The sequence below is a fragment of the Neopsephotus bourkii genome, unplaced genomic scaffold (genome assembly GCF_033783945.1).
Source record: "Neopsephotus bourkii isolate Nb327-2 ecotype Australia unplaced genomic scaffold, CSIRO-AGI_Nbou_v1 NB_1760, whole genome shotgun sequence".
Lineage (NCBI taxonomy): Eukaryota > Metazoa > Chordata > Aves > Psittaciformes > Psittacidae > Neopsephotus > Neopsephotus bourkii.
In genome coordinates this window covers 61915-133741 of record NW_026902234.1, presented here as the reverse complement: position 1 = coordinate 133741, position 71827 = coordinate 61915, and the positions used below count along the sequence as shown (strand labels likewise).

The following is a 71827-nucleotide window of genomic DNA, read 5'->3' as shown; positions in this document are numbered from 1 at the left end:
TTCTCTGCTGAGCTCGTGATGCTTGTGAGAAAGGTGGTAGTTGGGGTCTGTCAGGAAGGGTGGGAGGTGGTGACCGGTTCAAGCGTGAATTTTCTTCCTTCTTTTGTTCTGGAGGTAATTTCAGGACTTTTTAAAGAGTGGATTTTAATAGTAAAAAATAAATAATAATTGAAAATATTTTTTGTTACATATATCCCTATTTTATTTCTTTTTTTTCCTAGAGATGCATAACCTAGAGTGTGAAAGATGTTTTTGAAATTAATGACTAGCATGCATTTGACTTGCTCAAATTCATATTGTTTTTTGACAAACATACCTATCTACATTAAAAAAGCTGCAGTCCTGTTAATTACAATTTTAAATCCAGCTGGCTGTACAGGTATCAAACCCTTGATCTGGTAATTTACCAATTTTGGATAAACTATTGAAATTCCCCTCTGAGGTCTTAAATTCTTGGGCAGCCCTTCCCTGACAGTGACTGGGACTTTCGGTCTTACTCTATAAACTTCACAGGTTCCTGACATGAATTCGCTTCCCTTTATATTTCTCTTCTTTTTTACTCACACCGACAGTGATACTTGGCTTACCAAAGGGGCAGGATTTAAAATGTCACTTTGTCCCCCATAGTACTGATGCCCAATGAGAGTTTTTAAACACTGCATTGAAAAAAACAGGCCTAGATCTAAAAGATCATGGAAGTTTTCAAATACTTATGTCTGGTGCAAAAGAAAAATCAAGGGTTGGGTTTATGACTTCAGTCTGGCAAAACTCTGATGCTGGAAGGAAGAAATTAAAAAGTGAAAGAGGAAGAAGGGAAGAGGCAAAGAGGGAGGGAGATACATCTGCCTGCTACTGAAATATCAGTGAAGAACCTACCCAAGAGAATATCTGCAAAACTTATTGTTACTTCATTGTTTGTTGGAAATGCCGCTCAGAATGGTGGTTACTTTTCTAAAGGGAGGTCTTCTAAATTTGATTCATTTCTTGTGTCATTGTATCTGACCTTTATCACAGATTTTGAAGTGCTTATTTCAGTTTGCAAAACATCATCTGTCACACTTTCTCACTTAAAAAGCTGTTCAAGGAAATGAAAATGATCTCCATATTTTTACTGGAAATAGGCATGTCACTATCATGGGAATGGTATTCACACAAATTGTGTGTTTCAGGTACTGCAGCACAAGGGAAATTAATTGGCACATTTAAAAGGAAAAAAATCCCTTGTCCACTGCAAAGTTCCCATCATCCTAAGATTTGGGGGGGGGGGGGGAATGTTTTAAAAATTATTCCAAGGAATGGGAATACCTAAAGTTAAGAACACGCGTATCTTATCCTACAGAAAAGAAAAAACAGATTACTTCTGTTATAACCTGAGCCTTCCATTGCTGTTAAAATTAATGTGATCTACACTCATCCAGTGAATAAATATTAGATTTTTTCTTTTTAAAACTTGGATGGGTTACAGTCTCCAGTCAAAATGCAGATCCTCTTAGCACTCAGGCTGGTTTACAGTCTGTGGTTATGGAGATACAGCAGAAATAACTGCCGTGGTCCCCCAGCAGCAGCTAGTCCAAACTGGGGGGTTTATTATGCTAGTGATTCCACCATCTCACTCTTGCAATCTCCTGGCAGAATTCTCCCTCATCTGTGACTCTCACAACGCCACACCAAGACAAGTTTTCATGAAAGTGGGTGAGGAAGAAAGTAGGAACAATTTTGCAGGTACCTTATTCACTGTTTTCTGAACCACAGCATCTCCTTGTCCTCCACCTGCGTGCAGGCTTGGGAGGGACCACAGCTTATCTGCTGATGGACACCCTGAGTTTGTTAGGAAGCTAACACTGAATGCTCTCAGCAGCATTTGGTTTGGGCTCTGCTGGCACCCAAGAGCCCTCCAAGCCCACAGGGCACCATGAGATCTGCACATCTGCTTCTAAACTCCTCCTCTGCATATCTTGCACCACGTACCCCCCTTCTCCAGAAAGGGAGGGCCTTCTGCTTGACATATCCCATCCATGTGAGGGGAAGATGCCTTAATGGCAAGTGGAGAAGCCTGGGATCCCTATGCAGGAATATGCTCATTGGAAATCAAAGTGCCAAAACATTCCTGTATTTAAATCAATGCTAGCCTGTTATGGAATAACTTGTCTTCAGCTTCTGCACTGGTGGAGGCAGTAGGGAGTGGTCTGGATGAGACTGTTTTCAAACCCACCAGCTGAACATGGTGCCAGCACCAAGTCTTGAAGTGGACGTAGGAAACCCCACATATACTGTTAGAGGGAGCCCCCAAGAATGACACCCCCATCTCCCTGATGGCTTCCCAGGTGTAGAGGGGCCTTTGAAGATGCTTCAAAGTGGCTCCAGGGTTTTGGCAATGTTGAGGACAGGGACCAGGGTGGAGTGAGGTTGGGTTTGCCCAGGGCATGGAAGAAGGAGACAGGAAACCCCAGAAAAATCCTGGATGTTGGTGTTGCTCTTGGGTCAGCAGCAGCTGTCCACAATGCGGTGAGCATCCTCATGGGTGACCACCCGATGCCTTGGCTGAGCACCCCACTGCATCCACCTTGGGTATGGTGGACACACAAGGAGAAGAGAGCCAAAAAGGCACGAGCAGTGCAAAAGACTAACCTTTGCACATACATATAGCATATCCTCCAGCAGTGCTGGTGCCGTCGGCGAGGATTTGCACAGGCCAGTCTCAGGTTTGGCTTTTTTTTCCCATGGAGCTGCTGAAGTCCCTTTGGAATATTAAAAGCCACATCATGGTGCTATACATATTAATGTGCAAGGATTTTTTTCTATTGTCTGTACCTTTCAGTCTAAGTCTGACTGACAGACTTATCTATAATATCCAAGACTTAGGATGGTCTGATTTTTAGATAGACCACTCATTTTACTCTTCAGCATCATCCTTTTTTTTTTCCCCATTAATGAACTTCCAAATTTAGTGACTTTTATGTTATACATTGCAGAGCTGACAAAATATACTTGCTGATTTAGCTATTTAATGTTTGTATTTTCTAGGTGCAAAAGTCAGGATACATTTGATTGATGCAAAAGCCAGAAATGATATTTCAGATAGATTGGTTTGTCACAATGGAAAAGACATATGGCCTTTGAGTTTTTTAATATCTTTATTCTTTTAACCTAAGTTCAACATACTAATTAACATTTTATTTTTTAAATAAAATATTATTCTACTGAAATGTACAAAACTTGGATTTTTTTTTTTAATGTGTTTTCTTTTTGTGTTTATACTACTGCACTCTGCAGATCTTTTTTTGTTTGCCTACAGAAGGACTATTGTTGGAGTAGTTTTCTTATCTGGTAGTCAAATCAAATAAATGAAACCTAAACAGTATGTAAGAGGGGAAAAAAAAATCCTGAGGTTTTTTTCTCTCCTCTAGTAGCCACATTCGTAGCCATATTTATTTTAAGTAGCCTTGGGCAAAAAGTTATGTGCCTCATTAATCTAAATCAACCTTGCAGGATTTTATGGCAACTGTTGTTGCTGTTGCCACATTATGTATGCTTTTTCCTTTTGTTCTTCAATATAGTGCTTATGAAGCTAAGGAACAATTGTCACTTCCTATTATGTGAACTAAATGTACAAGAATTGATGGGGCTTTCTACCTAATGTTGTTAGCCTGAACCTGGTTTGTTTATTTAATGAACAAAATGTCACAGTGTATCTGCATCCTCCTGACATCTGAAACAGTGGCAGCTGCTGGTGGCAGATTTCCTGAAACTGGGGTGCAGAATTAACCAATTCAATTTGCATGTTAGCCAAAAAAGGGGGGGGGGGGGAGGGGGGGGGAATAAAAAAGGGAGAGAGACAAGACTCCCTTTTGAAAACATTCTTTTAAAAAGCACGTATTTTGTGCACAGATGTCCTGAGGACTATTGTATTGTGGGGGGCGGGGAGGAGTCAGTCTAATCCTGACACATAACCTACTTCAGCACAAGTAGATTTAGAGAAGTTCATTGAGATTCAGGGTTTAAATATGATGCCATTACCAGATAGATGCCGGGTTGGTAAATAAAAAACCTCTTAGCTGCAGGAGTGTTTTAAAACCTGGGATTCAGTCTTGCCTCCATCCGCTTACAACGGGCTCTATTGAAGAAAAGATGTTGAATTTGCTGCCATGCCACCTAAAAAAAAGATACATTTTATGCCTTCTCTAAGTTGGAATTTATAGACATAAATAAATAGTGATAATGAACTCTTTTAGAAAGTGACAAAATCTGCAGGAATCACTGAAGACATTCACACTCCCCAATTACTAATCCTAATAATAATTGCTAAATGGCAGAGTTTTGGCATAAGCACTCAGAAGCTACAGCCGCCTTCTTAGTTTGAAATGGTTGGTGGTGAAAAATGTTTACTGGGCACCAGAAGTTTTCAAATAGAGGTAAAACCTTCTTGAGATTTGTCTAGTTTTAACTGTTCAGTGGGAAGGCGATGTTGAGTCTCCACAGGCTCCAATCAAAGGAAGGGCAAAGGCACCCACCCAGGTTCCTTGTTTAGGGTGTTACATGATTCCCTCATTGCAGCCAATATTACCACCATGCTTCATATGCAAAGAAAAGAAAACACAGTCTTTGGGTATATTACATGACAGTTCAGGGATCTGAACTACTTGGTAAAAGGCCCAGTTATGAGTATGTCTGGCAATTAAAAATAATTGGGAAGCAGGTTTGCCACTAACTCTTCCAAGAATGCCAGTTATGATATAATGATGTTTCATTAGACATGCTGAAAGCTGTGAGCTCCGTATGGCAATGGCAATTAGGAAGGATCATAAAGAAGAAAAAAAAAAGGAGAAGAAGAAGAAACATTAAAAATATCCCAGCTAAGATTAGCATAGCGTTTAACGGCCACTTCATTAGCTAATTGATTTCTTATTAGTTACAGGGAAAAGCCCAGTTAGGGGCTCTGCACAGCTAATTAACAGCATTTACACAATTAGTCAGTTGCTCATTTTGTAACCAAACATTCTTGGAATCAACTGTGGCTGTGATGCTCTGGGCCATTTGATTAATTTTATTTTATTTTTTGCTAATATTGGCTTAACTTTCAAAATAAAAAATTCACTCCCCAGGGCCCCACCATGTTTAATCACAACATTATACAAACAGAAAAAGGCTACGTCACACAATCTTAGGACATGAATCGGTTCCTCTTTCTTTTATTCGCAAGTTGTTTTATTGGCCCCATGAAGTCAATAGCATTCAATAAGCAGAATCGTTCGTCTTCTCTCCTGACAGCTGAGTTTTTACCCATCAAACATTATTATTATTTTGCAACTGGCAAATGGAACACATGCACATTTTTTTGCTTATGCATTGGTAGAAGTATGCAGGAGGTCTAGCTAAGGTATTTTTTCTTAATGCGGTTGCTTCCTACTGCAAAAGAAAGTATTTAGTAGAAAACTTGACATTTAATAAAACACATGTTTTCACATTAGTTTGTATCTCAAATTAAGAGTGAATGAGGAAAACTGCATGATGTTATAAGGGTCAGAAAGGGACAGGCTGGATTTATGTGACACTTTGTTAGCAACTCTGAGAAAATTGATGACCAAGAACATAATAAATAACAATAATAACATTTAATAAAACAAACAAAAAAGAAACTTGTCTGTTCATTTTCAGTTTATGGCAACACTCCACAATCTCATAGCACCCAATTATTATTCTGGCAAAATCCTATATCCCTTTCACTCCCCAGACTCCTGTGCACCAGGAAAAGCCAAAGTCTGATCTCGCTGTAGGCAGTAATGATATGCCCCCGATACAGGGGCTCTCCTGTGAGACGGAAGCCTTTTAGCATTGATGCAGATAGGCTGTTAGCACCGTAAGAAGACATTGCATATGTGAGCAGAAGGTCAATGTTTTCACTTGCCAGTTTTCATCGGCACACTGGGATTCTGCATGAAATTACCATACGCTAATTAAATAAAACCAAAACCTCATGATGATCGATCAGGTCACAGATAATACTGAATCATCAATATATTAATTATCATGATTTGTTTTTCTTTCATTTCACTTCTCTCTTTTTTTTTTTTTTCCCTCCTTAATGTTTTCTCACCATAAGTGCAAAATGGGAAATAATTTTCATTTACCATTAGTGTATTAATTGCAGCTAATGGAAAAACACTTTCTCAGGCACATAATGGCAATTATTCCACTCCTCCCTCCTTTTTGTTTGGTTTTTTTTTTCTTTTAATGAGAATTTATTACTTAAGTGTATTTGCAAACAGTGAACTATAATGGATGGTCATTTCAGTGTTGTATTCTTTTTTATTTATTTGGTATATAGATAATGTATTTTCTTTCCTCCCACATTGTTTCTTGTTTCATTGATAGTGCATATCTTGCTTAGTTGCTTCAAAGGATTGTGAGAATCAAGAAAACCTCCAAATTACCTCATTTTAAAGTGGCATATTGGAAATTTTGGACTTCTTTTTTCTTTCTGATGAGGAAATCTGACACATCTGGAAGCTTTGTCTGAATTCTGAACAACACCTACAACATTCACACTGAGCTTCTTTGTGCTCCTATTAAACACAGCGGAAAAACACCCATGCATCCTATTAAACACAGCAGAAAAACACCAGGCTTTACCAGATTCCAGATTACTGAATCAGTGGAAGCAAGCACTTAGGTGGCTGCGGGGTTCTGGCATTAATCTCTACAGGGTCAGAGAGTGCATCAAAAAGAGAGGAGGGATTAGGGACCCGTAGCCTTGGCTCCAACTCTTATTCTCCAGCTTCTGCTGGGTTTCTACTGTGTTTGTTCAGCTCCTGCACAGTTTCCTTCTCCAGTTTAACTGGATGTCCATACATGTAGCAGCAACTCATGTATTTCAGAGGATGACAAAAGGTAGTCTGCAGCTTCGACAGCTGACATCTGTTATTATGTTGTTTTTCCTTTGTGGGCATAAATGCCAATCACTTTGTTCCTCCTTTCCACCTCAGCCTCTGAGCATTTCAAGTTATCTTCTTAAGGTCTATCAGTTAGAGAGCAAGACAAAACACAATTAATTCCTGATGTTCTTCTCTGGCACAAAATATCTACCATGGAGGCCACTTACTCCACATATCCTGTGGGATTCAGGATTCAGCCAAAAGAAGCTGCACAGCAACACCTGACTGATGCCACTAATTTATGTGAAATGCAAAGGAAAACTGTTGCTTCTCTTCTTCTAGCCCTTTCCTGAAAGCAACAAATGCATATGCTTTGCCTGTGATGGCTTACAGACCAGTCCCTCACAGGATATCAGTTAAGCTGTTACCCCTGCCAGCAGCTCTCCTCTGGGGCACTGTAAGTACAGTAGAAGCAACTTTTCTTACTTATATTCTCATGGTAATTTAGTGAGCTGCATCACCCAACAGTTTATTGTTGTGTTGGTTTTGCTGGGTTTGAAACACTGAGCCCTGTAGGAATAAACATAAATTTTCAGTCACTTACAAAAAAAAAATTTGAAAAAACCCTTATAAGTATCTGGTCAACCAAATTTGCCCCCACCATTTGTTTTCCAAGTGCTTGTTTTATTTTCTCGGAGCTGAAATGCATTTCTGTTACCTGGACTTGGTTTAGGGCTCGTGTTGAAGTGTCATGACTGTTAGCAAACAATAGAAACAGAAATTTAAGAGGGGTGTCTGGGCTGGTGCTTTTAAAGCTAACGTGCAGCTCTGTCCATTGCCCATGTGCAGAGCTGACAGTGGTTTTTGGTACTTGAAAAATACAAATATGACGCAGTTCAATTCAACCATCTTATAGGGAACTTGGGAAATTAAAGTTGTATTTTGGGCTTTGTTATGTAAAGTCTAGAAAAGCCTGTATCTTCTCCTTGCCTCCGCTTCTGCCTCTGTGAAATGATTAAGCTAGAACCCTGAACAGATGGGTGAAAGTGTAGGTAAGAAACAGGTCTTACAGCACTGCTGTTAATCTCTGTGTGAGGGGTCTAAGCCCCGCTGGCCATGGGCTGGTGCATGCAAGCTTTAAAGAACATGGTGCCAGCAGCTCGGAGGATCTGGTTTGTCTGCTGGCACTAAGTAAGGGTCAGGCAGAGAACATTCAACATTACTAGTAGTGACCAACAAGTCACGCTAACAGGATATACTGTGATTTTTTTTTTTCCCCCAGTACTCTCCAAAGACCTGGAGGAGGAAAAGGTCATTATTTGGGTTTTTTTTCCAATTATCTTTTTGCCGAGGATTTAACATTATTTGGGGAAGAGCTGCTTTCTTAGCTTCACATCCTGAAGCCACCTCCTGTCCCAGTCTTCATTCCCTATTTAGAAAAGAGACAGAGCAGCAATTTTTAATGACTAAATGGGTCTGTCTGTGTGTGTGACAAGTAGGGTTTGTCAGTCTTTAGGCTGCAAAATCAGCCCTTCTCTGCTCTGGAGATGAATATGCTGTGCAATTTCTGGAAATAATTTGCTAAACACAATTAGAAAGGTGAAACAACATTATTAGGATCATATCATCAAATATTACAGAAAAAGTCATGTTGGGAGAAAGAATTCACCATTCCACAGACCCCCTGCAGTTTTCAGACCTGGGAAACTAACATCCATCCCAAGAATCAAAGAAAGGAGTCTAAATTCAATAAAACCCAAAAAACACCAATGTCCTAATTGCAGGATAAAACGGTAGATGGACAAGATATGCAGAAACTATTTCTGGACCACATAAAATATACAGAGTCAACAAATTATGCATTAAAACTGACAGCACAAATATATGCTGACTTCCCTTCCAATGACTCTGTTACCACACTGTCTCTTCCTGTAATACTTTCCTTCACTCTACTGATATAATCAATGTATAAAAAAATAAATATTACAAAACAGAAAGGGCAAAAAGAAACTGGGATTCAGCTCTGCTTGGCAAGAAAGTCAGTGATGACCAGCAAAGCCCAGCAATTCTCAGAACAGCATATAGAAGGTGGTATGGGATGATGCTATACAGATAAATAGCAGAATGGAAACAAAAGTGGAAGAATGATCTTAGGATGCAGGCTGACTGTTGTGTAGGTGAACAAACAAGGAAGAAAACTACTGCATGCTAAGGAAGGTCTCACTTTGACCTGCTGTGCTCCATACGTACCTACCACGGAATTCCCATTGCTCCAGTGTGATCTGTCAGGCTGCAAAATCAGCAGGATTTCAACATTTTCTCTTGTGGAAAGGGGAGGAAAGACAGGTTAACTAGTTTCATAAGTAATCATAGCAGATGGAAACTAGTTTTTTGAGATACAGGCTGCTTAGAATGGTCTGAAAGGTATTAAACTAAACAACAACCAAAGGGCATGGTGGCAAAGGGGAAATAAAGCAGAAAAATCATGATGCCCAGAACGAAATTAATCAAGGTGCCAGAAACCTGAAGAAAAGTCTCTAATTGCCTTCAAGGATTGCAAAGAGCATAGTAATAAGCAAAAGGAAAAGGACTTGTTCACTGACTGTTGCACACACACTCCACCTGGTATTATAAGGCACCAGGAGGAAAAGTGGCATGACTGGAATGTTAAAATCAGTGGTATGAATTTTTTTTCCCATGGACTGATCAAATTAGCATAAAAGGACAGAGAATGGCAGTCTATATTGAAAATGATATCAGCTGTCTGAATTAAAACCCAGTGCTCTTAAATGCTTATGGGCTGCTGTTCTAAAACGTAAAGCAAAAGATGCGGGGCTGCTGGTGCCTATTGCTGCTGGCCAGATCACACCAAGGAGCAAGATGACTGGCTACTTAAACACTCATCTATCAGATGGAAAGAAAAGCTGTGATGTCATGGAGGATTTCAGGCTGAATCACATATTTTGGAAGTTTCATGCTGCCAAGTATTAAAATAGACTTGGAATTATGCAAAATTATATATTAAAGTCTTCTAGCTGAGAAAGGGTGGCAACCAACACAGGACTATTTGGGACTGGCTTTGTCTTGACAGATAAGAGCTGAGCTACGAACTAGAAACCAGTGGTTGTTTAGGCTCAAATTGAGTGTTTAATACAAATCACATAAAGTTCACATTAGTAGTATATTTATTTAGAGTCTTTAAGAATCCAGTTTTACAAAACTGGAATAATTAAGACATGAGTCATGTTGGAAGAATGGAAACTATAAAATATGGAAGACTGAACTCTTTTATAATGTTTTATAAATTAGCCAAGAGATAAAAACCTTCAGTCAAGAAAGAATGCTTAAAACCAACCATGTGCATGCGGGAGGAGGTAGCATGCAAACCAATTAAAAAACAGCATATGGAAAAAACTAAAAATGAATAACAGTGAAGATAAATTATGAAATTCAGAAAATTGATGAGGGAAGTAAAAGCATACAAAAGGAAAGCTATAGAATCATAGAATCAGCTAGGTCAGAAAAGACTTTTTAGATCATCAAGTCCAACCTTTACGCCAGGACTGTCAAGTCCACTACTAAACCATGTCACTAAGGGCGTCTAGAGCAGAATATATGGCAGTGGATGGAATTTTTGAGTATCTAAAGAGCAAAAGGAATTTCAATAATTGTTTCACTAACTAGTTAGACATGGCAGAACTGTTAATGAGAGGCTGAAATATTCAATAAACCTTTCTATTCCCTGGCTGGAAGAAAACAGGAGAAGCACAGGTAGTGTATTTAAATCATGTAATAATGATAAAATATATTCCCTAATTACAGATACCAAAATAGGACCTTTTCAAATTATCCTGTCCAAGAGTTTCAGGCTGAGAGCTGAGAAGCATGGTGGAGTTTCAGTAAATTCTGGGGAACAGGAAGGCTTCAGAAAAAAAGCAGATGCACCCATATTTAGAAAAAGCGGAAGAGCTATGTCAAGTAACCAAAACTGACTAATAACATTTTCTGATAAAGTAGTAGAATAACAGGTATGGGACCAGATTAATAATCATTTAAAGGAAGGACATATCAATATTATTTATAGAAGAATCTTTTCAGACTAGCTCAGGATAAATTTTCATGTGATTACAACTTTGGTTGATAGAAGTAATAAATGTAATGTAATGTAATAAAATCCCAACATTATTGCATATGGGATCACAAGTCTTGAATAACAAAGCAGAATGTTGTAAAATCAATGCCACACATTAAATAGACTGAAACTAAGTTCAGTGGTGCATCCAAATTTGATTATAGAGAGGGAGACTCCATCATGAAGGCTCATTCCTTGATTTTTTGTTTTCTTGCTGTTTCCCATTTTTAGCAATAACTTCAGGTTCAAAGAGAGAGCCTCTCAAAGCTGAGACAATGTAGGGGTAGTCACTGACACAGAGAGAACATGCCAGACCTGTCAAATGAGAAGTGTTTTGGATGGCTGAATGAAATGATGAGTCTGAGAACAACACATGCAGGTTGAACTTCCAGGGGAGCTCTGCTTGGGGAAGTAGAAAATTTTGGAAATGGCATTTATCGTCAGGATGAAAATCACCTGAATATGAGCTCCCAGCACATTGTTACAACCAGAAGGGCTAAATCAGATCCCATCAGTATAAAAAAAGGGATAGGGAGTGGGACTATTTCTACTGTTCTCGGCACTGGCACTGTGCTCACTGGTGTCCTGTGTCCACATTTGGTGCTCAGAATTCAAGAAGGTTGTAAAATAATTGCTATGAGCTCAGAGGGGAGCTCTGAGAACAATTAAAGAATAACTATTAAGAAAAGATTTAAGTAACTTCCAAGAAAGAAAGTTAACAGTGACTTGATTGTAGCCCATAAGTACCTCCACAAGGAAAAGATTTAGGTAATACACGGCTTTTCAGTCTGTCAGACAAAGACACAGTGGCTAATAAGACCAATGGCTGGAAAATGAAGTGAGGCAAATTCAGACCAAAAAAGAAGGTACATATTCTTAACAGCAAGGATAATTAACCGTTTGGAATGATTTACATAGGCTTATGCTGGATCCTTCATTAATGGAGATTTTTTAAATCAAAATGAAACACTCTTTTAAAAGAGCCGCTCTTCTGCAAGCACAGCTTTTAATCTTGGTGAATGAATTAATATAGGGAAGTTCTAGGGGCTCGATAATATGAAAAGTAGTGAGACAATCACAACAATCCCTCTTGGCTCTAAAACTGGTCAGTTTAGGGACCTGTATTAATCGCAGGTTTATATGTTTCTTTTTATAACACTTGGAGAATTTAATTTTGGTTTTGTGATGAAATTTGGTTTCCTACATATTCACAGGATTCCAGGCGTCGGGATTTTAGAAACCACAGTGCGGCAAAGGCAAATGTAAGTATTTTCAAAAGCAGAAAAGTCGGGATTAGTCACAGAATGAGATTCAGTTTTTAAAACGTAGTGATCAAGAAGTGAAGCACTTGTTACCGCTTTTCGTTTTACAGTTTTATTAGTTCAAACCCCTTAGGAATGAATATTCCTCATTGGCCTGATAAAAATTCATAACAACAAAGTTAATAAAATGTCTCGTCACCTGACAAATCTAGTAGGAAGTATTTTAAAAAATCTGTTTCACAAAGTAATCCCCCAAGCCCTTGTGACACAGTCAAAAAGTTACCTTTAAATAGTCAGAGGCAGTGAACTGTCATTCTCTGTGCCAAAAGATGACCCGTAGCCTTCAGAACAAAGTCAGGAAAAAGCTGGGAAAATGCTTGTTGAGAAAGGGAATTACAAGAGAAGCCCTGTGCCTCCAGTTCTCTGAAACTGTGAATTACTTTTTTCTAGAAATCACTTGGTTTTCACCAGTACTTATTAGACAAAGTATCTCCTAATTTTAATGCTGTCACCAAAGGCCAGATGTTACTCTCATGTCTATGTCATCTGTCTCCAGAATTTGCCTTTATTTTGTCCTTTCTTTCAGTGTTTGCACAGAAGTGCCTTTACCACTGACAGCAGGTGATTCTCCATTCCAGTGTGAGAATCATTCTCCCTCTTCTATGATGGGTATTTAGCGACCTGCATGGTTGAGATCTTTGTGGAGGAGGCTTGGTCATGTGCTACAGCCATAAAATCAGAGTACAGCACAGTCCAAACCAGGAAGGTTAACTGCCTTTCCAAAGGCATGGTGTTTTCTTTAAAGTAAGTAAGTTAGTGATTGGTGTCTTTGGTATCTGCCAACAAATATACCCTTTTCAGTGAGGAAGTGGACCTGAATATTTCTGCATGTTGTCAGAAGAGCTGGCTAAGAAGCTCGATTCATGTTTCAAAGCCAGCTCTAAGTACTTCCAAACAACTTTTAATGCATCACTTTCTCAAAAAGGAGAGGAATGTCTATAGTTTCCAAATATTATTGTGAACCTGCACATTTATATTCACATGTGCAAATTCTGCAAATTCACAATCAGACTGAGTCACTCCGTATATCACCAGCACCAGCTGACGGCACAGTATGCACTTCAGAGATGTTTTGTACAAATGCCAATGGTACATAAGTGCACGTGTTTCCCAAAAAAAGCTGGCCTTAAAGAACATGGCTTTTTACAGCTAGCCTTGCGTGTGGGACAATGAAGCACAATGAACAGAGGGTTTATGACTGGTGTGCAAAAGACTTTTGTCTAGTTGCGTTTGTATTTATACCACCCTTCACTGGCAAGCATTACTTTCCAGCTGGGGTTGTGCTGCTCTTGCAGCTTGTGTACAGAAGGGGCTCCCAGCAGTTTTCAGCCTGAACTGAAAAGTTCTCCCTTGCAAAAAGAAGGATCTGGCTGAAGAACACTGAAGAATTTCAGCTCTGGTATTACGTATGAATTACCTTTTTCTGAAGTTCATTTTCCTTCATTCAGTCCTGCACTGTAGTGATTCATGTATCCAGTATTCTTTATTCATTTTTTTGCAATACACAAGTGATTGTGTAATTAACTTTACAACATCTGGGAGTAAAAAAAAACCAAAACCTATACCAAGACAAAAAGTTGCAAAGGGGAAATAACCGTGAGCATGAGATCATCTCTGTATCACTGCAGACTTTTATTAATGTTTGACTCAAAGGGATAATTTTCGCTAGATTCCTTGGAATCCAGTTCTTCATTTTTATTGACATTTTGGCAATATATTAAACATTCTCATACATTTAATTCTACAGTTTGCTGTTTTCTTTTTCCCCTTGACTTGTGTCTCTTTCTTAAAGTAAAAAGCAGATTATTCTTCCTTTCACCTCTGTACAGAGCATCTCGGATGTGACCCTGGGTGCATTAGCTGAGGCTTGGCATCATTCTCAGCTGGAGTAAAGCAGTGCTGCTGAATCCCTCCCACATCTGCTGCTCCCTGGGGTAGAAAGAAGGAGAATAGGAAAAGGCATTTTGGGACAGGGTGGGGCACACCTGTGCTTGGCTAGCCCTCAGCTGGCATGGAACTTCTTCTAGTCTGAAACCATCTGGTATAAATTAGAGCTGTCCCTCCTTGAATGCAGGAGGAGATCTGTGTCAAGAGGTCCAGATTTTGTGCTATATTAAATTATATGATCTGATAGCTGATGGAGATCATCACAAGAAGAAGGGGGAGGCAGAGTATGTCCTAGGGTAGCATAAAGTTTTGATTTGTGTCAGTTCAGGATGGCCACTTCACTCTCGAGTGGTGAAATCATGGCAAAGCTATGAAGCTCATCTCACCGAGTGTTTATACCATATGAGGACATGTTTTGCCCATGCCACAATCTCAGAAAAGACACTAATTTATTTTTCTAATGAGGTGTTGAAATTTCTCCTTGTATATCCCATATCTCTGTAGATAGAGCCCTGCTCTCCTGATTAACAAGGCTTTGTCAGCATATGAAAATCTGCTTTGCCACATAATCAGACACATTTGTTAGCCATTAGAAAGGATTAATAGAAAGGCGCACTGTGCGCTTTGGAGCATAGAGGAGGCAGTGGCTTGATAGCAGGGCCTGTGCTCCTTGCAAGGTCTCTGCTGATTCCAGCACCCTGCATTCTATTCTCAGCATTGAATTATTCAGCACCACACCCCCATCAAGCAGCAAACAGCTTCTCCAGCTGTCTGTGGAAATTTCTGGATGTCTCCAGCTTTACAGACCCTGCTGCCATCCTTATCCCCCTTGACAGGAGCAAGGCCACAAGGGAGCCATGGGGGAGCTGCAAGGGGAAGGGGTACAACTTGGCACAGCCACGGGCAGACCCCAGCAGAATCCCCCAGTCCCAGCAGCTAACCCTGCTGCTGCCTTTGCTCAGTGGTGTTTCTGCTTTCTGCAAGGCAGAGGGCAGCTATTCGTAGATAGATATGAACCTTTCCCTCTTTGCTGAATCCGACCCTTGTGCTACTATCTGTATGGTAATAAAACAGGTTGCTATGAAGTAATAAGTTACATTGTGAATTGCTTTATTGTAAAATTGCTCACATTTACCATTTTTAAAAGAATTTGTGTACTCATGACTGAAACACCTGGAGGAGCTGAAGCTGCATTTGTATATTGGTAGGAAAAAAAACCCCACAAGCACAAAGGGTTTCCCAATGGTTGCTGTGAACCTCTCCGGCTCGTGGAGGTGTTTTCCACTGAAATAGTTTATCAAGGGAGGAATCTTTTGCACAATAGCACCTCATTTTTAATCTGTTGAGGTGCAACCCTCCAGCCATTAATGACTAAAAGACCACTGAATTCCTTCCACAGAGTTCAGTGGGCTCCAGAGCAGGACCTGGAGCCCTCAGGAATTGAAGTTGGCTTTCCTGAAAAGCTGGATGCTGCTTTTCCCCTCTCTGAGCCTCTGGCTTCTCCTGCACAAGCACTGGAGGATCCTGGTTCAAGTACTGCAGGCCAGTCCTGAAAAAAACAGAGGCATGCTCCAGGATAATGGGGGACACTCCTTTCCAGACTGCAGGGAGTCATCCATCAAGTCACTGTGCACGTCTCCTCAGCTTCACCGGGTGCCTGCAGAGCACACGTGCCGGCCTTCTGGCTTTCTTCCCCAAGTGGGGAAGCTTCAGCATAGGAGAACAGGGGCCTCAGGTCCAAGAAGTCAGGAGAAAGTGAGTTAGTGACTTAAAGAGGAATTTGAAATGGAGAAGGGAAAATGTTTGGAAGATAGTAAGAGGCCAGAATGTTCCAGTTGTAAGGGACAGTGTGAGAGGCAATGCAGAAATGAGGGGCAAGAAAAGTCTGAAAGGCAAAAAGCCTTGTGAGCTGCTCACTCTGAAGTCCCAGGGATGAGCCTTGTTTTTAAATCTCCGACCACTTTTTGAGGAGTGAGCAGTGAGGTCACTTTAGAAAATTTCCTAGGACTCCAGCCCAACACATGGAAATCCTGTTAAAATATACAGGCTTGCTGCACTAAGCCCGTAATTTTAACAGGTCGGTTGTTTTAACAAGACCTATTTCAGAGTGCAGACCTATTTTCTGAAATATGTTTTGGATTAGTGCAATGGAAATGTGTTGGTTTTATAGGTCAGTTCTCTACTGTAAATTGCTTCTCGCTTGTAATGGATTTTTATCCCCTAGCAGGTTTAGTCTTTTAACAGGAACTCATTGGACTGACACACAAGCAGTTCAGTCTCAAAATAAAAGCTACTTCATGATGCTAAAAAGAATAGTGAGCCTTGCTCTAGTGGCTGAATCCTCAAACATCAGTTGTGTGGTTATTCATGCTGTGTTACCACTCCACCAACAGTCCTGAGCAAAGCCAGTGACCACTAAAACCTTATGGCTGTTCTAAACCACATTTATCTGGAGAAGCCCTCAGATGAGGTGTTCTATATTCGGAGATAGGAACACCATTGTCCTATGCCCCTTTCTTCCCCATAATCAGAGTTCATACATCCCTGGGAACTTTCCCAGTGCTGAGAGAGGCTCCTGTCTCTCAAAAGCTCTGAGCTGCAGGAGCTTTGAGCTTGAACACCGAGCTTTAAGAAGTCAAATATTAGGAAATGAACTCCATTCTCTGCTGAAGACTTCTCATCCCCCCCCCCCCCCTTTTTTATTATTATTAATTTTGGTAAGGAGAGAGGCATCCATCATACAGGGGGTGGATTTTTGCAGTTGTGGCAGAACTGCACCCAGGAATCAGCTGAGGGACAATACTGTGAGGACAAGCAGCTCAGACTTGTCCTTTACCTCTCAAAACCTCTTGCAACATGTTTGTTTTGATATGGGTATATTTTGTGCAGATACCTTTCAATTATGCCTTCAGCCCTTCCCTTGCTGCTTACTACATGTCACTAATATTTTCCTGTAAATAGGGGTACACAGTGTAGGTGGAATGTTTTCATGGACGGATGCAATTGTTTCCTGAGCCCAGAAGCAGGAGATTGAAATCATTTACTACATTAAGGCAAAACAAACAACCTCCCCACTCCCTAAAGATAAAGTGCAAGTTGCTATTGCTGTGGAAGCAAAATGCTTCAGCTTCTCACAAGGAAATGACATTTTGAATGTTGGTTAATATTTTTTAAGAATGAAAGGGAAAAAAAATAGCTTAAGAACCAGGAAAAATCTTTTGATTGCATGCTAAATGGGGCATTCTGCATTGATATAAAATAAGCTTTTTGTTCTGGTTAGCAGATTTCTTTTTCTTCTCTCATGTTCCTTTTCATTTGGTCACTGAACACAAAAAAAAATTCAACTGTGCACTGAGCTCAAGTTTATGTTTTGAATGCTAATGGCCACAAGAAGAATGACTCAATGTAAATAAGTTACATTTTCAAAATTAATGAGGTCTGCTAATTGAGTTTATCCAGGTAATAAAATCCATCTAATAAAGTTTATCAATGAAATATAATTCTTCCAGTTCTATAAAAAATATATGTTTCTTTGCCTGTACATCATCTGTGTGGAGATAATGAATACCTTGTGACATTGGGGTCATAGGTCAAATCCCAGACCTTATTACAAATCTAGGGAAAATTACTTTTTCACTGACCTATAGTACGACCTAATAGTCTAGGAGGAGTTAAAGGCCAATTGTTCATTCAGCATTGCCTAATAATATATATATAAGTGTATATATATATTTAATAACACTGATGCAATGAAAACTTACTGCTGTAGATATGGATTTACAGCACGTCCACAGGGATTTCTCATGCAGATCTCAAGATGTCAAAAAACAACATAACAGCAACACTCTGAAGTGCATGTTTGAAATGAATGATGACAGACCTTGGTGTGTGGGGTAGGGTTTTATTGTTCCTCCAGTGATTTGCCATAGCCTCGAATAGCGCACCCTTAACAACTCTAGATGACAAACCTTTCTCACACTTTTAAGGATGTGGGTTAATTGCACCTACTGTAAGGAGACAAGGTGCTCTGGGGCGTTGCTCCATGTGGAAGCACTGACGGTGCCAAAGCCATTCTAGGAGATGCCAGCCCTCCCTTGCTGTGTTTTCAGCTGGCGCAGCAGTAATGTGGGGCTGGACTGCAAAACTGAGCCAGGGAAATTACAGAGGTCCTTAGAAAAGACACTGGAAAGGGTCACCTGGGGCTGTGGGGAGTTTTTTTTGCTCAGGTCTAGAGCACAGGCCTCACACAACTGCACTGGGAGAGAAGGATGGGCGGCCTGCATGGTGTGCAGGACCAGGACCAGAGAGCAGGGTTGGGCTGCAGTGTTATATCAGCTGAAGGTGCTGGTACTCCTAAGGGAACAGTTTTGATGTGAAGAGGAGGCTTCTGCCTTTTCTGTGGCTGAAGATATTGTCCAGCACCAGTTCCTCTCAGGCCTTTCACAAGAGAGTCCTGCGGTCAGAATGGGGGAGCCTTAAATAATCACACATGTTTTCCACACTCATTTGCTCCTTTCTTTCTAGGCTCAGCCACATTTCTCAGCACACAGGTCATTCACACACATCTTTCTCAGCAAACTTTTCTTCTAACTCCCTTCCAGCTTGCTGCACAATAACATCTCCCACGTTTCCTTCAATGGCAGTGTTGAACAGGATCCTGTGCATTTGAGCCTGCCTTGATTTGCAGGTCTGCTGCCCCATAATGACTGACAAACAGGCCACAGATTACTTCCATTTTATGACTTGAGTTTAGGGAAATTGAGCATTCTAATTAAGCACAGATGTAAGGTTAAAGTGTAGAACAATCTGGACTGGTTTTCATTTAAGTCCCTTTCTGATTCATTTGGTTCCATAGGAGAGTCACAATTAGAAAAAAATATTTTGTCAATGTTGAAAGACATGTGATGTAGAACTGATTGGATTAAATCTGAGTTCATGTGAATTTTGGCAAATTCAATTAGGAGAGGCCCTTGCAAGTACTCTGTGGAAAGCCTCCAATGGCTTTGCAAACTGTATTTGGATTTTGCAGTCCGTAGCACTGCATGTGTTGACAGCGCACCATCCCGGCATAATGTGCGAGCATTACAAACAAGTTTCTTTGCTTTGTGGGAACTATAAGGTCAGGCGTAGAGTGAAACTGCAAACCCGGGTTCATTTGAAGATTCTCAGGCTGTGCAAAAGACCAGGTGAGCGTGGGAAAAGGGGCAATGTGAGGAAAGACCTCAATGGAAGGTTTCAGACTGCTTGTGGTAGCATGGACATCGTAGGCTAGGTTGGGAGAGCTTTTTGAAGTGGGGGTGGCTTTTTGTGCAATTATCTGTCTCATGGCTAGGACAAAAGGACCCTGATTTCTGGTTGCAGTGTCTAAGAGCCACCATCATGAAAAAGTTTCAATACTTGATATGAAAATGAAATATCTTCTGAAAATGTGTTTCTTGGCCTGAAAATGGTGGATTTCATTCTGCTACTTTTTTGTCAGTTGTCTGGTTGCTCCTGGCTTTGGTTAATAACCTTTTTGTGGGGAAAATATTTGCAGAAGTACCTGTGTCAAGCTGGCTCTACCTGGGCGGGGGAGAGGGAAAGAATTGACTGAGTTTTGTCCAAACTAAACCTTGTTTCCCTCAAACATTCCTCCCCAGGCAGACAGAAAGAAATACCTCCCTGTTAGAGGTAATAAGATTGAAACAGTTTGCTTTTATTTTCTGACTTTGTCAAAGATAAAATCCAGCTCCTGGTTTCCCCTAAGCTATGCAGGAATGTGCATCAATTTTAATGCTGGTAACATATGTCGTTGGTTTATATTATTTTTAATAATCCTTTGTTCTGCCTGTGCTGGCAAAACATGATCACCAGGACTCCTTTGGTTTGATAACCATTCCATAGGAGTCAACAGACAAACAAGCACAGCCTTTTTGTAAAAAAGCAGTTGTTTTCCTTCCCTTAGAAATGCAATGTTTTGTTATTGAAACAAAACGAGTTTGCCTTTCTCGAGTCTCTCTCCTTTTTCTCCAGTCAGGCACTGGGTAGCACTGCAAATAAAAACCAAAGTAAAGCAATAAAACCATCATGTTAAAATGGACCCCCCTTATAGAGTCAAAATAGAAAGCAAGGAGAAGGCTGGGTGAAAGAACCACGAAATGCATTGGCCGTTTCCCATCTCTCCCCATGGTGGGGGACTGTCACGTCTGTTTGATGGGGGTAAAGTCCCCTTTTGCTGTGGCTTTCTAAGAAGCCTCCAGTTGTGTTAGCTTTGCTTAAGTGCTTGAACTAATTTCAGAAGCTTTAGAAATACTCATTGCTTTTTTATTCAATTTACAGAGCTCCATCTTCTTTTCTTTTTCTTCTGTAAAATATGGAGGAGGGGGAAAGTCACTTCATGTTTTTCCTGAAAACAAAGAAGGCAAATACCCTCTCCATAAACCCCCACCCCAAAACGAGCAGCCAAAGATCTCTCTGTTGTGACAGAGCAGCTATTTAGGCTGAAGCAGCTGTGAATCTGGCTTCTGTGCACTGAACACAAGTTTCAGCCGTGCCCAGAGCAGTGGCTGAGGCTTCTGAGCAGGCTGGGTTTCTTCGCAGCTCCTTCAGTCTAGTCAGCTTACAGTGAGGACAAGCTCATACCTTGCCTGCACTGAGTCTCCCAAATCAAAACTGTTTCTGTTTTCATCTTTTATCAGAATGTATGTATTTGGTGATTCTGCCAGCATCAAGAATTGTTTACATTGATCCTTTTCACTGCAGCTCCCTTCTTTCGTGAATCTATCAATATTGGCTCGTAACACTCAAGTTTGTACAAAAACGTGGCAATTCAGCTTGCTAATGTATCTCAGGTTCCTGGTTTTTACTGATGGTTCTCCCTCACAGCACAATTTTCCCTGTTAGAGTAAACTCTGGGCTCCACTGAGTCAGTGGAGCCATTTCCTTTCATCAAGCCAAGATCTCCTCAGCATCTTCAGATACCATCATGAATTTTCTCCCTCTTTTATCACCTCTGCCAGATCTGAAACTGTTTCCTATAACCCGTAAGTGCTCTGTTTCTGTTTCTTCCAATGCCCTTCCTTTGTAAGTAAATGCTGCATTGTGGTTGAAAGTCCTTGTAGGAAAGTCTGGGGAAATTTTCTCTGGAGAACCTTAAAGTAATACATACAATCTTCTGCATTCTGGTATACCGCAAGGCAGAAGAGGAAATTACACTCAGATCTTTTGTACCATTAGAATTGACGTAGAGATTAATCCTTCAGACTTAGGTGGAATCTGAGCTGGCTCTTCCACCTCTCTAGGTTTTGAACGTGTAATTATGTCTCTGTGGGGAGAACATGGATAGATTTTGTATGACACAATTATTCTTCCCCTTGTCTGGCCATCAGGAACAATGAGGCCAGCTTTCTTGATACTTCTTTGGAAGGGTGCATGAAAATCCCATTAACAAATTAAATGCTATGAGTAAAATCTTCTTGAAACCTTGCTGTAATTGTCGGAAAGCCAAGATGGGTCATATTGCAAACTTGAAAAGAAAATGACTAAGCTAGTGATCCCTGTTTTGGAAAGAAGTTTCCTTGGAGGTGCTTTGGAGGCATGTGGGAGTGTTTATTTGTCTGGTGTATGTGAATTATTTGGTTACATCTTACTGAGGTGTGGATTATTAAGATATTTTTTATAGAAGTATTATTTTAAATCCTCTGCAGCCAAACCAGTTCACACTGGTTTGGTCTTACTATGTCATTGCTAAAACAGTGCACAAAATCTCACCCAATTTTTTTCTTTTTTTTTTTTTTAACGTTTTTTGTAGAGCTATTGTGGGATTTTGTAGAATTAGCAAACATGAGGCCACCGCTTCCCTCTTCTTACCGTTCAAGAAGATAGATTTTGAAGCTACTTGCCTAAAACTGCAGCCATGCTGCATGTTCCACCAAAATCCGTTTCTCCATCAGTCACCTGGGATTTACAAACCTAACTCTTATTGAGTTGGTGGATTGTAGGACCTCACTTCTGAAGCATGGCTGAGTCATTTGTGTGTACTGACAACCTACTTTTCAGCACCGACTTAAGCACATAGCTTTAAAACTTAGCGCCGTACCAAGACCACTGGCAGGCAGATGGAGCCCCTGGTGCACAGCTCTGTTAAACAGTATGTGGGAGCATATCTAACTTCAGAACTTTCCTCCTTCCCTGTGAGCTACTACATGTTATTGTATTAATACCTTTTATCTGTCTGTCTTCCTTCATGGTAAAAATTGTGGTTTTCTGGAAAATGTACCTTTCAGAGACACTGAGACAGATATCTGTTCAACTTGCATTGGTTTTGCATGGGTATGAAGTCCACCAGCAAAATTTGTGCAGGAGGATGTGATATAAATCCAGACAGAGTAAACAAAATTTCCACTCTTATTATCATAAACACACAAAACCTGTGCCATAGCTGACGTGGCAACAGATTTCAGCACATTCAGTGGTGAATACGTGTTTGTTGGGCTTGTTCACTTACTCGTGCACAAAACCCAGCCCCTAGTCATGCATCTCTCAGCCATAGTCTGACTTGGTGCGATTCTGCTATGCTAATTTCAAACTCATTAAGAAAAAAATCCAAGCATCGTATTACTCTGTGCATTGCACGTGTACATGGAAGCAGCTAATAAAGTCCATGCTCGTGCCAGGCAGGAAGGAGAAATTTGTAGCCTTGTTAACACTTTTTAAACTTGAGGGAGAAAAATCTCAACTGGAAGTGTGGATCTGTGTTCTTAGGACCACAAGGCAGAGTCTGCCTGTTGCCTTTGCAGCCAAGCAAAGAAACAGTACCAAAAGCTCTCCTAAAAATGTCTTGGATTAGCTAGTTTGGAGAAGTACCAACTTTGTCATTTCCAGGGGAGTGGTTAGAAATTTTCCATCTAAATTGGAAATGACCTGAATGGAAAGAAGATGTTGCCAAACTGTTAGAAAATTATTCATGCCCATCCTCTGTTTTCCTATAGTTCTCCTTTGGCCTGACTCATCTCCTCCTGGAATTATTAGACATCCTTCCCCTGGTTTTGCTGGAAGCTTATCTGGTGCTTTGCTTTTTATCTAGAATCTTTGAGAAATGTATGTAGAATTCTGTGAGTTAGTGAAAAGTAAGCATTTATTGTACAGAGAATAAATCTTGATATGCAGTAGAGTTTTATGTAGAAATCAGCCTGCTGCAGACACGATCTAATAAAACTCTTAGGAACACAAAAGAGAAATGTGGGGTCCTTCACTTAGGGGTGAATTTCACATGTAAGACCTTAGCTACACTGAGATCACGCTATGTAACAACCTATTGTATGCATCTTGCATTGAAAACAAAAGGCAGAACTTCATTGAAATAATCATAAAACTATTTTTCCTATACTAACTACAGCTGTGGGGCATGTTTCTATGGAAACAGTTTTCCTTATGTGCTTCTCTATAGCTAAAGGTCTCAAATGGACCTTCTGTCTACTCATTGCCCATATAAACTGCAGATTCTGTACAATAATCTCTAACACAGATCAGCTGAATCTACTGATATGTGTCAGAAAACATTATCAGGAGGCAAACACCAGTTATTGCAAGTTCCCATAAATTTATAGATAATCAGGTCCTTAGTGGCAAGTTGGCATCTTAAGTGTAAGGACTGTATTGAGGAGTTTTGATTAGAGGTCATTGTCCTATCCAAAGCTGTAACACACAGCAATGAATTCTGTGCCTTCGCCTTTGCTGTACAAAGATTTATGTTGCTTTCATTTGAATAATTTATGCTGTATACTGCATTCTAGATATCAGACGCTAAAAACAATTTGTTCTTTGTTGACATAAATAAAACACTTGCAAAATTACTGATTAAATGAGCCAAGCACCTTAATATCTTCCTTGCTGTAAACCGTTGCTGTAGAAAAAGAAGGCATAAGTGAAGCTGATATACTTCCAGTGATACCTGACAGTCACAAGTTAGTTGGTAGATAAAGCCACGTAGAGAGTAAAGCAGCTGTTATTTAAAAACACAAGATAAATTACCCACCTAGCTTGATTATCTTCAAATTATAAGCTACTAATCCATACTGTGCAAGCTATCTCTGTGTTCTTCACATTCAGAGAGACTTAAATGTAAAGGTATACAAATGCAATAATTTTATTATATGCCTATCTACAGATAGTAATCTCGGTATGAATAATGCAGAAGCATTTAGGAGTATAGAGACTGATATGAACATGAGTGGGTCCTATTTGGTTCAGTAGAAGACACTAAGTACATTTATATTTATTACAAGAACTCAGTGTTTGGTTTTGAACTGTGGGATGTTATTGTCAGTAGAGCATGGGCCATAACCAAGCACATGGTTATCAGAACAAAATTGTGTTATAGCCATTCCTCATAAATTACGAAGATGGCAGGCACTAACTTTTGAGTCCATGGTATTGCAAAGAAGGGTAAGACTTGTCGTATCTTAAAGTTAAGCATGACTCTTGAATTGGTGCTTGGGATTCTTCTGGCCCTGGAGGCTCTGGTTGCCTGAACCCGTGTTGATGGTCTGAATCCTCCTCAGCTATTGAACTAAGTCTTTTCCTGTCGGCATTAACATTGGTGTTTCACTAGCTATTCACAGTTCTGCATTTTCCACTGTGGTGAAGAGCTACTCTGTTGAAACGGTTTGTTTTCATCATTTATAAATGCTCCTTTCCACTATCGCTTTAGCACACTCTGTGTCAGTGTGCATTTAAGCCATCAACACCTGTATCTCAACTTACCCTTTGAATTATGTAGGAGTTGTAGGGGCTGCCTTTTGTAATGTCATCTTCATTAATCAGCCTTCTAATTTTCGGTATATTGTTGGCTAGGGTGAAGAAATGCATTATTTGGGTTTGGCTTCCACCATAGCTGTTTGCTTCCATACTTTAGTCAGTTCTTTCTGTAGGATGCAGGAACCTGAATAAAATTCATCCCGCCTGTTGATACTATCAAAGAAAGCAATTATTAGTGAAACTGACACTTTTGTTTGGTTGTTACATTGGCAAAGGCCATGTATCATTAATTTATTGTTAGAATGTCTCTCTTTCAGCTGTTCTGGTGTCTGATATCTTTCCACAGGCTTTAGTTTCTCAGTTTTAAGTTCTTTATAATTACACTACACCTTGCTTTGAGATAAGAAAACTTTCTTTCTGACTGGCATCACCTGTGTACTTCATACAGTGGAGAACAAGTTTTATACTATGTGCCACTACTGGGCACCTTCAGTTGCCTTTAGCACTGCTCACTGGAATCATAGAAAGGTTTGGGAAGTACAGTTGTACAAAGCATGATTTCTGAAGAAACAAAGATTTTCCCACAGTTTTCTGAGGGATCCAGTATTCAGTACTTTGCACAGAAACTGTGGAGAACCATCTCATCTCTGTCTGCTCCCAGGGACACATTAAGAGAGACCTGTATTAGCAGAAAAGGGGAGTGTATCCCGGCTATGTCTAAATCAAGTAACCCATCCCAGCAGGAGCTTCTCTCTAGAGCAAAATGGTTCTGGGAACCCAGTACCCATGTCATCTGTATCCTAGGGGATTACTTTGGTCTGTATGTAGTCAAGTCCTGGGGAATGAACTCCCACAACTGACTGATGTGCGTCAAGCCAGCTTCTGGTGCACAGCTTCCCATGGTACCTGACAGTCATCAGATTTATGTGATGAGCACACTCCCAGTCTGAGCCAAAAGGCTGGTGTGGACACACAACTGTGCCTGGTATGAACTGGCTGCAGCATCCTCTTCTGTGGGAGCAGGCAGGAGAAGAGGAAAGAGATTATGAGTGGAGAGGTTGGAGAGAAGCTCTTTATATGGGCTACAGTAGATATCTAATTTAAGTCCTGACATTAGGATGTTAATAGCTACCGTCTTTATGTATGAAGGTATTTTCTGTTAGGGAGACATTCAGAAAAAAAGACCCTAAATTAAATGTTTTGAATAGACCCTCTGAGGGACTTGCTCCTACACCTAGATGTGACAGTGAGGCAGTGACACTACACTTACAAATGAAAAACGTAAGTGTGGTGGAACACTTAGCAAGCGTGGATATCTACCCAGGTTCTGAGCTTGGACTCCTAAACATAAATGGGGAGGCTGGCATGTGGACCCACCTGAAAATTAATTCCCAAGGTCAGACACTTGAAAACACCTAGCAAAGAAGGCAGGTAATTACTAAGTGTTTCGAGTGTGGTGATGCATCTAAATTCATTTCCCATTGACAAATGTCAGGCTGGTCTACCACAAGCATCTCGCTCAGAGATGGTCTACTCTGCTGCTCTGCTCTGGCACTGGTGGTGACACTGGAGGCTTTCAAGTTTGACACTGAGGTCTTACGGTCTGCATGTGCATCAGAAACATAGTTAATTGTGAGCTACTATTTTTAGGATCATAGGATAATTCAGATAGAAAAGGACCTCAGCAGATCACCTAGTCAAGCTCTAAATGGGGTCAGCTCTGCAGTTGACCCATATGCATTTACAGCTGTATATGTCATGTAATTCCTAGTGAATGTTTATTTTTTTCCTCTGTAGAACAAACTTTGTTTAATACTAAGTGTAGGTGTAGACTAAGGAGTGTGTATTATTTATTACTTCTAAAAGTAAAAACTGAGAAAATATGGCTAAGTAAAAACTGAGAAAGCATTACTAATATTCTATAAAGAGTTTTGCTTGGCAAACAAATTTCAGATTTTTTTATGATCATTTTGGGAAGTCATTACTTAGTCATTCTTTACGTTAAAAATGGCTTCCAGTAGCAGACCTAACTCTGACATCTTCTGTGCAACTCAGCAAGCCGAAGAACCACATGAAGTCACCTGGTTTGCATCACACGTCTAACTCAGAGACAGAAGAAAATGGTTACTGTTGAGCCTTGTTACCAAACAATTGCCTAATAAAAAAAACCCAAAACCAAAGAACCAAAGCAATGTTAAGAAATGCCTGTTCAACCACCCCTGCCAAAAAATCTTTCTTAAACTACAATTTAGGATTAGCAAATATGCTCATTCAATTTTTCTCCCAGTGGGCCTGTTTTATTTTAAAATCACTTCAGAAGTCATAGAAATTTGAAGCATGAGTAATTTGCATTTGACATTTCATCCCATCTATCTATTATATAAGGATGATGTATCTGAACATGAAGGATCTTGAGGCATAAGAAGGTTGCCTGGTAATTCACAAATAGACCACAAAGGGAGTTTTCTTCTCTGTCATTCACATTATAATTCTCTGAAGGACAGTATCATTTTTATATCTCCTCCCTCAAGCAGCATGAAGTCTGCATCCACAGAGCCTGAGTATTTGCCCTGGGAAAGCAAAACAACAAAGAGAAAACAAAAAAAAAGTTTAAAAAATCTTAGAAAGTAAGGGACAAAAACAACTATGTTTCGTGGTTGTTGCTAGTAAGTTATTTTTAAAATCAGTTGCATCTGTGTGCTTCTGGAAAAACAATCACATGAGCTATTACATCAAAATTTAAATAAAGAAGATTATTCAGAACAGTCCAATGCATTTTACTGGCGTATTCATAAAAAGGAGAAATTATTCCCAAATGTTTACGTAAGCATTTGACTGTCCAAATATGTATATAGTAGTCCTTGATGCTTACTCCCTGCATGCCACACTATGTATGCACACAAAGTGAAAGCAAGTCTGAGTTAAAGTGCAGGCCCTTGCTTTTCAGTGGCCAAGGTCTACCCTCACTCAACTCTTTCTGTGGGTGGGAGAGGGAAGTAACCTCTGGCAGAGGAACAGCAATAAACAGCTGGTGATGGTAACTTCTTAAACTGTTCCAGCTAGGTCTGCCAGATTTAATCTGATCACATCCCTCTTTTGCTGTCACGGGAAAAAAATAATCTGTAATTACCTAAACCTACCCTCTCGAATGCACTCTCTAATTTGAGGTGCGTCACCTTTCAGTGATTTATGAGATACATGGGACATGACTTTTTGAAGAGCACGGTAGTTAACAACTTATTAGGGTTGAAAGCAAACAGGAATTGACAACACACACCATGGTTTTAAATTTGGACACATTGCCTCAAATTAGAGAAGGAACGGAGACGCATAAATGGCCACTTTTAAAAGAGCTCTGCTCTTCCTGGGCACCCTGCTAAAGGATTTGTGAGTGTTCATCATGCAAGCATCCTGCGTGGGTCCTCTTTTTCCATGAATCATCCCTTTTAGAACCCCTCTGTTGTTGAGTGTTTCAGTCTTAAGAAGAGCAGTTATCTTCCAGTCACTGGTGGCCCAGACTCATTGCTTAAACAGAACAGATCTGATGGGTCAGTCTGATGGTCAGCAGCGATTATTAGTTATTACTTCCTTGTACTCTCTTAAGACTTTGTTCAGTAAGGGGCAGAGACCCCACAGAGATGTTGTGAAGATATTTCATGAGCATTTGGCTCATGAGAACAAGATGTGATGAGCTATATGGCCAAAAGCAAAAAAAAAAAAAAAAAAAACAACCATAAAAATGAGAGAACCTTTGAAATTTGTTATCTGTCCTACGGAAAATGCTTACAGATCCCAAGGAACAAGAAACCACCAAGCAGTAGACACAACAAAGGTAGAGGCATTGCCCTAAACCTTATAGGCTGCATAGATAAGGCTGACAAATGAAGAAAACTATTCTGTTTAATTCCTATCTTCCAGGTGGAAAACTGAGGCAGAGAAAGATTAAAAAGTGACTCACTCAACAGCACATGAGAAACCCCTGGCTAAGCCACAGATCGTAAACCCCACATATTTGAGGCCTTCAGCAGCATCATCACCAAACCCTCTTTTGTACCCAAACTCTTCTCTCTTTCACTGGTGGTGTTTTTTTTTCCTGCATCAAGACTTTCATGTTACTTCAGAGCTGACCTCTGATTCCCTTTTCTCTGTACAAAAGCTTATATACATAAAACTATATATTGCGTTTGATGCCACACCTTAGATCAAAGTGTGCCTTCTTTAAAAGGCAAGCAGTTAAACTTCAGGGGGGTTTGAGCTGACCCTTCTCCTTCCCTGGCATGACCCTCCCGAATGCTTGATCAAGTCATGGGAAGGACAGTGATGGCTTGGAGAAAGGCCACAGTGACCTCTGCTAATACTAACAAGTTTCACTCCCTGTGAACGCAGCAAGGATTCATTAGTGCAGGGAGAATCCAAAAATATATAGGATGAAGAGAATTAGGCAAATTAAAGATGCATTAAATTTCGCCTCCTCTAAAACAGATTCCCAGAGGAGCACAGTCAATTTAACTAGTTTAAAAAGCTGTGGTGTCTTGAGGCGATGTACTTAACTGTTCCCTCCCTCTTTGCACTTTTAGCACCCAGCTCCTTGTCTTTTTCTAGCTGCCAGATGGGTTTATGCAGGTTTTCCCCTCCCCTCACAACCCAACACAGGCTTTTTGCATGTTTTCCCTAGACCCTTGGCCCCCATCCTTGGGCTTGCCTCCATGACTGGCCAGCCAGCCCCCACCAACCCACAGCAGTGCAGCTGCACAGGCTGCTTTCTGGGTTACCCAAGGCTGGAAAGGCACTCAGGATCCCCAAAGTCTTTCATATCCCTCCAGTTCCTCTTTAATGTGGAAAGCAGGAGTGTTCCACCATAGCAGTCAATTGACACCGTTCTCCAGCACGGTCCATACGAGGGTTTAGTTGGAACCTCCCTGCAGCAGGCAGGCGAACCACCGAGAGCTGATAATCTTCTAATTAATAACACAGAGTTAGTGAATAACTCATGCTTTGCAAATAAGTCAGCACATGGAGGTCTCAAGACCCCAGTGAATCCAAAGGAAGCCCGAGAGAAACTAATTGACATCTGTGGGGGCTACAAGGTCTGTTGGCTAGCCTTGCAGTTCTCCACAGCTGCTCATGTGTACACAGAGGAGCTAAGGGGAGGCTGCAGGTGGCCAATTTTTAAGCAAAAACAGAAACCTCTACAGCTTCGTCAGTGGGTGAATATTTGCACGCATGGACATGCAGCGAGGGGCGTAAACGGGAGCGCGTGGTGTTGATTGGGGTGCACAGCAACCAAGGCCCTGCTTATCTGGCAACATCAAGAACAGAATTCCCCTCTTTAAGGAAAAATAAATGAATAAACAGTCTTCACTCTGACAGCCACTCCTGCCCCCTGCCCCAAAAGGAGCATCATTACTATGCCATTAAACCTTTTCTTTCCCACAGCTTTTCTTCACTCAGCATTAAATGAAGACCCAGTGCAGCAGAGGGAGCTGCAGATGTCAGCTCTGTGCCTCAATTTCCTTGGGGCTGATATCAGGAGACCCAACTATTTCTGATGGCCACACCTTTACTGCTGGGCAGCTGAGCCCTCATGGGGAAATGCTGGGCAAATCACTAGCAGGGAACTTCTTGCCCTCACAGAGGTGGGGAGAAAGTACGACTGAGAACAAAGAATATTATCAGATGGGAAAATAAGCCCCAAAGCCACTCCAGCTGGGGGAGAGGAAGTAAAATATCCCACTTGGCTGCTTCTGGTGCCAGCAGCCCCACCAGCATCACCCTCTCACTGGTGCAGCAACCCCACTGGGGTGGAGGTTGGCCCTGTGACTTCACAGATGTCCGAGGACTGTCGCTTCTGAGAGTTCCTTGGATGCCAGCACCATACCAGGGCCCTCTGCATCACATAGGCTCTGGGGGTGATGGCTCACCTACGCCTGGCAAGAGCTGTGTGCAACATGCAGCCCTGAGCCCACTGCTTTCCTCTCAGCACAAGCAGCAGCAGGGTAGTTTAAATCGGTTGTTTCAAAAGTTGGAGATTTAACATGGCAAGCGCAGGGAACCCTTGAAACAGCAGTAAAACACATGGCAGAGTTTCAGTTTTCCCTGTGTTTCTAAGTCTAGTCAAGTCTAGTCTTCAAGCATTTCTAAATCCAATTCATCTACAGAAAGCCTGTGCGCTTGCGGGTAATTAGCTTGGAAGATCTCTTTGTTGCCTCAGCCTGGCTCTGTATAATACGCTCTGGTGAGTCAAAGAATTTAGTTCACTTAGAAAGGGGTCATGTTAAGAAACAAGCTTGCAATCCTCAAACTGTCTATGTTATTGGAAAAAATAAACCCTGCTCTTTCAAATCCTATTTACAGAGGCACAATACGAGCCCCCGTCAGCATAAGTGTCATGACCCTCCACGGTGTGTGGTAGGTGCTCCCCAGGGCAGTGTCCTGTCCTATCCACAGGCAGTTCTCAGCATTAAAGTGAAGCCAAGGGTGAAGCACAGGCACAATGTAAGGGAAAACCACAAGGATGGGATGTTCCTGGAGTAATGAAACACCAGGGAAATTAGGAGTGGGATGCATGTATCTGGGAGAGGTTTTGATGCCCTATTCAAGGGCTGAATGAAATGAAGTCTGTCGTATCACTTATCCCACTGGTTTTCCTCTGGCAGAGCATGGCTTTCTGGCTACTTCCACTCTTTCTATACTAGTCACGGGGCTGTGTTGCAGTGAAGGGCAGTGGAGCTCAGGCAAAGATAAGGGTGTCTCATGTGGGTGAGCATCCTCCCACCAGTGAGTTTGCTGATGTAGTTTCGCTCCGTAGGAAGCTGGTAATGATTGAGGGGGACAGCAGCCTTGCTGTAGGGCTGGTACTCCAGGGATGCCTGCTAGCACCCATCCATGCTGACTCCCGGAGGTTACCCTGCCAAGGGCGCCATGGAACACAGAAGGGAATTAGGAGCCTTTTCGGGCAGATGTTCACAGGGTAGAAATCCAGTAATCCCTTTTCTTCCAAAGAGGGGAAGGAAGAGAGGGCAGGGGAAGGAGGAGAAGGCAGGCTGCTTCTTGTACTACCTTGCAGACCTCCTCTTTCCCTCATGTTATTCTCGCCCCTTAGAGCCTCATTTGGCAGGGGGCTTCAAGCCACCTCAGGCTGCTGTCATGTAACTTGGTCACAACACTCACTTGCTTCCACCTAGAGCTACTGTTCCAGGGCTTCCCACCTCCCCAAGTCTCACCTACAATAATCCCTATCATTAGCACCTCTGCATAACCCACCTCTGCAGAACTTGGGGGGAAGCCCTGCCTGCTGCTGGCTGTAGAATGTCTCCATTGTGGCCCTGTCCAGGGGCTGTATATAATCTTTCTCTGCCAATATATGTCTTCATGAGCTGAACTCCCACCTTCCCCTCCCGAAAATAAAACGACTATTCTTTTCTGGTTTAAGTAGATTTTGTGCAATAAAAAACATTTTATTGCTTCCAGTAATTGGTATTTAATTTGCAGGCCTTTACAACTTGCAAAGAACAGACTGCTTTAGCCGGAGAGCTGGTATGTGTGTGCACTTTGTGGATTTTATTCCACTGGCACTTGCTTAGTTGGCTGGTGTAAAACGATACAATTATGGTTTTGCAATCAGAAAGGCTGCAGATAAAGACCTGGAGAGATGTTATAAGGTCCTGGGTCCAATTTGAAGCAGCAGGCAAGACAATATAATTTTAGGGGGCGCTGCCAGCCTCAGACATCAAAACTTGACTCCTGTTAAGTGTTTTCCATTTTACTGTCAAAATATCAAAGGCTGTTATTGAAACCCAGGGTCTCTTAAAGTTGATTTTCTTTCTCTCTCCTTCTCCCCCACCTCTTTTTTCCCTTTTAACTACCCCGATAAACGCGAGGCCAGGTAACCTGTGAAATGTTAGCCCCTCGCTCCGCAGCTCGCCGTGCAGGGGCACTGAAGCCCGCTGCAGCCCTTAATACATTTCTGGGGCGAAATCTCACTCCAGCTGACCCCATCCCTTCCGATGGCCTCTGGGAGGGAGCAGTGGGGGCTCTGCCTGTCGAGGGCCACAGCTGTGGGGGTCGCGGGGGACAGACCTTTCCCCGAGAGATCCGCCGCTGCGGCACCCACCGATTCGTCCTCCAGGGCGCCAGGGCAGAGTTAAGCAGGAGGCACCGGTCGGCACATCTCACTTCACCCACAGCCTGCACCAGTGGGGACTGGGGACAAGATGGGCCATTAACGTAACCGCTGCCCGGCGGGCCGGGCGCCGGTGCAGCCGCTGGGATGAAACATCCCGCCCTGTCCTGCACGGCGGCAGCGGGGCCTGCGGAGCCCTGGGAAGGATGGGGGGTACAGTGAGGAAGAGTTTGGGGGTGCATCCCGCTGCTGATCCCAGCCAGATCGGCTACTGGAGGGATCGTAGGCTAGTGTGTATGTGAGTGCCTGTGTCGGTGGGTCTGTGCACTCACGCCGGTGCACACGGATCCGCCTGTGTGTGAGTGTCCACGCGTGTGCGAGGTCTGGGGGGACTGAGCCGGACGAGAAGAGCACCACCTCGAAAAGACCCTCTAAAAACGCGAGTGTAGTTTTCAACTTGCTTTAACTGTGCAGTCGCGGCGGAGCCCCAGACTCAGCGGGGACCCTCGGCACCCGTCAGCTCCTCCCGGCACACCGGGGGGGGCTCCGGTACCCCCCGAGAGCCACCGACTCCCTCGCCCACTGCTGGGGAAAGACAAACGGGCGGGTGGCTGTTCTCCGGCTGTCCCTTGTTCTTATTTAAAATACAGGTAAATAGGCGGGCTTCTGCCTGTAATAAACTGGCAAACGTATTATCCTTTCCCTTGAGTATTGAACTATTATCTGATTTAAGTTTACTCAAATGGTTCAACAATTTCATTTTGCTAAGGGAAAAGGGGGGACACAGGGACACATGACAAAGTTCTGCCCTTTACATAATAAATAAATAAATAACCCCCAAACAGTCTTCTGTAGGAAAGAAGTTAATATACTCAATTATTTTCTGAAAAAAGATCATAACATCTGGAAATTGATATCAAATGGTGTACAATCCCTGAGAGACGATAAACTTCCACTGTATAATATTTCCACTAGAAATCTTAATAATCCCATAAATCTTCCCTGTGAATTGGGAAAATGTAACAGTTCATTGAAATACTCATTGGGAAATAATTGAAAAAATGTAATAGTTCACTGAAATATTCGTGGGTTGTTGGTTTTTTTCTTTCTTTGGTGCTGTTGCTAACTCTGTGCATGTGTGTAAATACTCCTACTTCATTTTAAAGACATACACGGAATATTCCCTTGAGCGCTGCATACCATAAAAGAAAAATATGCCCTTTTGACTTATTAATCATTATTACAGAGTTAAAAATCGCAGCGTCCCTCGCAGATTACTGGAGGAGGCAAACAATTCTCTCTGTGTGTATTTTGTGTTGCGAAAAGCAGTATAAACTTTACAGCTCGAAACTTTTCCTTTTCCCCCTTTTTTCTCCTCGTTTTTTTCGGATAAACTCTTCCAATCCTGCTCGAGCTAGACAGGGCGACTGAAATGAAGGGGACTACTCGCCCGTTGTGCTCGCCCAGTACATGGTAATTAATTATACACACAGGCGATTGCTTATTGCGATTCAGCACGTGAATGTTTAATTTTCCAGAAGTAAAAGTAGGTGAGTGAGGATTTGAATGCGTCTGGCTCCCTGTAACGAACAGATGAGTAATTCATGGAGCTGGAAAGATGCAGCTTTTAAAAGAAAAGTAATGATAATTGTGATAGAGAAGAAACGATGTGCATGACTGTGTTTGCATGTGCTTCCGTGCAGCAGAGAGGAGCGCGTTTGTGTGGTTTTGTATTGAATTAATGAATCCCTTCGGTTGCGTTGCTACAAGTCGGAATAAAGACAATTAAGCCCTTAGCATTTCTGTCACACTCCATTAATTACTGCCGCCGCTCCTGTCCCGGCAGCTTCGGAACCTACTCAGCAGGTACGATGCTCGCCCAGGAGCCCCAGTCTGGGAAGGAGGCTGTTGTTGGTTTAAACTCGAGCCTTTCGAATGTTCTTCTTTTAACTTTTCAGACAAGATTGTTTTCCTCCCCTTTAAAAAATGTTTTTCTAAAAATAAAGCTGAACATAAATGTTTTAAGATCAGATTTGCAGCGAAACCGTTGTAATTTTCACCATATGTCGCCACAGCGGCTTGTAGATTTTCTTTTAAATATTTCCACTGAAGCTACTAAAAAAAATATCTAATATGAAAATGTATTCTTCCCAAAGTGTTTCCCTCCTGTGGGCCGTTTTACGGCTCCCAAATAAATCTTTAAGGTTGCGGGGGGGGGACGGGGACGGGGGGACGGGGGGGGGCAAAAGTGCCCTGATGACGGAAAAGCAAGTCCTGCCATTATAATGTCCTTTATTAATATTATAGATGTGCAGTGTGCTGGATGGATCAATCATATCCATTCACAGTCAGGATTAAGAGAACCTATTTTAATGAAAATCTATTAGTCTCTCACTTGAGACACGGATGTTGCTTAAATCAATAAACAGCATAAAAGAGAATACGACGCAGGTTTCTAAATTAAAAAAAAAAAAAAAAAGAAAAAATCCCATCTATGAAATGTGTTAAGATGTCTGTAAAATCCTGAAACCCTCGATCGATGCTTATAAATATTTAATGTTAGGGGGGTTTTTTTGGTTTCTTTTTTTTTTTTTTTTTTAACACAAATTGAAAACCATTAACACTGCATCCATTCTTATTATTAAAACAAATTGTTCTTGGAATTATGTGCTGTAGAAATGGAGCCAGATTGAAAGGGCATCCTCTGAAATATGTTTACCCGCTTTCATGTAAACCAATAAAAATCTGCAGGAGTCTGTAGCGTGAGCAGAAAGGTTTGATGTACAATGTCCATGATTACAGTCTGAATTAATCACGAGAGAGAAGGAGGGAGGGAAGAAGGGAGGGAAACTGGGAGAGGGGAATAACTTATCTACTCAACAAAATCTCTTTCTTAGGGTCAACGCTTATTAAAGCCTGGATTCAACCCGTGATTTTTCCTGTTTGCTTATTTGCCCCAATTCGACCAAAATAAGCTGAATCCGGGGGGGAGGGAGAAGGGAAATCGGTCTCGCCCTACGTCACACCATGAGCAAATATACAAATGTAAATTCCTCTTATAAATACGAAATCCAATACTTCTCCTTGGAAATGCTTAAAACTAATGCGAAGATCAAATTCATTCATAATCATCCCTCTCGTCTAACTCGGAGAAAAACCGCGGTGGTCAAGAGGTTCCTTTGAAATAGGAGTAAAAACTAATATGTGTGTCGGTACCGCTTTAAATAAACCCTCTTCTGAGACACCAGGTCCGGGGCTTTTCCTTGACAGAGAGAGATTCCGGTCTCCCAAAGGTCCCCTCGCATTCCTGTCCCACCGGGTGGGCAGCACTCGGGGCCGGACACCGATCCCCGAGGCAGCCGGGAAGGAGGCGGCCCGGGGCGGGCTCTGCTCTGCGGTGGTGCAAGTGAGGATAAGGGAAAGAGAGGGAAGTGGAATAAGCAGTACCCCTGTTTATCAAGTTAGGAGGCCCAGCAAGGCGGAGGACTCCGGTCAGGTGCCCAGGGTCGATGGGAAAGGAGGGAGGGAGAGAAAGATTTGGGGTCCCGGTGTCCCGCAGGTGCCCCGGAGGCTACTCTGCCAGGGGAGCCCTCAACATGCCGCTGGTGGACAGTCCTAGGAAGGACTCGGGGAAGTTGGGGAGCAAGGAGAACTAGGTGGCTTGTGCTGCCGCAAAGGGGTACCCAGGGTGCCGAGCTGAAGCCGGGGGATACCCGGGGTGAGAAACTGATCCGAAGGCAGTTCTGAGAGGCGCTGGTGACTTCTCAGTTTTGCGACAAGGTCCCAGGAGCTCCGTGCCTGCAAGGGAATGGGGTCTGGACGGCAGCTCTTTCCCTCCCTCTCTCCCTCCCTGCCTCCTTCCCTCCCTCCATCCGTCCCTCCTCCCCAGCCAGTTATCAGGAGCAGCAATAAGCCTAATTCCCCTCTGAACTCGCAGCCAAAGTTTGCAGCGGGGTCAAAAGTGCCCCCCCACTTTAGCCTACACCCGCACCTCGTGCCCTAGGTGTCAGCAAGGCCGCGGGCCGCGGGGGGGGCCCAGACCCACTCCCCGCCGCCCCGCTGGGACAGGCCGAGCTCCTCATCCCTCGCAAAGCTGCACGGATCGCGCAGTGAGGCCGTGCGCGCCCGAGGGGCTGTCGGCACCTTCCGCCGTCAGTCCCCGCGGGAGTCAGCGGCGTGGGGAGGCTGCCGGACCCCGGGGAAGGCTGCGAGTATGACCCGCTGCTGCTGCTTTTTTTTCTCCTTTTTTTTTTTTTTTTTTTTAATCATTATTTCCCTCTTTCCTCTCTCTCCCCCTTTTCCCTTTCCGGTGCTTTGTTTCGCTTTTCGCTTTCGGAGCGAGTCTGAGGCAAGTTCCCCTCCTCTGCCGGGTTCCCCTCCGGATCCCTCCCCTCTGCCGTCAGGGGCGAGGAGTGGCAGTGGACCACGGGTTGCCGCGCTATTTGAGCGCCCGGTGGCTGCCCCTGGCCGAGCTGCGCCCCGCGGGCTACGGGAGCAGGGGGGGAACAGGGGACCGGCTTTTCCATAGAGCGCTTCCTAGCTGCCGGGAAGCGGAGAGGGATGGGGAGGGATGAGGGCAACAGGGCTTTTCCGTCTCTGTTTTAGGAGGGCTGGATTTGCCCCTGTCCTGCGGGGCAGAAGGGGCCCGGGGGTCTCCGGAAGAAGGGCGGACCCCCACACACGTGTGCTGCAGTCGCAGGGGGAGCCGCGGAGATGGGAGAGCGCTGGGAGGCGAGGGGGAGAGAAGTCGGGGGTCCGGAGGAAGGGGTGACAGTTCACCGTGCCGAAGTGCACCCTGCCACCGCGGGGCTGGGGGAGGGGGAGGGAAGCGGAGCTAGGAAATGTCTATCCACTCGTGTCTGCTTAGGGAGGTAGGACGGGGGTGGGGGGCGGACGGCGATGCCGAAGGCTGGCCAAAATTTCCCCGTTGGCGACTGCTCAGCTCTCCGGAGCCTCTCTGTGTCCCTGTGCCCGCGTGTGCCCGTGAACCCCTCGCCACCAGCGTGTGCGACAATCCACGCGAGCCCTTTACACGCGCGGGCTGCATGAGAGAGGCACAAACAGCGCATCGTGGCGGGATCCTTCCTCAGCCATACGTTACTACCACGTCTATCGTTTGCCTTTATTATTTATGTGGTGCCGTGTGATATACATTAGAGCCTGGGATTTGATTGGCGTTTGCGATGACAAGACCTGTTTGTTAAGTTGTAAGGCTTCCTCGGCTCCCTCATTTGTTAAATGAACTCTGGAGGAAGGATGACACCGAGACACAACAATATAATAAATGTCAGGGATATCCGCAGTGCCGAGATCAAATGATCAATCCTTGTCCCCTAGATAATCATTTTAAATTCGCACAGGGGAAGATTGATTTTTTTCCCCCTTTTTTTTTTAAGCCCTTTATTAATTGCTTCCCTGATTATTATTCCCCCCCCCCCCCCCCCCCCCCCCCGTTGAGGTGTTAACACGGGTGCTGCGGGCACCTTTGGATTGATTAAACGTATTTTTAGTGTTTTAATGTTCTGCTAATTTTCGGAGCAGTCCCACGCTCCCCCGGAACAGAAACAATGGCCCCTTGCTCCGGCGAGGTTGTGACTCAGAGTCAGAGCAGAGGGTGGCTTGATGGTGATGGGATCTGGTTATTCCCAACTCGAGGTGGGAGAGGGAACGGCAAGGACGCAAAAAGCCAATCGACCAGAAGACAAAATTCCACCAACTACCAAATAACCCTCCTCGTTAAAGCCCGATGAGAGGACGTAGAAATAACTAAATAGGTGGGAACTCGGCTCTGCGGGAGGATGAGGTGGCGCGCGTTGGCACTGGAAATGCCGCCGCTGTTATCTGGGGCTGAATGTCAGGCAGCAATTCCAGCGCACGGGAATAATAATTATTACAAGAGTACAACAAAACTAACGGCAGCATACCAAGAGCAAGGTGGGGAAATTATTGTAATTATTATCCTAAACCCGGCAGGACACGTTTCGTTGGGGGGGGGGAAGAAGAAAAAAAAAAAAGAAAAAAATGAGTATTTAATGCTCTATTTGTCGCGCACAAACTCTCGTGTTAACAAATCACCCCTCTGCTGCACGCGGCAGGACAGCTCTACCGCCAAAGAAACGTTTTAGGTTTTAATTTTCCCCAGCAGTACCTTCAGACAACATAGTAACATTAAACAAGAAAACAGAACCTACAACATTTACGCGTATCTAGAGAGCCCCCCTAGCCATGGATCTCCCCTTCCCCCACCCCAGGCAAGCAACCCCCTCCAAATCCTCCGAACACATCGACACGGAGCTCCGAGACACCCCATAACTTGTTTAACTGCACATGTTCCCCCTCTCCCACGCACCCCCACCCGCCACAACAGGCAACACTTTTAAAACAGCATTTTTGGTTCGCCGATTGTTTTTATCATCGAATTAAGAGAAATTAGCCAAATAGCAAACCGGGTTGAATTCCCAATGACTACAACAAATGCACATCTCCGGCTTTTTATTCATTACCTTTTCTTTATTGTACACTCATTTTCTTTTCCTCTTGATTGCGATACATTTAATTGCAGGAGCATAGTTATGTGATTAGCTGTGGGTCCGTTTTTACCCTCAGTGTTGCCACGCACAGGATGTCCTTACAATCAATTAAGTCTTCCTCGACTTTCATTTCTGCAACGCGCTTACAGAATGCAGATACCTATTTTCATGTTTTCCTCTTCCCCCATCCCTCCCTTTTATTCCTCTCTCTCTCTCTCACTCCCCTCTCTCTCTCTCCCCCTCTTTTTCGCCGTTGCCTCTTTACCTCCCTAAATCAAGGTGCAAAGATGCCAAAGAGTGATGAAATGAAAAGAAAGCCAATTGCTGGACTGAGGTGGGGGAGATAGCTGCTCGGAGTCCGCCTGCAACTATGGAGCAGTCAGTAATTGCTGGAGACAGGGAGAGCTGGGGGCTGGGCTGAGGTAGCCATGTATAAATAGTGTGATCTCAAATTGAAAGGCATAAATAACAGCAGGAGTGATCTAACCCTATACAGCCCATCCTCTACGTGCAAAAACAGCGTGCGGAGGACGGCCACATCTCCGACTGCAAACAAGTGGATCTCTGTGGATAAGATCACCGGGCAGCCATGGAAGAACTTACGGCTTTTGTATCCAAATCTTTTGACCAGAAAAGCAAAGAGAGCAGCAGCGGCAGTGGCAGCAGCAACAAGAAGGAGACGATCACTTACAGGGAAGTTTTGGAGAGTGGGTTGGCTCGCTCTAGGGAGCTTGGAAACTCTGACTCTAACCTGCAGGACATGACCGAAAGCAGCAACCATTGCCCGGTGCATCTTTTCAAAGACCACGTAGAGAGCGAGAAGGACAAACTGAAGGAGTTCAGCACGGGCAGGACGGCGGAAGGTAAGAGCGGGGCAGGGCTCCCTCCGCCCCGCGACCCTCACCGGCAGCCCCGGCCCCCTCCTCTGTCGCCCCCGGTTCTCCGCAGCAGGGCTGAGCAGACACCGACCCTGGTCCCGGTCCCGGCGGGGGAAGCGGGCTCGCCTCCCGCATCTTGCCTCCCTCCTCTAGCCGCCTCCCTCCCGCAGCGCCGGGAACATAGGCTTAGAAACACAGATGCCTGCACCATAACATGAACATAGCCGTGAAAAATAACTCGCAACTTCGGTCCTTTCCCCCCCTCTCCCCATCCCCCTTCCTCCTCTGGCCGGCCCCTGTTCACATCCGAAATCGATCCCGTGCGTTAGGCATTCGCTAGCCCCGGGGAAAGGGGCAGCTCAAAACGTCAGACATATTTGTCTGCCTGTGTATTTTTGTACGAAGAAACCTTGTCCAGGCAGTTTTGATGCCATAAGAGACCTGCTCTTCCTGTTTCCGGGCCGTCAGGATGCTTCTGCTGCTTCTTCTGGGAGAAAACTGGATGTGGAAAGGACTCTCCCTGGACATTTTGTCTTGTTTTGGTCGGCCTGCCCTAGTCAGAGGAAGGAGCTGCCCGGGCCCGGTGAGACGGAGCATCCTCGCGGAGAGAGGCACCGGCCGGCCCTGAAGCCTGGTTCCTCGGTCCCCTCCTGCCCTTCTCACCTGGGCCCGGGCAGCACCGCACCCCTCCGGCCTGCCGGGGGCCCTAGAGCTAAAATGCCATTCCTTCCTTTAGAGCAAATAAATTAAATTAAAAAAAAAAAAAACAAAAACAAACCAAAACAAAAAAAAACCAACCACAAACAATTTTTAAACCAAGCCAGCTAAAATCCCGCATAGACTCGCAGGGGAAGGAGAGAATAAAAAGGGAGGGGGGATTAGAAAGTTGAGAAAGTGTCTCTAAGCAAGTTAGACAGGTGGACCTGTCTGGGGAGCTACTGGCTAGCACGGGGTAATAAAAACCGGTTAATAGGTTAGGGAACAACAACCAGTCTTTCAGCTGTTTCCTACTCTTCGATCTTGTTTAATATAACATTGGGCGAAAGGCAATTTAATTTACAGCCCAAAGGCTTATTTAATATCCTCCTCTCTTCCATCCACCCTCCCCAAACAGAAGGACGGGGCATAATCCCATATTCGGGTATCCATACTTCTGCGCAAGCCAGCACTGCTCAGCGCAGCTGATTTTGCTTCTCTAGTCGAGATTACAAAACGAGAGGGTTCAGTTTAGAGGAATTATCATTCGTACAGGAGGTGGTTTAAAAATAATAAAACCAGCAGGAAAATAAAAATATATTAAAAAATATAACACCAACGAAGGAAAAGCCACCCATCTTTGCTACTCTCCCTTTTCCCTGTGTATCGAAATTCTGGTTGTATATTTAGTTCATCTAATCTATGGAGAGGGGCTGGGGGTGGGGATGGAAGGGAGGAGTTGGAAGGAACTGAGATGCTTGTGACAGTTTAAATTCTTGCCAGGTTTCAGTCTAATTCCAACTGATTCCGGCGTGCGATTTCAGTCACACCGATGTGCTAGTTAATATTTCATACCTATCACGGACATGCTGTAGCCTCGGATCTCCGAAAGGAGACAGCTTTTGAACGCGCCTTGTTTTCCCTAGGCATTTGCTGGGTGAGCACCCTCGTCTTTTCATAGGGGTTCCCCTTCCCAGAGAAACGTGAACAAAACGCCGTTAAAACCAAGCGGCGAACACCCCGCTCTGGAGGCCAGACCCTTCCTAAAGTTTTCTGCAGCTGAAATCCAGCCCGGAGGAACGATTATACGGCCAGGGACAGTTTTCTTTTCGGAAGTGAAAACGAGCTCTTCGGCTTGGGTCTCCGCCTTACTTAATCACTGATGCGGTTCAGGACGTTTTTATTATGTTCAATTAACTTACGATCTGAAGTTAGTCATTTGGGTTTTGGGATGCCCCCAAGTACATAGGTTAATATATATGTGCATGCGCACAGTTGTGTGTATGCATACACACATATATACATAAATATAACACGTGTATTTGGTGAAGAAAAAAAGATTTAATTCGGAATTATCTGCAGATGTGGCTTCCTCCCCCTTCCCCTGAGCCCCACACGGCCCAGAATGTGAAGCAGGACAAAGGTGGCAGCCGGAGCAGGCTGGTCCCCGAACTCCGCCGGTGCCCGTGCTGGATGCGTTCCCTGGGATGTGCAGGGGATCCCGAGGAGCCGGTTCAAGCGCCAGAGGTGCCGCTTGCTCTAGCACCGACTCTCTTTCGTTAGCTGGATTTAAAAGAGGGCCGGTGAATTAGGCCGCCTGGAATTGAGGCAAAGAGTGTGTGTGGGGGAAGTAAGAAAGAAAGGTAATTTGCCAAAGCAAAATAAATCCTCTTCCAAGACCAAAAAAGAAGCAACTTTTTCTCCGTTGCCTCCCCAGCCCTCTCCCTCTGCCCAGGAGAAGGTCACTTCGAGCCTTCTTGGGCTCCATGAGAGCTGGGATGGGGAGTGGAATCTGCTGTTTTGGAGGTGCTGGGAGTCACCCGTGGTCCTTGAGCTCGTTCTCCCCCCCCCCGCCTGCCCGTCCAGGCCCATAACCCCGTGGGTTTCGACCTGCCGGCAAGTATTTGAGGGAGGAAGGGATGATAAGGGGGAGAAGGACTGACGGTCTCTGTCTCAGGCCCATGGAAAGTTTCTTTTACGAGGCAAATATTTTCACAGTGCCTTCACCATGACAGCGGTGGGGAGCTTCTTGCATAATCCTCTCTATATTACTTTGAGAGAAAACGGCGAAGGAGAACCCCCTGTCCCTCTTCTTTTCCTACCGCCTGGAAGTACCAGGGAGCCTGAGGTTTTCCTACTAGCCGCTTCCCCGAGCTGCCCGTGTCAACCGGCGGCACGGCTTCCTCCTCGCCCTGTAAGGAAAATACAATTATATCGATATATATAGTCTTGCTGACGGGGCATCAGCCAGGCACGGCAGAGCTGCTGCTTCCTTCCCTCCCTTTCTTTCTCTCTCCGGCCGGCAGGCTAGGTGCCCCTGCCCTAGCGGACCTGACAGCGGGGCTCAGCCCCGCCCGGTACCCCAGGGCCCCGCTCGCCCCTCCGGCCTGCCGGACCCAGCTAGGCCCGGGGATCCCCCGTCCCGCTCGCATAGATTGGGTTGAGTTTGGGCAAGGAGAGAGGGGAGGGAGCAGCCCCCCGTGTACTGGAGAGAGAAACTTCGGAGAGGTGCGAGGGGAAGCTCAGTGTCGTTTTCTCCTTCCCCCCTCCGGTAGGGATCTACGAGTGCAAAGAGAAGAGGGAAGATGTCAAGTCAGAAGACGAAGATGGACAGACCAAGCTCAAACAAAGGCGGAGCAGAACCAATTTCACACTAGAGCAGCTGAATGAGCTGGAAAGACTTTTTGATGAGACTCACTATCCGGATGCCTTCATGAGGGAGGAACTAAGCCAGAGGCTGGGACTGTCTGAAGCTAGGGTTCAGGTAAGAGAAAGGCTCGTGTTCCTGGAAACGTCCTCATCTCACTTCCTAACTGCCAGCGGATCCTAGCACAGTGCCCCGTTTCATCCAGAGCGGGGAGGTGAAGGCAGAGACGACACGTGTGATGGGGGAAGCTGTTTGCAACTCCGCTGTACCTGTCCTGCCAAACAGTAATTCTGCTCTGGGAATGTCTGTCCGTGCCTTCCGTTTCCTAGGAAGGCGGTTTAATTTCTTTTTTATATATATATATATATATTTTGGGGTGGTGATGGTGGGGTGGTGACAGCGTTGACAAGCCTCTTAATAACTGAGCAACTAGCTATTTTTTTACAATTATTATACTTTGCCTTGCAAACGTGCCATTAACTCCCCCTTAATCCTCACTTTCTTCCCTCTCTTTCTTTCATGGGGCCGTTAATAAAAAAAGAAAAAGCGCCCATGAAACAATCGCTGTGAATAAGGCTAGACTGTTTGGGTGCAGAGGGACGGGATTAGCCAGAGGAGGGGGAAAGGTGCCCGCTCTGATTCGCACACAGGCATACGAATGCATGGCACCCCATCTGCTGGCTTCTCCCCTTGGCCTTCCCTCTCTGCTTCAGATACAGCTAAACACCAATTAGCCTTGGAAGCCTTGAAAAAATGGTCCGGGTTGCTGCAGTTCTGGGGCCATCAGATGGGGTCTGTTTGGGTGTCTCCACATTGATTATTTTAAGATTACATTTTTAGTTTGATGTAGGGGAAAAATACCAGTCCCCTCCTCCTTTAAGCCATCTAGGGAATGCCTTCCCAATGAGATGTATGTATATATATATAAAATATATATAAAAATGCAATTAAGATCAACCTGTGGCTCTCTGAGCAGGCCCAGAGCAGGAGAAACCTGAAGGAAATCCCTCCTTAGGTTATAACCCTGTGTTTGGCCTAACAGACCCTAAAGCAAACCAAACTCCAAGAAGAAAAAGCCACCAAGACAACCCTTTCACTGAACTAACTGCCTTCATACCCCCGAGATAGAGGTGCACATGCAGATGTGTATTATCTATGCATGTGCTTGTGTGGGTATGTGTGCACAGGTGGAGGAGGTCTCCGTGCTCACCTTCATCGCCAGGGTACAGTGAGAGAAGGAGAAACCGAGCCCCGAGCTACCATGGGGAGAGAGGCCGGCTTGTGTGTTGTTCCCCCTCCCCCCCACCCAAAGCATGACCCCCCAGGAGGAGCAGGCAGGCAGGGCCCGCTCTTCTGCAGCCCTTGCCGGAGTAAAGCACTACCTCTCTTCAAACAGCTGCCTCCGGGAGGCATTTCCTGAAATAAATAGAGTAGCTAGGTTGTTTTCCTTCTTGTTTTGGTTTATTTATTTTTATTTTAAAGGCTCTTTTCTCCTTTCAGTTCTTGCCTTGCTCAGTATAAAGTGAGCAGGGCTAGGGATGGTGCCGAGCACATGCCTTAGGAAGGGTGGCTTGCAGGGGATATTGCAGGGGTTCAGCGTGCTGCTGGTCCTACTTGCTCCTGGAAGATTGATCTAACCACAGCATATAAATTAATGAAAAGATTAAACTTTTGCTGAAGGGGACATCAACTGTTATGTCATCTTCCCAGATCTTCTTACTTGGGCTCTGTAATATCTTTCCAAGGCCTTGATGTACTGTTTCTATAAAAATAAATTACTTGTAATTGAATTCTGCACTCTTTCTTTCAAGTACTTTATTACTGAGCAGCACCTTAACAGGATGTTCATAGTTACAGGAAAATTGGTGCTTCAAGTGCTTGCAGATCTTAAAACAGCACACCAATAAAAAAAAAAAAAAAAAAAAAAGGGAAAAAAGGGGAAAAGGGATAATTAATTGGCAAATAAGCAGAGAGTTTGATACCCATCAATACATGGAAGTAGAGAAAAGAAGCGGGAAAAAGGGAAAGTTGGGTTTTTTTAATACTTTCAGAATTGTTCTCTAATTCCTATTTGAACCGCTTGTCCCTTGCTGTTAAAGGATATAGTTTCAATTTAGTGTGGAAATTTGCTGTAAATAAATTGAAGCTCCTATGGTAGCTAGTCCTTATTAACCTTTTATTTTTAGTGTTGTACTGGAAACTCATATCACCCAGCTGTCAGGGTTATAATTGAAAGTTATGAGACCATAGTGAGGAGCAGGCAGTAATTCAATTACAACAAATATCTTTGGGTTTATGGTGCAGGGCTAAATTAAATGTCATTATTCACTGTCTCTAATGGAAATCAAAAGGAAATCAGATTAGAGCATTTGTGAAAGAAATCACTGAGTGATCCTTAATGAAGAAATAACTGTCTAAAACAGTGTACTGTGCTTTACTTAGCATATTCATGACTAATTGGAATTGATCGTGAATCACACCAAGACTGATTTATTATCGCTTAACGCAGAGGCTAATTCATCACTTTTATTCCTCATAATCTTATTTTTTCATAGCTAAAGGGAAAGGGCACTTCGTTTCCCAGATTTAAATATAATTTCTGTTTGAAAGATGTTCTGATTTGCAAGAGAAGTTGTTTAAAGGCTGCTTAAATTCCTTCTGACAATTTACACTACTTTGGCGGGGGGAGGCGTGGGGAAAACACACAAGGAGATTTCCTGCAAGAATTTACAATCCAAAAAAAAAAAAAAAAAGAAAAAAGTATTATTGTCTCTGAAGCAAGATGATATTTTGCATGCCCATATATATATATATATATATAAATCCCTAACGGCCCAGTTAAAAGGAGAAGCGGTCTATGTTGTTAATACCGGGATATTGCTCGTAGGGAAAAACAGGCTGTGCAGAGCTGGGTGTTTCAGGGCAGAGAGGAGGCAGCGGTGATGCGCTGACCGCAAGTCGGCAGGGAACGGGATTGGGACTGGTCTATTTGTCGGTCTGTCGGCTTCGCTCTTCCCTAGCCACCCCAGGCAGGCAAAACGGTGCTCCAAATCCGAGAAGGCCAATTCCTACTTAAGAAAATCACTGAGGTACCCGAGGTAATTAATGCCTTTGGAAGCCTTTCTTTGCACTAATTACTCTGTTGTAAATGACCATCATTAAGGCAATTGAAGAAAGCTTGAAGGGAAAATTTGATGTAGGAAGTGCAGTTAGTATTAATTAACCGTATGAGCTCTTGGCAAGTGCAACAACATCAAAGGTTGTAGGTGTTTACTCAGCTACAAGATTTTATCAGCGGTGAAAGTCAATGTTTGTCCATATTCGGTAGATTTTCGTGTAAGGATAAGGCCCGCAAACCGTTTTGGTCAGTGCCTCTGACAATCGTTTGGGCAGAGCCTCGAAATCGAGCACGTCGGAAGGGGAAGAGTAAGAAGGGTCTGGAATACCCTTAGAAAAGAGGCAGAGGAGGCGCAGCGGTCTGCTCTATGCTCGTTGCAGTAGGAATGGCTGAAGCTGGGGCAGGATAGGGATTGTTGGATTGCAGGCAGTTCCCGGGAATAAGGGCTTCTTTACTCCCAGCCTGCAAAGATGGTGATCTTGTCTGTACAGGAGGCGCAGAAAAGGGATTTGCTTTCTTTTAACGTCTGGGGAGCGAGGAATGATTTAGACCTTTCTGCTCAAATTCGGTATCTAGCATCTTCTCGGAGAGCTTGTCCAGCCTGGGAGAGGGCAGACTGTCCGGTCCCTTAGGACCAGACCCGGAGCTCGACCTGGCCCCCGGCGGTCTGTACCCGGGATGTCCGAGGTGTCACTGGAAAGGGACCGAGGGTCCCACTCAGCCTGCGGGTGGGATTATTTTGGGTGTTTGTGGGGGAGGCCCATCGGTCCGGGCGGGTGGCACAACAAGGACCTCCATTGCCCGGCCGGGACGGAAAAAGGGGTACGAAGGTCTCGGTGTGAAGCGACCGGCTCCCGGTGCTCCTCACTTCCTAGGTTCAGCTCCTGCTGAGAAACTGCACTAGAGAACAGGACCCTTCCCCCCTCCCCAACCCCCCGAAAAAAAAGCCAGCCCCACCGCAGCACATAGATGGGCTCATCCCTCTGGGCTGAGCTCCGAGGAGAGACCTCAGCAAAGTTGTGGGGAGCCCCTCGACGCCTCTTCCTCTCCCCCTGAGAGAGCCGTCTCTCAGCAGCTGCCTAGTCTGCCTCCATATATTTCTGTTGTTTTTTGTTTGCGTTTTCTTTTCACAGGTCTGGTTCCAGAATAGGAGAGCAAAGTGTCGAAAGCAGGAAAACCAGATGCACAAAGGTGGGTCGGGGCAGCGGGCCGCAGGGAGGGGATGGCCAAGGAGCCCCGGGCGCCTTCGTCGCTCATCAGTCCCCGTCTCTCTCCGCAGGTGTGATCTTGGGAACCGCCAGCCATCTAGACGCCTGCAGAGTGGCCCCCTACGTGAATATGGGAGCCCTAAGGATGCCTTTCCAACAGGTAGTGAGCTCCGGGTTTATTTTTCTTTTCCCCGGCAAGTTCCGACCCTCTTTCCTTCGCACGGGAGGAAGCCGGACACGTTTGCAAGGGCCATTTATATACAAGTTGGCACGTATTAAACTCGGGCTGTAAGGCTTCGTGAAGGAGCGCTCGCCCGCCCGCCTGTCGGGAGCTCAGCGCCCCTCGGGCCCGGCGACGGGGACAGGGGGCACGGCTCTGGGAGGTGCCACCCGTGCTAAGTCCTCCTCTCCCGCGGCCGCCTGCCGTGGGCTGGCACTCAGCCCTGGGGCCTCCCAGGGTAGGGGAGTACCGGGGGACCCCGTGGGGACGGATTGGCCTGGTCCTGAACCGTCCAGGGTGGGCTTCGGCGCCAGAGCGGGCTGTGGGAGTTAGGTCTCCCACTCGAGGGGCGAAGAGCACAAACCGTGCAGACCCTGGTGTTGCCGCTCTCCCCCTCCTTCTCCGGCGAGCTGCCGAGGCCTCTCCCGACTGCAGCGGCGCCGCTACGGGGCCCGGGCACCCCTGGGGGAGGCCGCTGGGGGAAAACCGGACGAGGGGGTGAAATTCCGCCCCGCTTCCAGCCACCGCTTATATCCCTCCCTCTTCTTTTTTTTCTTCTTTTTTTTTTTTTTTTGTCAATTAATCGAGGAATCGATTTTTCCAGCCCAAAGGGACCCCCGACCACCTTCTCGGTTTCAAAGACACGTGGAGCTGACAGATTAATTGTATTGATTTTTTTTAAGACATATTTGGACCAAAATAATTAAATACATAAATAAATCCCCCCCTCCGCTTTTCCCCCCCCACAACTCCTCCCCGAACCTACCCGGAGCTGAAATCTCTCAGTCAACCCCACGTGTTTGTGTAGGTCGAGCAAGCTCCAAAGCAAATACCACCCCGCTGTACAGGGGACCCGTGGCCAAAGAGTTTTTAGCAAGGTATAAACAAACATCCCTGAAAAAAACACATAATTCATATATTTATATACATATATATTTATATACATATATATTAGCTATTATATATATTAGCTATTTAGCTTTTATAGATATATAATTTAGGTATTATATATATTGGCTATTTGGCTTATATATATATATATAGCTATTTAGCACTTATTGGCGCCAGTGCGTTGGGCGGTATTTAACATATATATGTTAAGTTTATTTTACTTTTCACACGTGCGGAGGATTAGGTGCGTCTCCGCGCCCCGCGTTCAGGGGTTTGCGGGGGGGCTGCGCTGACCGGTGGCTCCGGGGAGGGCCGTGGCACAGTGTGCTTGTGTCGGTGCTGTCCAATTCGGGTGCCGCGGCGGTGGCTGACGCCGTGTCTCTGCCGCCGCTCCCCGGCCCCCTTCCTCCCTCCCTCCCTCCCCACGCAGGTCCAGGCCCAGCTGCAGCTGGAGGGCGTCGCCCACGCGCACCCGCACCTGCACCCGCACCTGGCGGCCCACGCTCCCTACCTGATGTTCCCGCCGCCGCCGTTCGGGCTGCCCATCGCCTCGCTGGCGGAGTCCGCTTCCGCCGCCGCCGTGGTGGCCGCCGCCGCCAAGAGCAACAGCAAGAACTCCAGCATCGCCGACCTGCGGCTGAAGGCCCGGAAGCACGCCGAGGCCCTGGGGCTCTGACACGCTTCACACCAGACCCCCCCTGTGCCATACCACACCATATCCCCACCTCACCCCGGGGCGGGCGGGCGTGTGTGTGACCCGTACGGACCGCCGGTCTGACCCCGCTCATCCTCCTCTTCCTCCTCCCCGGGCCGCCCTGCCGCCTTTGTGTTATTATTTTGTTTGTTTTTATTCCTTTCCCCTTTCCCAAGGTCTGCGAGCGCTCGGCGGCAGCCACCCGTCACCTCACACCTTCCCCCCCCCCCCCCCCCCCCCCCTTCCTCCGCTTTCCTCGCCCTCCTCCCGCTCCCCAGCCCCAAAGGGGACTTGTCGGCCCGGGGCGAACCGGGCGAAGAAGGGAGGCCCCGGCGGCCGTTGGAAGCCGTTGGCGGCCGTTGACGCTCAGCGCGCGCTAGCGTGTGGCGGCGCGGCTGGGGACTCGCACCCACGAGTCAGAGACTCCGCCGAGGATAAAGTAGGTGTGAGGAGAGAAAAGAGAGAGAAAAGAGAGTTAAAAAAATCACCCCAAAAGGGAAAAAAACTGCAAAAAACAAACCCCAAACCCCCCAAAAGGAAAGGAAACGATCTCTAAATTATGTTAATCTGTGAACACTGGGGACACTTTGGAATTCTTTTTTGACCCTGGCAAAAGTGATCGCTCCAGCATAAACGTCACCTGCTGCTGTCAGTTTTGCTACTACCTTGTGCATGTGTCAAACGAAACACGTTTTGAAGATCAGAAATATATTAGAACTAAGCTAAACAACAGAAAAAAACCCAAACCAACAAATAGTAATAATAATAAATAATAAATCCTTGGGGCTGGTCTCCATTAAAGATGACATTTCTTTGTTGCCAACAGTATTATTTCACTGCCATGAATCTCTTCCATCACTGAGGAGCTGCTGCAGCAGAACTGGTTTGAATTTAAATGTGGAATTTCAGATCTGAGGCAAGGCAGGTTTTTTTATTTTTTTTTACATTTTTCTTTTCTTTCCTTTCCTTAAAAAAAAAAAAAGGAAAAGCAGCAATAACAATAAATGTGCATCTCAAATGGCTATGTCCTTTGAAAGGAGGAAAAGAATTTGCTAATTGTTAGTGGTCACTTGAAAGATGGGAATAATAAGAAATGCACCTGTTTTGCCAGAATCATCAGAACTCGATGAGCTGCGTTGTGTCATAGAAACAGGTCAAGTTTTCAATTTGTTATTTTCATTCTTTTCTTTTCCAAAATGTCTGGGTCTTTCAATCAAAATCTCTGTTTTTACAGGACGTAGAAAGAATGACTTGTACAACAAAGATGGACATATGATTTTAAGGCATAATACTGATGCAGCGTTAATTTTAGTGAAATGCAAATAAGTGCAGTAAAGTGCAATACTGTAAATATTATAGATTAAAAAAAAAATAAATAGCCGTACTTATTCTGTTAAAAACCAATTCCGCAAGAACCATGAATTAAGTCCTTTATGCTCAGACTGGTGCTTTGCAGCTCCTTGCCAAAACGACGGTCCGAGTCTTCTATGAATGGATAAAGTTATATGTATCGCATATGGGAAGAGGTAGATGCCATGATTTCTAGTCGAGTTAATGTGCCATGTTTCTGGGAAGTAAACTGAAGAGTCTGTATGACACTTTCACAATCAGTTTAAGTAAAAAAAATCCAAACCAGAACTAAAGAAACAACCTGCAAAAGTGTTTTGTAGAGTTGGACAAGTTCAATATCTGGGCATTTTAATTTTTGCCTGTGGTTTAGACCCCAAGTCTTAAGCTAATGCTTAAGAAAAGTAACTACCACAAATCCAGAAAGCATGGGGAGTAGGGAAATCCTTTAAATTACATTACCAAAGTGTCTGGGTTTACTGACCCCCCCATGTTTTGCTTTCCATGGTATTAGCTTCAAATTAGTTTATTATATGTTTTCTGTCTTAATGTTTGGTGGGAATAAGGCAGTGCAAATATTGGTCTTGTCTACATCTAACAGGATAGCTACTTGTTGCTTTTGTTACCAAGGCCTGTGCTGATGGAAGGTTATCTATAATACTGCTGTTAAGCCTGCTTTTTATGTCTCATTTAGCAATCCATTAATAGTTTTGGCTTCTGCTGATATTTATCAAATCCAAATATTACTGTAGGACAAAAATCCATCCTGTAGAAAAATTTTAGACACTTGTCTTCTTTTGTTGTTTCTCCTTCAAGTTTTAGTATTTTCTAGCAAGCATGATTTCTGGAATGTCAAAGTTGGGCCATTTCCCTTTTATTTATTACGTAAGAAGTATGTATATTTTGGATTTGCTAGAGCTGATAAATGTTACCTGCCTTTTCTACCTCTCTGTGAAAGCCCAGTACCTTTTTAAAGCAAGGCCAAAACATTAAGGTAGCATTACTTGTTGCTGAGAAATACAGACAAAGATCTCAGCAATTTACAATTTGTCATTGAGACAAAATAAGATAATATTATTAGAAAGTAAAATGTTATTCATGGTGATGAATGAATTTCTGGCTAAACTAAGAAACATTTGGAGTGGCTCCAGCACTTTTAACACGCAGATCTGAAAAATAATAAACATTACTACAGAGATGCTTTAGGCTGTAGCAAGTAACCTGTTGTACTGGATACCAGCAGCCATCGAAGGAGAATTTGATACACACTGTTGAAAAATGGAGGCATAAAACTGTTGCCTGAGTGGAGAGTCCTTGATATGTGTACCTCTGATCTAATTGTTATCCTTTCAAATCGTCTTTTGAGAATTTAAGGGAGGCTTATGTGATTTTTTTTTTCTCAGTCCTGTGCTGGACTTTCACAAAGGAGTGATTTTCACCCTCAATTCCACAGAACGAGCTTGTTGGAGTTGTGGGTTTAGGATGTGAATTTTCTTAGACATCTTCTGAGGGAGGCCGTGAAGTGCTATAGATCTTACAGTTGTGTTACAGGATGCATGTACAGTATGAATCTGCCTCAAATTGGAAGGAATGACTTTTCCACCTTTGCTGTTTTACTAGGTACGAACACAGCAAAAGTGCTTGTAGGTTTCTGTCAGACATTTTGCTACGTACAGCTTCTTTCTTGTATTCAAAAACCAGTGGTAACTTAAACACAGTTCACTGCTAACACGAAACAAGGCTGGTAGTATAACATACATCTCTTCAGAATGAAGAATTCTTACAGTTTCTTCTGATTGCTTTCAATGAATGTCTCGAGGACAGTCTTGCCCTCTACTGCAGAAGGGAAGACGGTGGCAAGGTTTGTCAGTTTAGCCTGTTTTGAGGAAAGGACTATAGATCAGCCTGGGGAAAGGGGCGGGGTGTTGCTGTGAATCTACCAAGTCACTTCGTGATGCTCTTGCATTCCATTTATCATGAAAGGAAATAGTGCACTGTGCAAGGCTTGTAGCTGAAACTGGTTCTGCTTTGCTTATTTCTCAATGGGTGAATTGCATCAGTGGTGGTATAAAAGCTTTGTCTTGTTTTGGATGATGCACGCAGGTGGCCTCCTTGTCATCCTTAACATCTCTTGAAAGAAAAGGAGTCCTACCTGGGCTACCACGGACTGTATGTGTCCCGAAGTGTAAGTCCCTGTGGCTCCGTTCACTGTGTGGAGCTCCAGGGACCCATTCAAGTTGAGAATCCGGACCAAAGCATCTGCTGCATTTCTGTTAGTGTGGTCTTTGTTTTTGTTTTGTTTTGTTTGCATTTACTTAATTATTTTTCTTGAGGAGGTTGGAGGTTGAAGATGAGATAGTCAAGGTCCTAAGATACTTATTAAAGCTTAAAAGTATTGTAATTGTGTTAGATTCTCAGGCATGACAAACCTCTTTTTTTTTTTTTTTATTTATTTATTTGTCCACCATCATATAGCCTGATGCAATCTTTCATTTGAGAAGTGTGAGATTTCCAAGATCACCAGAACAGTGGCCCCTGGGCAGAATTCCCTTGGAGGAGGCCTTCAGTTAGTGTATGTGGATTGCTAAAGAATCTTCCTCAAAAGTATGGTTTGGTATTTGAAAAATAACTTGAATGAATGACAATTGAATAATGCTGTTTATAAACAAATCCATAAAAAAAAAAAATAAGCTTTATGCATGACATGGGCCCCTTTATAGTGGAAAAATAGTCTCTAATTTTTTTTTGAACTGTCAAATAAACTGAAATACTTCATCCATTTGTATCAAAATAGCAAGCTGATTCCACGGCTCATTTTTATTGACCTGGAAACGTAAAAAAAATTGTACTGGAAATTTTTTTTTTTGCTTAGTAGGGTCCTATAGATGTAGTGACATTTTGGTTAATATCATAATACTTAGCACTTATATAATGTTTATTTGCAAAGCACTGTATTATAAACGTTTATTATTTAGCTCTCACCCATTATGAAGTAGGTAAGAATTATTATCCCCAGTTTTGTAGAAACTAAGGCATATAAATTATGGACCAGGCTCCATCACCCATTGTCAAAACTGAGTATTATTACTTTTGGTTTTGTAATGTAGTAGCATACCCCAGATCATAATCTGACATGAATTTGCGGTGCTAGACACCTTTCAGAATTGGAGCAGAGGCCCTGCTCCAATAAATTTAAGCTCCATACCTTGTTTCAGCAAAAGTCTTAAAGGGAGCATTAAATGTGTTTGAGAGTGGCAGAATGTGTCTGTGAGTTATTTCCACAGAACACAAAGTTACTGCCCAGTCCTCTGACCCATATGCCACTGGGAATTTGCTTTATGGTGCAGTGGGGCTGAGCTGCAGTACTGCTAAGACTAGAACCAAAAATCTGAGTTCCCAAGAGCATGCATGAATTGCTGGAAAACCCTGGTTTGCAACTTCCCCTATTATAAATTTATCACACAGCCCAAGTGCGCTGATGTCAATTCTTTGCATGCTCTATCTGCTATATCTTTTAGTCATGTGTTTGCCTGTAAAATAAGAATAACACATGGCCTTGAATTGACATAACGTTGATGCATTGTTGCCTCAAAGACAATAGACATATAGACCTATGGAAATCAGATCCCTAAGGCAAACCCAGATTATGATTTTTTTTCCTTTTTTTGTGACAAAACGCACACGTTTTCTGCTCTTTTAAATGTGCTAGGCAAAATAAATTGTTTCTCTTTTTTTTAAAGCATATAATTTTAGGTTTTAAAGACATTATTGCTTTGGAGGTGGCAGGCTTTTCCCCTCTTCATTTTGAGGAAGATTTTCAAAGTATAGGAAAAAGATTACACATCTGTCTTAGAAGTCTGTTTAGTTTTACATCTAATATCTAGTGATCCAACTGGTGTCCTTGTAGTTACTCATTCTTTACAACTCTCTAAAGTGTGTGCAACCACTATGGTTGCAAATTTTTTGCGCTCCTGGTTAGAAAGGATGGTCAAAGTGCCCCACTCTTCACCTGTAAGCAGCCTACTGACCCCACAATGTTGTTTTCTTTCCCCAGTGTGACAGAATTCCCGTGGCTAGCAAGTTTCCAAACAGCTGTGGCTAATATGGCAAGAGCTTGCTATTCTCTCCTGGTTTCAGTAAGATGTGGTAGGGCCAGAGAAGGTCTGATACTGCTTGAAAATGTATAAGAAAAAAAAAACCCAACCCAAAATGCAGTGTGCTACAGAGTGTGATCTCCTCTCCTTAAGAACAGAGCCTTCTGCTTTATGACCCATGCTTTTTGTGAAACTGCATCTCTTAGTCATATCTTGAAAAGGTGCAGCATGGATCCCATCAATGTAACCCAGAGGCTAATATTATACTGGTTATTTTTCTTGGCCTTTCTAGTCAGATCAGTGGAAGGCCATAGACTTTGGTGTTTGAGGCATTCTTCAAAAGGGGATGTGATACCGGATACCCCTCAAATTTTGTTTGTCTGTTAGACAGATTTGATGCTAAAAAGTTGGTGCCTAATTTTAGTAAATCGGCCTAGAAACTTTTTGATTTCTGATAAATAATTGAAACTTGATGCAGTTGATACAGCTTATGTTGAAATTTGATATTTAACTAAAATCAGTTAAAGAATGTAGAAAATATCAGATTTTGAAGCTGAAGATATTTATTGAAAGGCAACATTTTCATGAATCTAGGCTTATGGTATGTATTAATTACATCAAAGACAGGCAAATATCTCTGTTTCTTTGTATTAATGTATGTGGATGTTTTATTTATTTTTTTTGTTTGAAAATTTCTAAAAGTGTATTATTTTAATTATGTTGAGTGTAAATTTGACAATGCTTTGCATTTATTTTTATTTTTTTAAAACCTGTTGCTTTTGTAAACCTATGAGCAGCCAGTATGATTTGCAGTACCATTGCATTATTTTGGTTATGTACACCTGAGTTTCCAGACATTTCAGGGATTACTAAAGTGAAAAAAAATGATCTCCAAAATCAACTTGGCTTAAAAGTTTGTAGCCCTTTGATATTGTGGAAGAGAAAAACAAGCAAATAACTTTTTTCTTTAGGTTTCAGTTATGCCAGCATGCTCCTACATGAATTCACCAGACATGCTGAGTTCCAGTTTCAGAGTGTATTATGTTGAATTACATGATATGAATTTACATCTTGTAAAAGTGAGATATGAATAAACTTATAAATATTTGTAATCACGTGTTAACGGATACCCCCAATAACTACTACCAAAGGGACTATTAACAAGGCATCTTCCCCCTGTTAAAATAGAGCTTTTTCTTCTGTACTTAATGCTTTTTCTTTTTTTAAGCACCTTATATGCTTTCTCCTTCCAAGGAATGAATGCAGTGCATCTTACTCTGAAGCTATGCCACTTACAGATCTGTCTTTGGTTTCTGTGTAAGTTTTACAGAACAAGTTATAGCTTCTTATTAACCAGAAGCTACTTTTGCATCCCATCTATCAGTATATATATATGTATACATATATATATATTGTTTGTTTGTTTGTTTTTGTTTGTTTGGTATCCTATTATATTTTTAAAGGATTGATAATTTTTTCTTAGTGTCAGGAGAAATAAAGGAGTCCTCATAGCGGACCATTCTAAGAATTGTACTTGATGACCCCAATCTATTGTCTGTTCAAATCAATAGGAGAGGCACTAGATCAGGCTTTTATTTTCAGGTGATTAAGGAGTTTTTCCCATGTCCCTGTTTGTTGGCACATTAGATGTAATTGTCTCATGTAGTTTTATTCTTTCTAGTTGTAATCCAGCATTCTGATGTTGAAAAGGATACCCAGGGAATCCTCATGTTCCCGTGCACCATGTTGTTTCATTGATAGCACCAAAGCAAACTGGGTTGGTGGAAGTCTTTCTGCTAGCTTACAGTTTGTGCAGCAGGTCCTAAACCTCTGAACTAGTCACAGCTGTTAGGTTAGGCTTGTCTTGTTTGAAAGCCAGTTTGTCCAACACATATGTAGCATTCAAACTTCATTAGCATTACAAGATGGGTAGCTCCATATCCCAGCCCTTCCCCCAAGTCCTCCCAGCATGTCTTTTTTCTTTCTTGTCTGCAGTTGGCTGTATAAGCTGTCTAAGCTGAACTCAAAAACTGTTCGTAGCTTTTCTACCCTTGCATTTTCTGCAAGTATTTACGTCTATTGGGGCTCTGACCTGGAACATAGCTGGAAAGCATTTGGTACAATATTCCCACATCATGGTTACTGTTTCTCTCTAAACCAACACCACAAGCTGACATCCTGTTTTTCCTGTCATAAGCTATGTAAGAGACAGGCTATTATAAGAAAATTAATCCTTCCTTTCTTTCTGTCTCTTAAAGATATGTGGGCAATGAATGGTTGTCAGTATCATGTACTGTAAGAGCAATCAGAAAAAATATAAAGTGTGTGCTGAAAGCTTAGTTTCACCAGAAGACCATCTAATAGCAATTTTTAAATAAATATGTTTTAACACTGATTTTTTGTCTATTCATATTCAGTTCAGATGTTGAAAAGAGAGATAAGTTCTTTTGGCAATTTTGGTTGTTCAGAAGAGGGTTTTTCCCCCTCTTCATTTTTCTTAATTAACATGTTTTTCCAATGGCTACTTGTTCTCTTGATTTTTGAAATCATTAACAATTCTGAGAGAGGTTTTCTCTCTTTTGTCTTTGGGTATATTTTTATTCTTTTTTGCATGAAAATTTATTTTTAATTCCTTCAAAATTACACTTTGACCCTATTGCCATCAGCATTTTTGGCTGCTGAACTGTCTCTAGTTCTCTCTGTAGGATCTGAATTGAATTGGATAAGAATAAACACAATAATACCTTCCTTATGAATTGTCAGTAAATTTTTTATTTCTTTCCTGAGTAACTTCTCTCTTAGACTGCTATTTTTTGATCTGCAAACATGTGAAAAGAAAATCATAAGGTGCTACACAGGAAACAGAACTGAGTACCTGCTCGTGTGAATACCTGTGAACTGTGGAAATTTTACCAGTAATGTGTGGTTCAGTTCTATGTTGCTTGCATATCCAAAAGTTCAGTTAAAGTTGGACAGAGGTCTGTATACTCAAGTCTGCAGAAGTGACCACAGAAAGACAGATTTGCGTTCAAGGACCACATGCAAATGACTAGAGATTGGACAACAGAACAAAAGGAATTGTATGTGTAATTTCATTTCCCCAAATCAAATACTCAGACTTCATTACCAATATGATTAAGGGTAGTGATCCTACTCTTATGTTTAATTGCTGGTTTATAATTGCTACCAAGAGGCTATAAAACTACAGGGTCAGAAAGCTGTATCCAAAAAATGCCTCACTCTAAAGTTAGACTTCAGAGAAATTTAAGCACTTATTTCCAAAAACCATAACACAGGGCTCTTGGCCACTTCTCAAACTCTACTGAAGCCTGAGAGCTGCAGGTCCCCTAGTTCCACACATTAAATTTCTCCATGAGGCTCATGTTCTACTTTTGTGGGTGCCTGGAACCTGACAGGTCTCTGTGGCTGGGTGGCTTGCTCTCTTTAGCCTGAGTGAGTTACAAAAACCAGGCATCTGTTTCATCTTCAGATGTTTACAATCAGAAGTCTACATCACAACTTGTCAGTGGAAGCAAGGAGGCACTTTTAGGAGGTACACCTCTAGTGAGTATATTAAGGTTTGTCTTAGAACCAGACTAGCTCAAATGTAGCCATCTTCTCAGTAGACAGACGTCCAATTCCATGGCAAGTATCTTCCATGTTCCTCCTTCTTGTGTCCTTCGCTGCCTTAATGACAGCAGTTCCATTACTTTGTTTTCTTCAGAGGGGGGAGATTTCTGTTTACATGATAACTCAGTGACTAGTAGATTCACAGAGAACTCTACAGTTTGGGTTTCCCTGTCTTCCTTTGTCTGAATAGATGGAGTAGCTGAAAAGGTAGAGCTCCTGGTCCTGGGGATATAGTTTGCAGAATGTGCTAGACATGGACCTCTTGGATTGGGTTGACTGTAGCTGAATACACTTTGATAGCATAGCAGGCAGATGACATTTCTGCTATGATTTCTGTTCTAACTGGTTTCCCTACTGTGTTTTCTGATATTATAGTCAACTAAAGTGCAAATTGGTTTTCTACAGATTCCTGGGAAAAAGAATCATCTTAGTGTTTTCCCTAGGTGGGGCTTAATGCAATAGTATTTGAATATTTCCTAAATATATCAGCTTTGCACAGCAAATATTCCAATTTTTCTCTCTTCCTGGTTGCAAAAGGAGCTATATAGGTGTACATATACATTTAAACACTAATAAACAAATCCCTCAAAAATTGACAGAATTTAAATTGCCACATACATAACCTTAGGGTTTTTAATGAAGCAATCTCATATGATTCCATCTTACATTATCACATACATTCTTACCACAGGACCTCTGTCTAAGTTTCTGTGTGAGGTAAACCATGCTGGAGGAACAAATTTGGACTATGAAGAGAATGAAGCCATTTTCTAAGAATATTCTTCACCTGCACAAGATACCGGTAGGTGTCTTTATGTAGGCAATGAGGGGAAAACATGGCTTCATCATTAGCACAGTAAATGATTATGTAGGAGAAGCAGATCTAGCCCACTACTGACTTTCAAGATGATACATTGAAAGTGGTAAGGCATATCCAGGATATCACCAACTGTGTGCTTTTTGTTTTCTGGGGGTTAAAGTCACAAGACCAGGAGCTGATGCACAGAAATGCTCAGTGTTAATTGTCACAAGTTTAATTGACACAAGCTATGTAGGTTTGGGACTTGGAGGAAGCAGATCACATTACATAGTGATGTAGATTCATGCAATATGCCACTGACTTACAGTCTTACATTCAGCGGGTCATTGTGTCTTTCTGCTTCAGTCTATAAAATGGGTTTAATGACACTCTCCTAATGTGTACGTAGGAATGTCACTCCTAGTGTGTACACAGAGGGACTATGACCATAAATTCATTAATCTTTATAGTACACTGATACACTAGATTTGCATGCATCAGCACAAAACCCATGAGGCAACAAGTAACTGTATTCAATGCAATGTTCAGAGGATGTGCAGTAAATAAAGCATGAGGATAAAGCGAAATATTGAGCAGCCGCTTTATTTACTGAACACTGTGCACTGAATAAAGCTGGGGTCTTGTGTAAAAAAAAACCCAACCAAACAAAACTCAATTTTATGGACATTGAAGCCCTCTGATATTAGGGGTGGTTGAGGGAAAAGAGTTTAGGGGGCTCTTCTTATTAGGGATCAGTAAGAAGCAGGTTTTCAGCCCACATAACCTTTCAGTGCAGTGTGGGTCTTAGTAGTAGAGGAATGCACACAGATATTAACTGCAGCCAACAGTCTGTGCCTTCATCTTAGGCCAAATGATATTTTGAATTGGGAAAAACAGTCCCAGTCCCCTTTTGTTTTCATCCTATCCAGATGTATCCTATTGCACCCCATATATTGTGTTCTCCATCATCACTTTTGATCCTGTGCTGGTGTTGCTGGATATATAACTGTTCAGACTGTAGAAAGCTCAAGGCTGCAAGCAGAGTCTAAGCTGGCTCAAACCAAGGGAAACAGCTGGGAGATGCAGAAGCTGGCCAAATCTGAAGTAGTTTCATTAGGATGTGCACAAGCTCTAACCTGGCATTAGAGGGTGAGATGAAAGTTTTATCACTGGCTGAAAAATGAGGTCTTTCTTCAAGGACTTATTTAATTTAGTTTATATAATTTTTGCCTAGATCTATGAACATGTATGTGAATATTTGTGGATGAACTGAATTTTCTGTGTATCAGGGCTGTAGGCCTATTGGTCATGACAAAAATTTTGCAGGTGGTGCCAGCTGTTATTAACAGAGAGATTGCTACTGATTCTCCTGTAGTTACTAACTTTGCTATAAAGGGAAAGCTGTAGTGTTGATAAAATGCTGAACCACTTCTCAGTGTGGTAGAATTAGGACAGAGTCTGATTTCCTGGGAGTGTTTATTTCTGGGCCTCATGTATTTTTTCTTTAGTGTTTGAGACTTGCACTCTTACAGGTACACAGCTTTTGTTGACTAGTGGTAGGCAGAGATATATTTCTAATATAAGTAGGTGCCCATGGCTTTGGAAAGTCCAGCTTGGGGTTGTCATGGAAGCCAGGGTTTGAACTAGGAGGTTGTGCTCTGGGAGCCCTTCTGCTTATCAGAGCGGCATTATTCATATATAAATGCATTGGAACTGTTTGTCCCTTCATCCGTCTTGCTAATGGATTGGATATGGAGCATTTGGAAATGTTCCATTTGGAAATAAAGAATGTCTAGTCCTTGAATGGTGTTCAATACCTTTTCTTCAAGTTCAGTGTTTTCTTCATGGAGAAGCAGAAGAAAAAGATTTTTTTACAATGAATACTCTTCCTGAATAAATGATATATTAGATGATATTGTGAGGCCTGGAGTAATTTTGATGAAAAAAAAAAAAAGGCAGAAAATAAATGAGAAGATGCTGCTGAGTTCAAATTGCTTATCTCCTTTATCTTAAATGTTCAAGTTCTAGTTCTTTATCAAAACCACATATGTCTCGGGAACTGAGAAAATCAGGTTCTCAGTGCTATTACTGTAAATGTCTCTTTCTAAGCCTCATTCACTTTACCTTAGACCAAATGACTTTTGTTGTTGCAGAAAGGCATAGCTTTCCTTGGTGAGTGATAGCTTCTCTCAGGTTGTTTCAACTGCTTTAATCTCTCCACTTTCTTAGCTGCTTGGAGTTCCTTTATTCTTTTTATCTGGATGCTTGTTCCACGTCCAGTCTTGCTTGGTAACTGTAATCTGTAGTGGCCTTTCTATTAATAGGCTAAACCCAGATTTCACAAGTGTTCACAGATTTTTGAAAAATGACAATAGAAGTGTCTCACTGATAGACCAACACTGAATTTTGAAAGAGTACCAGCCGTACTATTATCATGCACCACAACAGAGCTAGATCACAAACTAATCTAGTCTCAGCCTGTCATGTGGATTGTAACCTGTGAAGTTTATAGGACCTAGCAAGTCATATCTTCTTGATCTAAGTGTCTTTATGCTTACATGAAGGAAAAACAATGCTAGCAAGGATCTGTAAACTACTGTAGAATATCATAATGTACTGCAAATAGAGCTATGTCTTACCTTGACTCAGAAGTTGGAGTACCTTGCTGGTAGCCATCATTCTGTGCTTAACAGTGACTGCTTGTTTGTTTTCTGGTGATAATGAACAAGTTGGTTTCAGTATTGAAAGCCTTGAGTGGCTCCAGACTTACCTACATAAAACCAGATCTCTCTTGATGTTTCTATTGGTCAGTAAAGAACAATTACTCTGAAAACCTTCTAGTGTACAATGGAGGCTGTTGTAAAAATATTTCCTTCATGATCTACTTTCTGAAGTGGTCCAAGATAATTCCAGTCGTTTGTCCCTTAAGGTATGCTGTGAGTCACACCTGTATACTTAGGCTTTTGGTCTGCTTTTGCTCTGTGTTGATTATGCTTTGAGGAAAGGTTCTTCTTAAAAAAGAAAGCAAATGTTTAGAATATCCACACATTTTTTACAACACCATGAAGGCTGAGTAGTGCTTGCATACTTCAGTGTGATTCTGCTGAAGGTGCAAGACAACTGCTGATTACATCGTCTTTTTGGTGTGAGTTGCATTTGGTGTTTTGTTTTTTTGGTGTGAATTGCACTGATACCTCAGTTTGTCTCCCTGACTATAGTCAGAAGTGGACTTGAATGAAACTTGTATGATGTTTTTTCTGCTCACTTGTATGCACATTTGTGGTTTCTCTTCTTGGGTGTCATTTTGGCCTTTACCCACCCACTTTGAGCATGCAATGGTTGACAGAGAAGCAACCTCTGGAAATTTAGTTTCCTCCTTACTGCTGGAAGTATGATATGTTTTCTTTGCAACAGCCTGTTTTCTTCAGGACTGTTGCATGAGACAACCTTAGCATGGGTATGGTAAGGCTGGCCCGCAGGGACAGTCTCCTAAGTTCCTTGAACTGCATGTTACTTCTGGAAATCATATCTGAGACATTTGAAAATGACACGAGCTCTCTGTGCTGCAGGAGGACAAGGTTAAAAGAGACTTCACAGTTCATCAAATAAAATTCAACCCAGCCTTGGAAGGTTCTTTTTCAAGCCTCCAGAGATCACAGGACTAGAGCCTAAGAGGTATAACAAGCACACTTTGGGGAACTTGCCTTTTACTTGAAGCTTTCCTTGTCCCCCACATCTTGTTAGTGAAACTCCTCCCCCTCTTGTTTTATACATTGACAGGAGTCCCAGAAAGGTCAATTGTTAAAGATTGTATATGTACATGCCATGTTGTGTTTATAAACTTTGCGAATTACCATCTCTTGTGTCACTTAAATGTCTGCGTTTTGAGGTAAGGTAGGTTTTATATCATTAATAAGATTGTTATTTAAGTGGACTGTTGTACCTATAATGTGTATGACTAGAAATGATGGCATTTGCCTTTTGCATGTGAACATAGGAATAAGTAAGAAGTAATGCTTGTCTCAGAAACTAACTGTAGCTATGGCAACAGATACACTCTGTATTTCATCTTTGACACGTAAGCAGCCATGTTAGAAAAGAAGTTATTTCAATAATGGCTTTTCAATAATTAATTGAACAAATTTTACAAGTCAAGAAGTACTGCCATAACATTAAGTTAATTTTGATACCCAACAGTGATTTTTCATGCAATTAAATACTTTTCTCAGGTTATAGTTAAAAAGCTGCCTGAGAAATATTTCCCACAGAGCCACTAACAAAACAGTTTGAAGTTTCTCAAGTGGAAATAGGATTCAGACTTTTTATAGCTGTCCTTGTTACCATTTTACATTCACAGTGTCTCTAGCAGGATAACAAATATTTCTAACTACATGTCCACAGGCAGAATGGTTTATAGCTGAATATTTATTTAACTGTACTTAAATGCTTACCTAATTCATAAACATTTGTGTTAGGGGTATGTGGTTCCTACAGGCACATTAGTGGAGTTTCTAATTTAGATTGTTTCTTGTTAATAATTCAAAATAGTGCCATCTTTCCAAAGCCTTAGGTATTGTCCTTGGCTGCTGCTTTGCTTATACCATACCTATCTGAAACTGTACATCCCTTCACCCTCTCGCAATATCAGCTGCTTGTGAAACTGCAGTAAGAAACGTGAGAAAGCACTTTGTGTCTTTACTTATAGTAGTTATAAAGAGCCCAGGCTGTGTGCTAATGATCTCAGTAATGACTGATGACTACAGAAGTTTTTGAGAAAGAAGATGCTGAAAGAAGCTAAATAGCAGAAGCTAAAGAAAATGCTAAATCAGACCACCAGCATTAAAACCTGACATTAGCAGCCTGGAATTTTCAGGTGAAATTCATACCTATCCAGAGGATCAGTATAGGATATACACATCAATTTACTCTTTTAAACATTATTTTAATAACTGCTAATTTTCAAATTAGCAATTAGGGATAACTGCAAATTAAAAGGAGACATAGATTCTGTACCATTTCACCATGAAGGGGTTAATTTTATCATTAAAGAAGCATGGAAAGAAAAGCATGCAGAGAAGCATGCAAAGAAAAGTAAAGTGAGCACAGATCTGGCTCAAATAGAGACTTTGGCAGCAATTCCAAAGCTAAATCCTTGATTGGCTACTTTCTTTGTACATGTACATTTTATTAGGTTTAACCTCAAATTTACGTACAAAATTGGCTTGTGCAGATCTGTGAAATTTGCACTAGAGCTCCTGAATGGCTTCTCTAGATGCGTCATCCTTCCTCTTTATTATCCTCTCTGTAAAATGGAGTTCCATTTTATATGCTGGACATGCTTTATGATGAGTGTGGTGGAATAAGGATATTCTTCTTTACATGTGTGCCCAGACAGTCTGCAAAGGCCTGAAGGCACTAGGAATGTGATTTCTCACCTCATGAAGGATTACACAAAACTGATTCTTCAAGCACCTTGTCCCCAGTGAATCTTCTATAATAAACAGTGTTTTCATCTGAAGGGATTCACCACTGTAGAGGAAGAATTTAATATATTCTGTTTTTCTGAAGACATAATTTTGCCTCCTCTTTCACTACAAAACCCCTGAGCTAAATATTTGTTTATGTTTGTGAACATGGTATGTTTGTGATGCTGGTAGGGCAGATTTAGATTCTGTTCAAATGTTTTGTTATGACAGAAAATTGCATTTATATTTTAAATTTACTATTTCAAAAATAAACATTACAGACAAAATTTTCCATCCTGACCTACCCAGCAGCTCTCAACTCCAATAGTCTGTTCTTCCTGCATGAAGGAAACTCCCATTGATGTGTGGATCTGAGAGGAGAATTTTGCCCTAAGGGCTCAATTTTGCTCTGAGATTGACATATGCATATCATCAAAAATAGAATAATCTATGCATTTGAGGAGCTATCAGCAGCTCCCATGCAATGCTGTTGCTCTAGGAGATTTCTGACATCCTACTAAAATGTGTGATAGGGTGAGACATTTCCTAGGTCTAATGTTTAAGCTAACAAACCCTCCCCCAAGCAGATGAGATTGAAGCAAAAAAATGATCTTTCTTTGTTGCTGTAATTATTCATATTATGACATCTCAGGCAAATTTAACAAACGCTTTTTGTTCTATATCACTTCCTTGAGTATCTCTCATTCTTGGGCCTTCTCAGGCAGGTACTCAGAATCTGTCTGGCTTCATGTGATTTTTCACTTCCTTTGACATTTGTCTGATAGCCAGCTGCAAAATATGGCCTTTTCCTAGAGGAATGAGTGGGTTACATTGGTTGTAAGAATTACACTTTCATTGAGGCTGGAATAGTACTTCAGTGTCTTATTGCTTATTGGTGTTCATAAATCTAGAAGAAGTTATCTGAGGAGAAAAAATCATCACCTCATCTCCTTGCACAGCAAGCCTCTGTGTTTTTTTTTTTTCCACGTGTTTTCCTTCAGATTTTCCTGCTGTCCTAAATAATATGACCACCTACCTCTGGTGAGCACAAGTTTGGATAGAAATCATTAGTAATTTGCATTGATTTCCCTCACCACTTCTGGTCTCACCTTTCCTTTCCCATTTGTGCTTGTGGTGAAGTTCTCATCTCAGCTACAATGCATTTCAGGTAGCATTAGCCACCTAGCAAGCAAGTTCTTAGTCCAAAAATAAGGTCTATGCTTCTTCTAGAGGAAGACACTATTGAGCAGTTTCCAGCACTGCCTACTGTGTCCCCTGCACTTTCCCTACGTCACACATTTCCTCTAAGGACATCAAAAGGGTTCTTCAGAGCAATTGGTTAAAAAACTTTTAAAGTAAATGGGATGGCTTGTAGCTCACAAGAACTGTGATGATATGAATATTCCATTAGTTTTTTTAGCAAAGGTCAAATGACCACAGTTTGGGAATGCTGATTTATGTAAACAATAGCATACTTCATCCCTGGGGATTGGTTATACAGCTTGGACTGGGATAGAGCTACTTCAGTGCCCAAAACTCCCACTAAAGGGAATGGAGGTCTAGTTAATTCAGTCACTGGAGTCTAGAGCAGATGCTTTGGAGCTGACTCATTTACAAAGGGGATATGTTCTAGGTTGACTGAGATCTCAAAGTGGAGACATCAGTTTTGATGTAATATATATGAGGGGCCTTCTGGAAAGGAAACTGGCAGCTTGAAGGGTATATTAGAGTCCCTGAAATGGCAGCTGACTGAGCCATGGATCTTCCCATTGAGTAGATTGACACCTTATTCTTTTGTAGGTGTCTACATTGTTAACACCTAAGTTTAGGTATCTACATTTTGAATGAAATCCCCACTCCAGACTCACTAGTTCCTGTGCCATAACTAATTCCTGTGCCATAACTAATTCCTGGAACTTGGTCACATTGACTATGACATATGGTATAAGATTGATCTAACAAATTCAGTGGCATTCCTTCTTATTTTGTATCTGATGTTTTTCAACAGCATAGATACTTTAATAAAACAAATAGCTTATCTCATGAATACTGATAATGATTTGTTCTGATTTGGATGTTTATATTAATCTATGTTTTTGGAAAAAGTCTCTTTTAAAAAGTATGAATATTTGCAGTCAATGAACCAAAGTGATTCCAAATGTCATAAAAATATATTTCTAGCTGCTACTTGAACCTATGTTCAGGGACCTGTCACTCTATGGCTGCACCTTTCCTCACTGCTCTAGTGATTCTTAGTTGCTGCTTGGAGCTACAATGTAACTTCTCCATGGTCTCACATTTCCTTAAGCTTGAGCCAGAAACTACCACTGCAAACCTTTCAGCTTCAAAATGTTTCACAAACATTTAAACTAATCACAGCAATATCCTTCTGTAGGAAATACAACACATTTTACATGTGAAGAAACCAAGAGAGAGAGATAAAATAGTATCCTGAGAGACCACATCAAATCCTTAATCTCTTTGGGTCACTAAGCATGCTGCCAGGCAATATGGAAATGTATGAGCTGTAAAGCAATTTGTAGGGTTCTCAAAATCCATGCCTATCTGAGGCAGTGGTTGTGACTAACTCTTACAGTATGACAACTGTGGGTATGGTTGATGATGCTCTTATGCTGTACAGGGGGACAGCTGTGATGGTAGGACACTGGCAAAACAATGGCTGATTGTCATACTCCTCACATCAGCCTCCTACAGTGAAAAGCATATGTCTGAAGGTCATACACAAAACATTGATTTTTTGAAATAATACCTCAAGCTCAACACATCAGCATTATGCAGCTGAAATATGATTTGGTTCCTTGAAATGGCATAAATGTCAGACTGCACTTGTTTCTGTATCAGAGATGCCTTAAACCTACAGAAATAAATGTAACCCTCTGAAGGTGAAAATTCCACCTCCTGAAGCTGATAAGGCCAGTATTTGTCATACTCCTGATAGACACAAGACGACACTGGTACTAGAAAGAAAAGTTATTTTATACATTTATAGAAATTCAATTCCTATAAGAAAGGACCGCCCCCCAAATATTAAAGCATACATTTGAATCTCTGAGGCAGCAAAACTCTGCACTGAGAGATCCATCAGGCTGAGAAAAAAACCTAAAACAAAATAAAGCACAAAAATCCAGAGTCTTTCCTTACAGTTTATGTGATGCAGCTGAGTGCATCTGTAGTGGGCACTCCAGAAATCACTTTTCATTAAATCATACTTTTCCTGCCTTTATTTTTTTCCATATGTCATAAGCCAATATTGCTTTTCTATTCTGGTCAGATGAGCCAAGTATCTTATTCTACTGGCAGATGAGACCTCAGGCTGCATCTTGTCTTCCATCATAATGGAATCCACTGTACAGGAGCACTTGAGGTGGCACCGCTTGGTAATATTTGTTTTACTATACAAAGGTAATAGGCTGATGCTTCCCAGAATTGCTGGGCTGGCTAAGGCTCTGGTAAACCCTGTATGTGCCTCAAGGAAAACCGTACACGCTTCACAGGGGTCCAGGAAAGTAGGTGAGTGAGGGTAGACTACCATGATCAGAAAAATGGCTAATGCTTATAAGAATCTTGTTGCTTGAGGACCATTCCCTGTTCACTTGTCATTAATAAGGAGCGAGCAAAGTTGAATGAATTGTCTAGCAAGGTTTTTGAGCTGCGTATCCCTTTCATAAACCTGGGGCTTAGCTGGAACTTTCTGAAGCACTTGTGAATTGGAGTAGAGCCTTTGACTGTCAGCTTCTGAAGTCTCTTTTTTTAGGTCAGATTGCTAGCTGCAGACCACCAACATGTTTATATATGGCTTAAATCACATATTGTGATTCACCATGGAGACCTCATAGCAGCCTTCCAGTATCTGAAGGGGGCCTATAGGGATGCTGGGGAGGGACTCTTCATTAGGGACTGTAATGATAGGACAAGGGGTAATGGGTTCAGACTTAAACAGGGGAAGTTTAGATTGGATATAAGGAGGAAATTCTTTCCTGTTCGGGTGGTGAGGCACTGGAATCGGTTGCCCAGGGAAGTTGTGAATGCTCCATCCCTGGCGGTGTTCAAGGCCAGGTTGGACGAGGCCTTGGGTGATATGGTTTAGAGAGAGGTATCCCTGCCCATGGCAGGAGGGTTGGAACTTCATGATCTTAAGGTCCTTTCCAACCCCAACTATTCTATGATTCTATGTTCACTAACACAACTTGTTACCTTGAATCCTGCTTTAGTTCTGGATTTTGTCTCTTTACTAACTGGGGTATGAATGTGATGTGACTCAAGGAGAGACAATTTAGCCAATGGAGGCAAAAGTCCACCTGTGGTCCTCAGGTCTGCCATATGCCTCTCTCATTCCAGGACACGGCATGGTCTGTGGGCTAGCCTCATTAAGACTACTACTCTCTTGCTGGTGCTAACACATCTATGGTGATGTTCAGAAAAAAAATCCCAACACTGAGAGCAGAAAAGAGACCTAATACTATTTTTTCAGGTATTGTTTCAGTACTGGAAGGATGATTATCTTTCCTTGTTATGTCATATATTTTGAATTTTAAGGTAACCTGATCTGAGAGTGAGACAGCTTTTCCCTCCTGATAGAAATTCTGCTTTCCAAGCCTTAAAGATAATAAAACTTGCAATGCTGATATTCATTTATCTTATTTGCCAACATTAGGAAGTGTAATTCTATTTCTTTTTTCAAATCTCTTTTCAGCAAGCTTTTTTTCTCACCATCCCTTCTCTTTCTCTTTCTGGTTTACCTTCTCTCTTGGGGCTCAACCTTGTCAATGCTCTAGTTCATTCACATTTCAGATTGCTGGTCAAGGTAATGTGCTTAGGATTACAAAATGTTGATGGGTGGCCAAATGAAGCGGTAATGCTGTAGACCTCCTAATCTAGTGTATTTAATTAGAAATTTCTTAGGAACCCTCAATCCTTTAAATCCTTTCTTGAGTGAAAGCTATAGGTAGACACAGTATCCTGTTTTCTTTAAGAACAGCAGCTAGGGTAGGGAAAGCGCTTGGTATTGGTCATAACCAGCCCCAGGAATTCAGGCTCATCTGAGGGAGGGTTGCTCAATGAACTGCGCAGGCACATATCTCTGTATGTGAATTTGATCACAGGACTTTTGGCTAGTCAGTGTTATCTATATATTACAATTACCAAATTTGTCAGTCAGGAATAATTTGTAACTTGTAGGTATTTTTAGAAGAATGGACCCCCCAGACCATGTTGTTGAGGATATTGCATTATGGAAACAGAAGGATTAAATGATAACAGTGTCATTATTTCTAAATTGCTGAACTTTCATTCTCCTCTAAAGCTAGTAAGAAGAATGGTAGTAATCTGATTATAAGGACTCCCTTTCCTTTCACAGGGCTTCCCATAGCATATAGCTCGAAGTCTAGTCTTTCAAAAATTCATTTAAAGCCAAACTCTGAGAAAACTTTCAGAGTCAAAGCAATTGACAAAACTATAAACTTCTTTTTTTGGAAAACTATAAACTTAATTTTTGGTGTCTCTAGAGTTTAGCTCCAAACTCTTTGGAAGCTTTCTTAATAATCAGGAAAGGAACACAAATTATTCTTGTATTTGAACTGCTTCTAGTAAATTAGAAAATCTCTGTTGTAATCCTGTTTTCACTCAGTCACATTTTCTTTAAAATAGTCCATTGGCAGTAAAAATTGCGTGTCATCTCAGTTTCATGACCAATAGGTTTTGAAAAGAAAACTGACATTTGGAAGATTTGTTCAGTCATTTTGCAGTTGCGCATGTGTGAGCAGCCAGTAAACTTTTCTAGTTAAGAAATAAGATTGTGAGCAAGCTTTTATGACTGAAATGGTATTAAATATACAGTTATATCTCCAGCTGTTGTAACCACAATGTACCTTGAATGATGTCAGTAAAACCACTCTCTTTTGGTTTTGTTAAGGACACAATGACCTATGCAGGTCCAACTTGAAACAATAAAGTTTTTCACTAACTCAGGAGAATCTTGCCAAAATCAAAAGGGAAAAAAATCATTAATATTTTTAAGCTGTGAGGGTTTAAAGTAATGGATTTGCTCAGGGTTGGGAGGAAAAATTTAATCTGGCTTCTTGTTTTGGATTAAGAAAAGTGCTTCCAGAGCCCTGAGTCTGAGTGAAGGTTGGCCTCACATTGATCTGTAATAGCAGCACTTCTCTTGGAATCTGTAGCTCTGCAGAGATTATGAGAACATGGAATTTGGAGAAGGAAAGTTTGGCTATGTTAGAGAATAGTTTATTTCCCTGCAAGATTTGAATATTCCATAAACAGACTATAGACCAGAATTTATGTGTAAATCCCACTGAATTTACACAGTGGGGAGACCAAAACTGTAGTAGCAGTTATTTTAAAAGCCTATGAATTGTGAAAATAGATGAAAACTTTTCTATACATTTTTGCACTGTCCTATAGCATGCTATTGCTGGATTGTAAGGATTTTAGTCAAACCATGGTTTTCTGAGAACCTGGAAAAAATTATTATGATGATATTAATTCACTGGGTCTTTCCATA

The 71827-nt window shown here is 42.5% G+C and overlaps 1 protein-coding gene and 1 long non-coding RNA gene across 3 annotated transcripts; both read left to right on the top strand.

The window, feature by feature from the left end:
• The first annotated feature begins 39920 nt into the window (after positions 1-39920).
• On the top strand, positions 39921-50418 carry LOC133225354 (short stature homeobox protein). 2 transcript variants are annotated; one of them, XM_061377625.1, is made up of 5 exons: positions 39922-40465; positions 43732-43940; positions 48075-48132; positions 48221-48309; positions 49691-50418. In XM_061377625.1, exons 1-5 carry the CDS (start codon positions 40192-40194, stop codon positions 49934-49936), a joined length of 876 nt encoding a protein of 291 aa, XP_061233609.1. In that variant the 5' UTR covers positions 39922-40191; the 3' UTR covers positions 49937-50418. The 2 variants fall into 2 exon arrangements, with proteins under 2 accessions (XP_061233608.1, XP_061233609.1); XM_061377624.1 differs by having other exon boundaries at positions 39921-40465; positions 48075-48309.
• Positions 50419-52385: 1967 nt separating this feature from the next.
• Positions 52386-69091, top strand: LOC133225356 (uncharacterized). The gene is made up of 3 exons (XR_009729115.1): positions 52386-53873; positions 59717-59827; positions 68582-69091. It is a non-coding gene; the product is annotated as an uncharacterized LOC133225356 (long non-coding RNA).
• The last annotated feature ends 2736 nt before the right edge of the window (positions 69092-71827 follow it).

Bases quoted from the DNA above. Each gene is read 5' to 3' on its own strand.
- LOC133225354 (XM_061377624.1), top strand. From the start codon at position 40,192: ATGGAAGAACTTACGGCTTTTGTATCCAAATCTTTTGACCAGAAAAGC. The intron at 40,466-43,731 runs GTAAGAGCGGGG...CCCCTCCGGTAG, and splicing joins CACGGGCAGGACGGCGGAAG to GGATCTACGAGTGCAAAGAG. The intron at 43,941-48,074 runs GTAAGAGAAAGG...TTCTTTTCACAG, and splicing joins TGTCTGAAGCTAGGGTTCAG to GTCTGGTTCCAGAATAGGAG.